Here is a 72,089-nt window from a genome sequence, read left to right on the forward strand (position 1 = left end):
TTTTAGTGATAGCATGATATGGGGGTATTTGTCATTTTTTCTTTCATACATTCCTTGTATTGGAACAAATTCAGCCCTGGTGTAACTGGGCACAATTCATTGTTTGTCATGAACCTAAGCCTTTTTTCAGTTTTAGACTGAAAAAAATTCCAAAAACTTTTGTAGAAAAGTTCAACAAAAACTTATTTCCATTGAAATTATTCATAGGAACAAAAAGCATTTCCCAACAAGTTCTAAGCTCTGGTCCAATCCACACCAGGGAGCTACAGATGCTCTCCGTACAACCCGTCTGCATCCCCATCTCTCCTCATCACTTAAGTCAGTGACCCTACCCAATACATGCATGATGGTTTCACCATAAACTACTCACCAGCCTGCCACAGTCTCAAGATTTTATCCCCATTTATTCATTAGTGTCCCACCTCCATCACCATGTATAATTAAATATATTAAATAATTGCTAAGACTGGAAAGTGTCACTCTACACCTCTACCCCGATATAATGCGACCTGATATAACACAGGTTCGCATACAACACGGTAAAGCTCTGACATGCTGCTCTGAGAAGCATGTTAAGGGTGCTGGGCCGGGGACGAGGGGTTGGATAAGGGGAAGAGGGTCTTGGGGGCAGTCAGGGGCTCCTCCCCCCAGGCCTAGGAGGCAGAAGCTGTGGGGGGCAATTTGGGGGCCCAGCAGTCCCAGACTGGCCTGGGGGATTAGCGGGGGGCCAGGAGCAGCCCGCTCTGCTTCCCTCATCCTGGCCCCAGCCGTGTCGCTCAGGGGAGGGAGTTTGGGGGAAGGGATCCCCCCTCATTCAACGGTGGTAGGAAGCGGAGCAGCCCAGTCCCAGCCCACTCCACTCCGCCAGCTCCCAGCTGTGGCGCTCCACTTCCCGCTGCAGGTGAGTGCAGAGGACGTCCTTTCCCCAACCTCCCTGCACTCACCGGTGGTGGGAAGCAGAGTAGCCTGGCTCCAGCCCACTCTACTCTGCCAGCTCCCGGCCCTGGTGCTCCGCTTTCCACCGCTGGTGAGTATGGGGCGTCCTTTCCCCAACCTCCTCACACTCACCAGCAGCAGGAAGCAGAGCAGCCCGCTCTACTCTGCCAGCTCCCAGGCATGGCGCTCCGCTTCCCACTGCAGGTGAGTGCGGGACCTTCCCCCATAGCGACACGGCTGGGGCGAGGAAAGCGTAGCAGGCTGGGGCTACGTTGCTTCGTTTCCCGCCACAGGTGAGTGCAGGGGGCATCATTTTCCCAACCTCCCCGCACTTACCGGCAGCGGGAAGCAGAGCAGCCCAACCCCAGCCCGCTCTACTCTGCCAGCTCCCAACTGCACTGCTCCGCTTCACACTGCAGGTGAGTATGGGGGGGCTTCCTTTCCCCAACTTCCCCGCAATCACCAGCTGGGAGGTGGCAGAGTGGAGCAGGCTGGGGCCGCGTTGCTCCGCTTCCAGCTGCTGCCGATGAGTGCCTGTCAGGGGGCGGGGGATGTGGATAGGGGTCGGAGCAGTCAGGGGACAGGTATCAGGGAGATTGGGTAGGGAGTGGGGTCCTGGGGGTGATTAGGGACAGGGGTCTCTGGAGGGGGTGGTCAGGGAACAAGGAACGGGGGCAGGGGCAAAGCAAGTTCAATATAACGCGGTCTTACCTATAACGTGGTAAGATTTTTTGTCTCCTGAGGACCGCATTATATCGGGGTAGAGGTGTATTAATTGTGAATCTTGACAAAATGGGATTAAAATATAAAATACAGTTGAGATTAATGTTTTATTTAATATATAGTATAAAAAGAAAAGAAAATTTTCTCCTTTTGTTGAAGGCAGAAAAAGGCATCTGACTGTGTTGGATAGGAACACTGACTTCATTATATCCTTTGTTTATTACACAGCCTCAAACAATGATGGTTAATTAACTAACGTCAGTGGCTAAATTCTAATGACTGTCTGGGCACAGGAAAAATTGGGGTGAAAACAGAGATGCAGTAGTTGAATTTCCTTAGCAATATTTAATTACCTTAGAAATATAGGACCCGAGTCTCATTTATACTGCACCCATTTTAAGGCCCTTTTATACTGCCAGAGTAGTGGAAAAGGCAAATAAATGAAAATTAGGCCTACAAAGCTATTCATAATCCTTGTGGAATAAACTTCCTAAAAGTCATAGAACTGTAATATCTTGACAGTGGTATTGCACATGATTAATTTTAATTAGTTAATGGAGATATCCTCTCTCCTAAAACTGGAAGGGGCCTTGAAAAGTCATTGAGTCCAGCCCCCTGCCTTCACTAGCAGGACCAAGTATGATTTTTGCCCCAGCTCCCTAAATGGCCCCCCCTCAAGGATTGAACTCACAACCCTGGGTTTAGTAGGCCAATGCTCAAACCACTGAGCTATCCCTCCCCCCTTGATATAGAAAATAGGATTAAAATAATTATATTCTCTCTACCTTCTTCAATACCAAAGCTACATTTGAAATGCCCTCCCTGAATTGGTTCAGAAGGCCACTATCCAAAGTCAACCTCTTTAAAATGCCCTTCTACCAAGGCATCTACAAGTAGTGAGTCAACCATATATTAGAATTTTAATCATTGATTTTTCATATCTATTAAACCAATTAGCTGTCCACGTGACTTCACTTGGTCACTATGTAATATCATTAACTGTGACCACTGCCCTTTCTCCTCCACTCCCTTTTTACCCTAGAAAATTTTGCCCTTTCTTTACATCGTGTGAAATTAGGTCTCGGTATTGCAAAGACTTACACATGTGCCTAATTTTAAGGGGGCTAGTCATATACTTAAAGTTAAGCATCAACATGATTCTTTGCAGGATCAGGGCCTTAGGTTATAAACTTTTCATGGAGATAAAAGAATAAAGAATGGCTTTTGCTCACCTTTATATAGTGAGAGAAGACGGACAATATAAAGTGTTTTACATAAAGTTATATATTTTGGAATAAATTCTTCACTTGTTATCTTGGAAACTCCTCCATTGACTTTTTGCCAGATTACCAATATCAGCATGCCACTTTTTCTTTGTGCTATGAAGGAACAAATATTTGCACAGATTGTTAGTATACTTTTTGAAAAACTAAAAAGAAGCAAATATTGGGTTGCCAGAGGATGTGGAGAGAGTTAATTTTCCAGACTCTGAGAAATAGTCTTTGGCATACAGTTTGAAACAAAGATATTTTTGGCTAATTCCATTAGAACATACCAGATGCTTCCTATTTGGTTTAATATTGAATAAACCCAGGTTTCTGCTCTCATGCTGGATGTTTTGCTTTAGACTCAACAACTGTTGAGTCCAGACATTAGAGCAATTAGCAAAAATTGTCAGGGCCTAGGTTTCAGTACACTATTGCAAACAAATACACACCCATTTATGTGCATGCTTATGGCATGTGTGGTTAACATGTGGTTTGCATGCGAATAGGGCTAGACAGAGACCTATGAGGCTATGTATCAAATGCATGCACAGTGGTCATACTTTGGCATGCTGACCCTAAGGGACAGATTTTTGAAGGTAATGTACTTTCCAAAATAATTTTGCAACGGGCCAAATTCACCTCATACATTCAGATATGAAAATCCTATTGAAATTCATGGGAGTTGCAGATGTGCATGTGTGGGTAGGACTTGGCAGAAGACTAGATGCAAATTTGCAACTATAAATACAAAGAAGGCTGATGCTTGTCCCATTGCAGACCACTGTTCTGGTACTAAATGAAACATCAATTGTACAATGCTCTAAAGTATTTTGTCTCTATGGGCATATGTCTGTAGTAGGAAAACTAATATGGGCAGAAATAATCTTGAATGTGCATCAGTAGTAGGTAGATTGAACTCTGAAATAAAACTCAAAGAATTCATCTCTACTGGGTGATAAATTTCTTTAAAAAGAAACTATGATTTTGGGAGTGAAGAGAAGGGAGAGGAATAATTTAGACCCAAATGTGGTTATTACTGATAGTGACATGAAGGGGGGAAAAGAGAAAACCAGATTCTCTTTCCCAAAGTCAAATCCTAAACTTAGCATTAAGTCAGACAAGTCTATTGTGTCAGATACTGATAAGTTTAGGCTTAATCATGGACACATCTGTATATATACTAAATATAGCAGCTGAAGACATAGCCATATATCCTGAGGAGAACACCTCAGACCCTTATGATGAAGCTGTGTGAAGTTGTAAAGAGCAGGACTGATCCCTTAAGGGACTGACCAATATAACTTTTTGTCCTGGCATTTTTTGTAAATTGGGCTTATTGAGGATCACATTTATGTTAGTTTATCCCCCCAAAAAGGAACAAAGGAACTTAGAAAGGAATGGGGATAGGGAGAGAAATGCAAAGAGGCTGGGGAAGAAGCAAAGATCAGGAGAAAGATTTAAGGGAAAGAGAAGGAGGAAGACAAGAGATGTGTCAGACACTTCATGAAGTCTATTGAGGATATCACTAGTGCTATCAATTTGACATGAAAGTCACTCAGCTACCACAGTGATGGGTGGAGTATAAAATCCTTGGTAGACAGAAACAAAGGAAACTGCCATATTGAAACAGGGAGTCCAGTATTCTGTCTCCAGCTGTAGTTTTATCTATTTGCTAGCTCAATCTTGTTATCATTGCAATTAAAGAGAGTTTAGCAGTCCTTCATTGGGATGGAAGTGAGTGAGAGAATTGAAAAGATGGAAAAAGTAGGGAAGGAAGAAAAGAGAAGTAAAAGGAAGAACTACAACAAGAAGAAAGTTCTGTGGCACCTTATAGGCTAACAAACGTAATGGAGCATGAGCTTTCGTGGGTGAATACATGCATCCGACGAAGCGGGTATTCACCCATGAAAGCTCATGGTCCAATACATTTATTAGTCTATAAGGTGCCACAGAACTCTTTGCCGCTTTTACAGATCCAGACTAACACGGCTACCCCTCTGATACTTAACAAAAAGAAAATAACCTACCTGTAGTGCCTGGCTGGAGGCATGCATGCAGAGGATGCAGAGTAAGAGATCACTGTCTTTTCTACTAGTGAATGACAAACCTTGTTCCTGCACAAGAGTTAGAGGTGGATTAGGTCGAGCCATGGGTACATCTGTATTTACACTAGATACAGTGGTTGTCATTGCAGAGTCAACATTTTCTCAATGGCGCGTTTACCACTCCTGTACCATACATAAAAGAGGCCCATACTCTGAACAAGTAAGTAGAGTGTTCAGGTTGGAAGCACTAACCGAGAGATCAAGTTTCTATTCCTGATTCTGTTATTAATTCAGTGTGACCTTACAACTCCTGAAGTGACCAAGAAGGAGTACTGCCAGGTGTGCTGAGTTCTATTTCCTGAAGCCTCTTCCCAGTTGGCAGTAGCTGCCATTCCAAACATGGCCACTAAAACAGCCAAATTCAGCCTATTTAGGGCTTTGTAAATGAGGATCATTACCATGCATTAGAACTGGAGCTGGATGGGTAGTCAGAGTAAAATTTGAAGTCTTGGTGTGATGTGTTCTCAATGATTATTTAGTCGTAGTGACAATAATGTGCTAAGCACTTTACACAACAGACAGGAATATTCTCTGCCTTGAGAAAACTGCCACGAGGACACAAGTGAGAGCTACAAAGAGTACATTGGGGCGGCGGGGGGGCGGAAGATGATCAGATAGTGCTTGCTTAGTTATGCATCTGCTTGTTTCAGGAGTATGTAGGTGCTGCGTGCCAGCCAGGTTTAAGTTCCTTGGAGTTTCATGGTTCTCTCTCTCTCTCTCTCTCTCATATAATACATTATAATGGTTTATACATGGGATGGGTGGGAATAAAAGCATGGACCACAGTGATTAGATCACTACCTGGGGGTGGGTAGGTGAGTGAATGCAATCTCCTTCACATTGCACCTAGACTCTGCAATCCCCGATTTTTGAGTATCTACCAGAGTATAACAGTAGATAGGGCCATACTATTTTAAGCTGAAACCAGATTAGATGGAAGTGGTGCTGCTAGTTAAGGGGAAAAGCTCTAAGGATGGTGTGTAAATTTAACCAGCCTTTGTCCATAATGGTCTTGCAGTGATTGGATCAATCACTGCTTCTGGACTCCTAGGTGGCAGCTGTGACATGTAGTGTTTTATCATTTTGATTGGCCTGGAGGTTCCAACCCATCCTCTCCAACAGAGACCTCACATGGCAAAACCTTTCGTAACTTCCAGGCTAGATTACTGCAGCATGCTTTCCTTGATCCTACTTTTGAAAGCTTCTAGAAGTTCCAGCTGGTGCATAATGCAACAGATCATCTCGAGTGGAACTAGTCATTATGACTATGTAATATTAGTGCTCCATGCTCTGCACTGGCTACCTATTCACTTTCAGGAGCATTTCAGGGTGTTGGTTATGAACTGTAAAGCCCTAAATGGCTTGACATCCAATTGTGAGATGTTTCCTCTTTCTTTATGTCCCATTACACTCATAGGATCCCAAGAGCTGCCCTTTGGAGATGGGTGGAAGGAGAGGAGTAGGAGGTGATTAGGCATTTTGGGGAGGACAGGCAGTTGAACTACTAGTTTCCATCATCCAAGATGTTCTGATTTTTATTCTATTCTATATAGGTTCCTATACTGCCATCATCACCATAGTATCTGAGCCCCTTCCAATAGTGCATAAAGCATTACACATTTTTTTCCAATGTAGGATTTTGTTTTCTTTTTTTCTAATATACCTACTGTTCTGTGGGTACATTAAAGCAGGCTCAAAGTAGTACTCTTTGCACATGGAGCGGAAGGTGGTAAGGTTTGTGATGGCCCTTTGTTTCTCTGGGAGTTCATCCCACACCCTCAGACTGTCCCATGAGAAAGCTCTGTCTCCTGAACAGATGAGCTTTACCCTTGTGGTAGAAACTTCCATTGTGCCTGAGGATTAGAGAGCTGTCTTCATTCCAGAACTTTAGGCAATATTCTAGGTATCCTGGGTCCAGGTCATTGAATGCCTTGAAGAAAAGGACAAAGATCTTGAACTTTCTATGGGAAGCCAGCATAGAGAGGAGAGAACAGGTCTTACTTTCTCACAGTAGCCTGTGTTGCTGATGAAATGCACTGTGTGTGGGCACCTTCAACCAAAGGACAATGCATCGTGGCTGTATATTCTTCAAAATGCTTTCCTCTGTCTACCTGCATAACCTCTCTCTTTCTCAGGTTCCCCTTCAACCAACTGTTCTTCGTCCACAGTCATGGGACTAGTGGTATCTGGTGAAGGATAGATATAGCTGCGATTCCTTTCTTTTTCCCACTCTTCCTTTGCTGCTAGTTCCATATTGAGTTAAGGCAGAAGATCCTTTTCTCTGCCCTCCACAGGCCTGGATCCTATTCCCCAGACCCTTGATCAGCACTGCTCTTGTTAGAGCTGGCTGGAAAAATGAGATTTTATCCCACAGAATTTTCATGAGAAAGATCCTAATTCAAAATTTTCCCGTAGGAAAATAAAAAAAAGTCCATGGGAAAACTTCATATGAAAGGATGGAAAGGGGAAAAAAACAACAACAACACGTTTTTCCAGGGTGGAGAGCTAGCAGCTGAAGTTTGGAAGACAGCAGCCATTAGTGACCACATGGCAAATACAAAGGAAAACGCGTTGTGTTCTAGGTTTAGATGACAATACACAAATTAAATTAAAAACAAATCAGAGGATGTGAATGTTCACATTACATACGGGGAATATCTATTAGACGCTACTGTTTGGATATCAAGTGCCCTTTTAGATCTAGAGAGATGAGTGGAATAAACATATGCTGGGGAACCAAGAGCTACTGAGTTCTAATCATTACTCCAACTCCATCTTTGGCCTTGGGCAAGTCTTACCTCTCTATTCTCAGCTTCCTCATCTGGAAACTGGGGTAACAGCCTCTCTCACATGGGAATTGTAGAGATTAATTAGCAGGTGTTCCTAACATGCTTTCAGTGTAAGTGCTAAGTACTAAATGTACCACCACAAGAATCTTCCTCAAATCCTTTTCTTTTAAATGGGTAATTTTCACTTCAGTTAAATATGGTTCAAAATATGGAAAAAAGTTCATTATTATTCAGTTGAGCTCCTTCTGCCTGGTGCTTAGAGCCATGCTGATGAGCACCAGCCGTTACCACATCAGATCCACTTCAGCCAAAAGCAGAGTTTCACTAAGATTGTGTTCATAAGAGTCACAGTGGCAGAGGGTTAACTGACCCCATCAAAAGCAGCCAATAGGAAAACATGTCACAGGGCAGGGCTAAGGGGAGGAAAAAGATAATCAAAGTGACAGAAGGCAAAGACCCTAAGCTTGGCACAGACATCAAAAATATCCCCCTGTAAAACACAAGGAGGTTTTCCCTTTCTCTCCTGGAGTTTTGGAGAGTCTCCCTTTCACTTTGATTTCAAACAATTCAAAAATCAAACAAAGGGGAAGCTACATACAGCTGGTCCCCAGGCTTTTTCTTACCTCAAGGAAATCTGGCCCAATATTCTGTCTTGCCAAATTGATGAAGAGTGCATAGTCAGAGCTTCGCCCTACTGTTCCTTCCCTGTTGTCCAGGCAGGCTGTGGTTTTCTCAGGCATCTGGGATTCCTCTAGGCTTACAAGAGAGATTCTCCCACAACCAGCTGTCTGAAGGCTGCTGCTTCCTTTTTGTTTCCTGTTCACCTGCTGAAGCATAACATTCTGGAGAGTTTTATAGGATTGAGCCTATCTGCAGGCCCTTCCCATGACCGAGTGTGGCATTTGCACTTCCTAATCACATTAGGCCTTTCAGGTGGGAGAAGTAATAGAAAATAAAGGAGAGGGAAATAGAAGGTCTTATAGGATGCATTAATAGGGGGAAAAAGTAGGACTAGAAAGTGCTCATGTTATCAGACAGAGAAACCAGTTGTTTGCAGCTGGTGGTGGATTGTGATACACATTTAACAAACATCATGATTAATTTCACCGTTAGAACTACATGCTCACTCTTTGGCGGGGGGAGAGGGGGAAAGGCACACGTAAAGAGATTAGCACTTTAAAATTTGTTTTTATGAGACCTGAAACCTCTCTAAGACAATTTAGTCTCCTGATATTGCTAAAAGGTGCTTGTGATCAGAGTGCCAGACTGAAGCCTGAACTGTTAGCCAATGGAGCAGCAATTTTTTTTTAACAGAATTAGCCTGCATGCCTGATCACTCCATAATCCTACAGCTAATTTAAAAAGAGGTCTAAGCTGCTTGTTTGTTTGTGGTGGTGTGGGTTTGTTTTTTGTTTTGTGTTCTGAGAGAAAGAGAAGCTGCCAACTATTTGATTTCAACACATTAAAAGTAAGCAACAGCTTCCACTTTGAAACAAATGCATTTCCTTTTCCAAACACCTGCATTTTATTATCTGTCCGACACAGGCACTGTATGTCATGTAGGATCTAAAAGCATCACTGTTATTACATTTTAAAGCCATTTATTCCATTGGTATGTAACACAATGTCAGCCATTATGGCTGGAGAGCTGAGAGTTGTTTACTGAGATAGTTATTTCTAATTAGTCAACCTCTTCATCTACATTCCTATAGAGACAAATACTACCCACCCATCCCGCAGCTATTGGGGAGGAAGAGCATGCATATCCAGTGATGTTCAGCTACAGAGCAGGCACAGCATAGCGAGCCCACACAAGGTGACCTCTTTCCCCACTCTATGGGATAGTTAGCCTTTCACATCACCTCAGAGAGGAAATTTTGAGGTGCACCAGGTGAGAGGTAGATCCATGATTATACAAATCTACAGGTCACTCTACTTTTCCCCTTACGAGGATCTCCCAGGATCAGAGAAGGAGGTTTCTATTCCCTCCTAACTCGTACAGAATTCCCCCTTGCACAGACTGTTTGCTCATTCTTACTGTGCTGGTCTCAGGATATGGCACTAAGGTCCTAATCCAACTCACAATGAAGTCAGTTGGAGTCTCTCCATCAGCTCCAATAGCATTTGGATCAGAGCTTTAAAAAAAGAAGAAGAATGGCAAACCAATCCATCAACTGTCTGCTGACACCAATATAGCACTTCCAAGCATAAACACTGAACTATTCAAAGAAAAACTTCTGAGACAGGGGAATGAAGAAACATGCAGAACAATTTACTCTCCAGTCTAGGAATTGGTGGTTACGCATGTAGAGGTATGCACATTATCTCTTTACTAAATCTGAAAGCTGCAATTTAAACAGTACTATACTTAGTACCCATAAGGTTATATGATATGGGAAAGAATACTGTACTTATTTCAACTTATTTAAAATGCACCCCTCTAAAGCTCTAGATTTGTAGGCAAAATATTCATACAACACCCAAATCGAACCACTGTTCAAATGGACAGATAGGGCTCCCTATTTTCAGCAGTCACCACTGTGTGCAGGTGAGGTACTCTGTATGGCTGATGTCAGGTGTGCAGTCCAAAATAACAGAGTCTTGCTGACTTCAGATCTGCCACAATCTTCTGTTTGACTTTTGTTGCCAGTAACTGTATGATCTCATTTTGACTTGTTTTTCCAAGGTAGTGGTGTGTGCACATTTCTTGGGTGGTGACTATTCTTAGATGCTCCTGGAGTACAGCATCAAACTCAGCCATCAGCTCCACAATTTTAAGGAAGTTTCCATTGTTTGGCACATACAGCTCTAAGTGCCACGCAGTGCTAGGTTTTGGGTAGCAAACGTTCTCTAAATGGCAATCATCTATGGTGGCCTTTAAACTTAGTCTCATCTCAAGCTTTTTCCACCTATGGAATGCTCTCTGGTGATTTGCTGCCTTCTTATGGCATCCAGATTTCTAGCTAGATTTTTCCAGTCCTTTGTTCCTGTAGAACCCAATGTGACTGGAACATTAGACTGGAAGAGTTTTCAACAAATACAGTATGCAGCATTCTGGGTTTTTTAGTACATAAGCCATGGCCTCTCCACTTTGTCACCATTGGGGATTTCACGCCAATAATGCTTTGGATGGAAACTTCTATTTTCATAGTCTTTCATAGTCTTTCATAGTCAATGACATTTTTCACTTGCTGTGGCCCATGCAGTACAAGGAAGTCCCTCAGGCTACTGCTCAAGTGGGTCCACAGTCCTGGATCATCTAGACTTACGGAACTAAACTCAGCAGCAGCTGTTTCTTGCGCCTCCACCACACTCTCCTCTGATCTACACTTTTCTTCAGGAATGTGCAAGGTTACATCCATTTGAGATGGGAGATATGGATGCTGCAGTAGCTGCCAGGTCACCTGCACTCTGACTAACTGGAAGATCAGGCATCTCCTCACCACTCAGATCCTCACTGGGGCCAGAAGGCTCACCGTGAACATTTGTGTCTATGTATCTCAGGAGAGCTCCTTCCTACTTATATAGAAAAGCTTCCTTTGCTTTCTTTCTTTTTCTGAATGCTGCCCCAGAGGGGCGTTTTCTTCTTTCACTCATGACTGCTGTTCTGTGCCAGCTAGAGTGGCTCTCAACACTCAATTGAAAGAGACAAATAAGCAGGCTCGTAGCAGGGTCTGAGTGAGGGAAGATATCAGTGTCTTAAGGGCCTAACTGGCTCCTACTACTTCAGTTGACTGCCTGTTCTCCTCAAGTGGGTTCAGGGAAGCAGCAGGAAACAGGAAGCTCCCTGAGAAGCTAGTCTAGAAGAATCAGTCTAGGTTCCTGGGGGTGCTAGAGAGGTACATAAGAGGCTCCTCCTCCTCTCTCCCCCTGTAGCTCCTGCTGCTTTCTGTTATGCCCTCTCACCTTTTCTCCTGCCTGCCTGTTATGTCTCTTGTGCCCTCCTTCCTCCACCACAACACTCCACCGTGTCTGTGCATCTAGAGCAGAGAGAATACATATGCGCCAGCAGCAGACACAATTTTCTACACACTGGGTCCTAGTGGTGCCCCCCACAGTCTGGTACCTGAGGCGGCCGCCCCAGTTCGCCTCATGGTAAGGCCAGCCCTGATAAGGAATGAGTAAGTATCTACAGAAATAGGCAGGTAAGTGGGTAGGCCCATTTGAACCAACACCAAGCATGGAAAATTTCCGCTGTCCAGAAAGTTATGTGCATGTCAAATGGGATTTGAATAGACGTTTCTCTCTCTGTAGCTCTTTTGAACCCCACAAAGGGAAAGATCAGTGGAGGAAAGGAAGCTAGTATAGCTGAGAGGGTTCTTTTCCTGGGCCATCTCAGGGGATGGGGCTATCTTCATTGCTACTCAGTGCTCCCATTTTATCTGTGTGTGGGAGGAAGGGAGTGCAGAATTTGCTCAAAGTTTCCCCATACTGTTGCCTGAGTGAATCCTGAGCAAAAGCATTCATTTCCAGCTCCACAAACAAATAGAGCAGGATGTAGACCCTCCTGGTCTCTCTGGGAATTAGCTCCTTCCAGGTCCAGAGACCCCTTCTGCTGCTCATTGCACGCCCTACTGCTGTTTTCTCAGTCTCTGTGCTTCTTCATCACTTGGCCCACCAGCCAGGTCACTGTACATGTTTCTCCCTTCTGGGGCATCAAAGTCTTCCCATTCACTGCCCCTATGGTGCCACTTCCCCAGTGGCTGGCAGGGGAACCCAGGCCCACCTTTTACTCCAGGTTCCAGCTCAGGAACCCTCTAAATCAGCAGCCCAAGTCTGCTGTCTCCTGGACCTTACTGCTTTTCCCTGAGCCCTTTCCTTACCTTCTGGCTCTCTCGCATCTCTGCGTTTGCCAGCCTCCCAACTTCCTCTCCAAGGTAGTAACTGTAGCCTACGCTCGTTCTGTGGCCTGCAAACAAACCTTCCTTCTCCCAGGGAGTGACTGCAGCCTATTTCCCTGCAGGGTCTCGCTGCTATTAACTCCTTGCCTTTATAAATGGAGCCCAGCTCATTCCTCCTCAACTGGGCTCCCACATTCAGTCAGGGGATTAAGCCACCTGATTCCCCTCAGACGTGGCCTGCCTGGTTAATTGCCCTCCTTCTTAGCCTACATTAACCCTTTCAGGGAAAGTGTGGGGTTAACACCCTATCACAAACCTTAATATACTTTAATGTAAAGAGAAAGAATATATCATAGTGTGTACTAGTACCGTATAAGCTCTCATGCCACAATAAACTTACGTGGGCCCAGAGTTCCATCCACAACTCGCTCAGTGCAACATTGGGATTTAAAGGTTTTATGGACAGGAGTTTGGGACATATCATTACTTGTAAATAGTGAAGCCATAACTCTGTTTTGTAGGGCAACCCAGAAAAGCAGCAGTAAACTCTTTATACCACACTATCATACACACACACATATATATGTATATTATTTTTCAGTATATGACACTTTTTTTTTTAAATTCTCCCATCTTTAAATTTATATTACCTTAATACCAGATGTCCAACTGTTCAGGTAGAGAAATAGAAGCATTGGCATTAATACACTCAAGAACCACTAGTATAGGAGATAAATTAACCCTGGTGTTGTTCAGTCTCTCAGTAAAATAATCACTCATCTGTGTAAGCTGTTACTGAGTACAAAGCCGGTACTTTTGCACAGGCACACTTATTTTATTACCAAAGCTAAAAATGCTATGTGACCGCTTGAGCTGGAAAGCTGCTTTTGGCAATGGCAGATTTACATATCTGTCTCTTATTAATGCCATTGAGAGTGGAGCATTTTTGTCTGATACAATCAATACTCCCCAAGATTTTTTACTAGACTTTAAATCCCTGAAAAGAAAAAAATATGTATTTCAATGAAAGGGATGAAAAAAGTTGATTCCCCATGTGTGACCTTAGAATTGTATTTATAGTCGTGAAAGACACTTTCATGCCTAGATTCCATTGTGATTGTCACATTAGAGACATATAGATGGCCAAAATTGCATGTATTTGTTGCTGTCTTTAATTATGAGATGCCTTAAAACTGATGTAAAAAAATATTCCTTGGAAAACACTAACCATTTTCCATAGGTTATCTATTCTAAATACCTCTTGTCAAAGACAGTCACTTAAAAAAATCATCTTGAATCTGGCAAACATTGCATGTCAGCTAAAATTTAAAAAGAGATTATGGATTTTAGTTCATCTTTTATTAATCATTCCTCAAACTAGGTGTCATCCCTTAAAATAAAGGCCAATTTATATTTATTAGATTTGAGATATATTTATGATATGTTCATGCAAGGCTATTCTAGTTTTATAACAGAGTTATATTGAAATGGCTGGAAACCGGTACAAAGTAACAATTTATCCTGACAGATGTGACCTTATCAAGAAAATAAGGATCATACTTTTCATTTAAATGTTCAATGGCACAGAAAGCCTGTTGTTGTAGATTGCTGATTCTGTTTATTAATGGAAAACTCTATTCATGGACTAGTATATAAGAGAAGCTAGATGTAGGGGACTATATATATCTATATCTATATCCATATATAAGCAAAACTACAATTGGATCCTGAAACCAGAATGCTTAATTGCCAGGTAGCCCACATGAATATATATCAAGGGTATGCAATTACAGGACATAATTCTAGCTTCAACAAATATAATTCATCCAAAAGTTAAAGAACCTCCCAATTTTGTTCTTTTACTTGTGTTATATTTGGACCCAAGCAGTAAGAAGAATCTAAACGAATTTTTTTCCCCACATCTGCATCAGCAGAACCTATTTTGCTGAGATTTTCAAAGGCACATATGACAGGCACCTAAATCCAATGTTTCCCCTTGACTGTCTTTGCTACAAACCAGTCAATCTGTGAAAAAGCTAACACAAATATTTAATCAGAAGGTCACACTTGGAAATCAATAAATCATTCTGACTAACTAGTAAGAGACCTGCAGGTGATAATGGAGAGTGTCAGGTACTTGTAATTTGATGTGTCAGCAAAGAAAGCTAATGCAATTTTTGGCTGTGTGCACATCATGGAGCACCATTTACCCAGTGGTGATGAGACCACACCTAAAGTACTCACCAAGCCAGATAATCTGAAAGTGTTAGAGAAGGGGACATTAAAAGCTTGAGATGATCTCGCCAGTGAGGGAGACTGGATTACCAGGAGCTCCATTCCTGTAGAGTTTAGAGGCTTTGCAAGGCTTAAGCCAAGCTAAATTCTTGTGGAGCTCTTTATCTTTTCAGCAGTGGCGCTCAAGGTGTGGAAGGGGGCCTAGATGGGTCCTGAGCAAGGAGAAGTGGAGGAAGAGACAGTTACACAGAGCTGCTACTGAAGCTACCAGCCACACTAGGTTTTGTGCCTCCACTCCTGTAAAGGTTAGATGCACTAGCTTTCAGCAAGTGTTTCTAAGCTTCTCAAGATCAGACACATTGTGCTAAAGAAGCCGGCCCATGCTCTGCTTTTCTTTTTGGATGCAGGTAAACCCTGTGGCACATTTAGTTAACTGAACAATTTGTACCTGTAACAACAATCAGTGGTAAAACTTTTTTTTCCCCCAAGTTTTCCAGCCCAGTTGTGCAAACCAAAGAGGTCTGGATAGTATAGAGAAGGTTCAGAAATGCATCTGAACTTTAGGATATTTAGCTAAACCAGAACTCCAGACACTAATGTTTATTCATCCTGAATAATGAAGAAGCCTGTTGTCCCTAGTTATAAAAAAACAACAACCCTCAAAATATATAATCTGCATGGCAAGCAGACAGGTTTTTAACACAGTTTCTTAGCGCTGTGTAAATGTTTTTCTTTAAAGCATTTTAAGTTAGAGAGTCACCTTATGGACTAGTTTTGTCTGCCAAATTTAATTGTTTTTCTTCCTCAATCTAAGCTGGTTTTGTGCAATACAAATATAACACACTTTATAATGAATCACATTTTTCTTTCGGCTCTTGTAACTCAAACCATGGGCTCTTCACTGAGAATTCTTTTCTACATGCTCTGAGGAGTTCAACCCTGGAAACAGACCCTCGGAGCATTCCATCTGATTGGAACTGCCACAGCATGGCATAAAGAGAGAGAGGGCCTCAGAAGCGAACATGTTCCAGGCCAATTAGGTCTCTACAGATTATCACTACCACCTGCGTTTGCAAATGAAAGTGGATGGGAAGTTAGAGCAGAGCACAAAGCACAAGTATTATGTTCTCACATCGATCTGCCCTATTCAAAAGGTAGGTGACTATATTACGTACTATCTGAAGCTTCCAAATGAGAGCCTCAAGTAAAATGCTAAGTGCATCATGGTTGTGAGAAACCGAACTAACTGCCATCCAACCTCAAACTTCCATTCCCCACCAAGCTCGTTGCCAAAATATCCTACTTTCAAGCTTAACTATCCAAAACCTATCCTAGACCCTGTGCAATCTCGATTTGGACCAGGAATGGGTATGGAAACAGCATTAGTTGTGCTGATGGACCCTTTTGTGTTGTAAATGGATGGAGCGTAGACATCCATTTTTACACTCCTGTACTTAGCAGCGTTTGGCATAGTCACAGGAAAATAACTCATTTGTGCAGGAGACAAAGCTCCCTAAGGGTCAAGTCTGGGTTTGGGGAATTCAGGAACTAAGCATCACCTCGATCCTTTCTGTTCCAAATGCAAGGCACACTTCCATGAGAAGTCAAAGCACACAGCAACTCCATAACCGCCACCAAATATCCACACCCAATTTTTCCCCCTGAGGAGAGAAGAGGAATGGAAAAGACACCATGTGACAGATGCTAGTCACATTGCATAGTGCATCTCTTCAAAGTCCTCAGATACCATAGTGACAGGTGTGCTATAAAAACCCGACCAAGGTAGTAACTGTGGAGATGATTACCATGGAGATCCTCACTCCCCACCCACTTCTTCAGAATTTTGTTAAGGATTCCTGAACTAGAAAGGATGCTGTCGTCACGCCCCTTTTACACTCTCAGGCCCCAGGTGTGGGGAGAGGATGAGCTTCAGGAACACACCTCTCAGGAATCTTGCTTTTTCTAGGCCATCAGGGTTTGCAGCTGCTGTAGCTATATCGCTGAGTAACAAATATCCCAAAGGTACTTTGCCCCACACACACAGCCCAACATCCCCACACAAGAACCATATCATCAATCCCTACTCCACAATGAATGTGTCACTCTGTGGACAGGTCTACACTTCGGAATTACTTCGGTATAACTACATCATTCAGGGGTGTGAAAAATCCATACCCCTGAGTTATACCAACCTCAGTGCTGGTGCCGACAGTGATCTGCCAGCAGGAGAAGCTCTCTGCTGCTAGCTACTGCCTCTCACTGAGGTGAATTAACTATGCTGACAGGAGAGCTCTCCCCCGTTAGCCTAGAGCATTTCATTAACGTGATACAGCAGTGCAGCTGTGACGATGCAGCGTTTTAAGTATAGACCTGCCCCAACTTTGATTTCTCTATCCCCTTGAGTCAGCAAGCCCACCCTCCCTCACCTACAAACCCCAAAACACCACATCTTTCACCAGTGAAGCAAAATAGCCTTGATTCTGACCATCAGTAGGTACTGGCGTGCCATATGTTGCTTTAATGTTCTTCCGTGAGCAGCTTCGGAATCTGTGCCAAAGTTAAAAAAATGCATGTTAAAACTTACAACTTTTCTTCTTATTTAGCTATTGAATCGTCTCTTGCTTGTATGCCTGCAAACAGCTCTTTTCTTACTTAATTTATATGCCACAGTGTCACTGGAGAAGAGAGTCATTAACGCATATTTAGATACAACGTGCCTAAACTCCTCATGTCATAATAATTTTAGTATTGCTAGCAAGCCTACCCTTCCTTTCGGAAATTAAGTGCCATTGGATTTTCACACTTAGTTTTGTTTCTACTATGGGTGTCCATTTTGCATAAAGTAAACAATCTAATTCTCCTTAGGTCATTTTTCTTTGTCCACTTGGAGAACTTACAGTTTTGCCTTGTTTCACCTCTACATGTGTTATTTTCAAACCCAGCCCAAGGTCTTAAGGAAACTGAATTCTCTGATACAGCAGTCTGGGCTCCGTCACCGCAGTGGAGATAACTTTATATAAATAGAATGACCACATTGAGTTTGCTTGTCCTCCCTTCAACGTTGTTGACAACTCTAATTAACATTCCTAGGAGTTACCCAAGATACACACCGAGAAGAAACTAAACCCCTAATTAACTGGTCTGAACTGCTAGGGCCAGTTTTCAAAAGGTTTTCTTCCTCCCCAATTTCTCTCTCCATTAGGTGATTTCAATCCTCCTGTTTTCAGAGATGAAGGATTCTTCAGAGGATGAAGCAGGTGTTTGTAGCAACAGCAGCCCAGCAAATACGATGAGAGCCAGTGCATAGTCCATCATTTACATTTACCTAGGATGATGGAGTGTAACTAGCAAACAAGAATAAATAATAATAGTAATGATAATAAAAACCAGCAGAAAAGGACTGAATATGTCTGCTAGTAAGCAGGTTACACTATACTTCTGTTATTCCAGAAGCCACGTGGGCTGTATACTCAATATCTGAACACTACATAACACATATATGCACCCACAAAGTACTTAATAGGATGAGATTGACTTTTCGATGCAGGTCTATAGGACATATTTCACTGCTGATTTTGAAGCAGAACTCCCCACTGAAAACAATAGTGAAAATCTTTACTATTTTAGCAATACCTAAGGGTCACAACTGAGTTCCTGGCCTGTTGTAGTGGGCACTATACACACACAATGAGAGACCATTCCTGCCTCGGGGCGTTTATGTTCTAAATACAAATGATAAAACAGATTATTATCCCCATTTTATAGGTGGGGGACTGAGGCATGCAGAGATTAAGTAATTTGCCTAGCAACACACAGAAGGACTTTGAGAGAGCCACAAACTGAACCCAAATATCCTGAGCCTCAGTTCAGTGCCTTAACCACAAGATTGTTCTCTCTGACTGAGCTTCACAGTGCATAAATTCCTTTGTGGAGCTGGATCTTAGTCTCCCAATCTGTAAAATGGGAATAACAACACTTCCCTACCTCATAGGGATGGTATGAGGATGAATGTATTAAAGATTATGGGGTCTTGAAATACTACAGTAATGGAGGTCATTAAGTACCTGTCTAAGATAGACAGAAGTGGCTCTACATTGGCCTCCAATAAAGGCGATCATGGACACTATCATAAGGTCTAGTAAGCCACTGTTCTACATTGCCTACCATTTACAGTCAGGTCACCAGAGTTTATTTACAGATCAATATATGTACACCTAAAGGGAGGCCAAAATAATTATGTAAAGATGCTACTGACAGAAGGGAAAAAAAATCCTGCAAAAAGAAACAAGGATAAGAGCCCAGTTCTAAAAATATGAGCATTTCACAACTGAACCGAGGGGTTTTACCATACCAGAGAGATGGGTGTGCAGTCAAGGTGAAAATGGGATTGTGAGGGATGCAGGGATTGTCCAGCAGCTACAGCCCATTAACCCAAGCCACTCTTCTGCATTATGATTTTTAAAAATCGTATACTTAGAAACCGTTAAGCATAGAAAAACCAGGTGTACCTAAAATGTTTCCCTTTATATCCTGACGAACAAAAAATGGTGATATACAATGAACAGTGGATAAGGCATATATACATGGTGTGTGAGAGCCATTTTGTGTTAGCTGCTCTATTTGTTCTACTCAAGGACCCCAAATGATATGAATGGACATTTTGTGGACAGAAAATAAGACCCCCACAAAATGCAATATAAAACAACTAAAAAGCAAAACAGACTTCAACAGAGAAAGCATCATTGTAACTTGATCAGTTTGGCATTCTTCTTTTATTGTGTAGATTCAGGATCCAATCCCACTGTGCTGACATCAATGGAGTGTCCTATTAACTTCAATGGGGTCAGGAACATACTCTTAATAAACTGATGCGAGAGAATGGTCATCTGCTAGACTAGGATATAAAACAGACCAAGTGATATTTTTCCCACCATTACAAATGAGAATAACCTCCAACAATATAGAAATCCATGCAGGGAGGTCAAGATTCATATACATGAAACTGTGTATCTGTGACTAACTATGCATTACTCTTCCTGACAAAATTAGAGATAATGGGCCAAATATGACACTAGATGTAATGCCTACTGGCTTCAGCTGGAGTTCTAACTTGGCGACAGAGTGCAGAATTTGACCTAATTCACATTTGTCCTTCAGAACGAACCTATCAAGCCATTCATTAAGTAGGACCACATAAAGCAGACACTATTGTTAAGTTTGTGGGTAGAAATTATAGACTGAAATATGGACTAAGCACCATTGATTTAGACATTTTAGGACAGAGGCAGACAGAAATAAAGAGAGTTGACATCTGCTTCTTGAAATTAAACTCATTCATGTGAATGTTTTCCAAAAATAAGTATTTTAAGCACCTAAAAGTGCTCAAATTCTGGCCCATTGAAGTCAACGGCAAAACTCCTATTGACTTCAATGGGGCCAGGATTTTACCCATTGTCTCTTCCCCAAAGATCTTACAGGGTAAATAAGACAAGATACAAGACATGATTGCAACGCACAACGCGATGGAAATAGCAGGAGGGAAAAAAGATTGTTATTAATGTATTATTAATTATTATAATTTATTATTATAATTTATATTTTAGTAGTGTTTAAAAACCCCCAACATAGATCAGGTCATCATTGGGGTATATAAAACACACAATAATAGTGCCTACCCTCAAGGAGCTTACAATCTACATAGAGAAGACAGAGGGAGTGCAACAGGAAGTGTTCTATTTTATTAAATGAAAATAAGGAATAAAGTTTCTAGGCATGTCTGAGTGTTCTCTGAGAAGCATTACATTGTGAAAAGAAGGGAGTCAGGCAGACCCTAAAGCACTAAAACCATAGCAAAAGGTATTTGCCTATCACAGGGCAAAATTTCTTAGGAATAAACATTTTACATTCAAACTTCTAAAAGGGAACTTCCCCAAAATTGAAAGCAATGCAAAAAAACAAATGAACCAGTCACAGAGTCACTCAGGTTAATTATGGGTGCATTTAACAGTTTAACACAGTAGTTCTCAAACTTTTCTACTGGTGACCCCTTTCACATCTCAAGCCTCTGAGTGCAACCCCCCTTATAAATTAAACACACTTTTTTATATATTTAACACCATTATAAATGCTGGATGCAAAGTGAGGTTGAGGTGGAGGCTGACAGCTTGCGACGCCCCATGTAATAACCTCATGACCCCTTGAGGGTCCCGACCCCCAGTTTGAGAACCCCTAGTTCAACAGCTTTGTACAATTAAAAAAAAAGATTCTTGTCCTCAAACATTGCTGACTAGCTCTTTTACCTAAAATCTATACATTTCTGTGATCTTCATAGGAAGAAAAGGATCCTGTAGTTATCATACACAAAGCCACTTTACAGAAGGAGAATAGAAGAAGGTTGTGAACTGTGATGAGAAATAACTTGGTTAGTCTTTTAATTCTATTAGTAGGCATGGGAAATATTTGGCAGGAACTCATCCATGTTGGCTATGTATTCAATTCACATTTGCCACTGTACATGGGCATTTCAGACCTTTGGACAAACACAAATGCTGAACATCCACTACACAGAGTGGCATGCAGTCTCCTGATCAGCCAAGTTGTGTTTTGATTGACAGAACTGTGCTTGGTCATTTTTGAACGACTGTGGCTACCAGTAATTTTCAGTCACCTCACCAGCCTGCTCTGTATACATGACCTGACCTGGTCACTGACGAATATTTCCCACAATGTATACAGACTGGAAGAAGACAGAGAAGATATGGTGCCTTGAGGCTGATGTGCCTCATCATAGACAGATGTGAGGTATAACTACCAGCCTCCTGAAATAAGTTCATCAGCTAAGAAAAGAAGAAATGAGACTTGACAACATTCTTGTCAAGAGAATTGATAGAAAAGGCCAAGCTTTTGCCACATGAGTTCACACTGATTGTTGCTTGAGGCTTTGAGAATGATGAGCAAGTGGAAGCTTTATCAGAATATGTTAGCCACTTATATTCAATTCATGAAAAGGCTGACAGAAGAAAAGTCCTGAATACTCCAGAATGCCACAGGAACTGGGCAAAAGTCCAGGTGCAGATCTTCAGTTGGTATAAATTGTCATAACGCTACTGAAGTCAATGAAGCTATAACAATTTACAGCAGATGAGGATCTAAAAATTCTTTCAGTGTGAAGCTGAAAAACAAAAGTAAAATTTCACCAAAAAAATCAAGAAAATATAATGTAAATTGGAAATATCATTAACATTCCCGATTTGGCAAAGCAAAACAGAGTTCTTGCTATAATCACTTATGGCAAAAATTTGAAAATCTTTTATGGCCAAAGACTTTTTTTTTCAAATCTGGCAGCAACAGAAAGACAATTTACACATGTGAAATGTTATTCAATTATGTGACCCCCACAGCCTTTTTATTAGTGGGTTACCACAAACATGCACAATCTCCACAAACTGATAGCATGAGAAAGTTCATTAAAAATTTAACCATGCCTCTTTATTGTTAGAAGGGGTTACGCAGAGGCAACTTATTCCCTGCTGTTGATACAGCACTCCATTTTATGCCACCTATGTAATCAACAAAAACCTTTCGAACAGTACAACCAGAAGAAATGGCAAGAATATGGTCATGTGATCTCCCACTAGTGGGGAAGTTAATGCATGTTGACAACATACCCAATATTGTCAGCATGCATTAATTTCTCTATTAGCAGAAGATCACCACCACCACAGTCTTGCCAATTCGTGGAAGTCTGCCCTTCTGGCTGTACTGGTTTCCAAATGCTTTTGTTGTTTACAAGTGTGGCTTGAAATGGAGTGTTGAAAATTGCATCTTGCCATTGCACAGGTGGGAGAGGAACTGCACGTCAGCATTGTAACTGGAGAATCCCAATCCATGTCGCAAATTGAGGTCCATAACATGTTGGCCTGCCCAACCCCATGGAAATAGGAGATCTTGGTGACGAATGGAAGCCACTGTCCTGTTTTACATTTAAGTAACAATATATCACATCACCATGGGCGATAGGTTTGTATAATTTTTGGTGGTGCCCAGAAAGGGTCCAAGTCCTGCCCCCGACACCTGCCTTGTAAGCCGATATATATCCTACCCCTGTCCACTCCCCCTCCACCCCAGCTGTGGCCGGGAGCAGGGCCATGTCTCTGGGAGGGGGGACCCGGTCAGGGGTAAGGGAGCCAGCAGCGCAGCTCCGGGCAGCAGCTGGGACCCCATGCATCCCTAGTTCCCGTGCCTATGACAATAAGGTTAAGCGTGCCCTTCAAGTTGATGCTCAGTGGACAACTGTGAACAGAGATATTGTTCACATCAAAATATATGTAAAATATAAGCCCAAACATTGGTGGAGCTGGGCCCACGTTCCTGAATATTGGTTGAGCACAGGTACCATGAGCCCATATAACTCGCCGCCTGTGCACATCACAGTTATATAAATAAAACTGTATGCTTCTTTTATGCAAAAGTCTCCTAGAATTTAACAGGGATTGGAACCCAGAGATTATCATGGAAATAAATAAGGTTCTGCAGAAATTATTGTAAAAAAACCTATACAATTTAATAATGCTGCTCTTTCTATGGTTCCCCTGCTCACATCCATCTGCCCATACACCCATCCTTATAGAATTCTATAAAGTGAAATAGAAATTGTATAGGCTGGCTCAAACAATATATTTAGCTTAACAAAGAGAAGGTTAAGAGGTGGCTTGATCATAGTCTATAAGTACCTACACGGGGAATAAATATTTAATAATGGGCTATTCAGTGTAGCAGAAAAAGGTATAACACTATCCAATGGCTGGAAGATGAAGCTAAATAAATTCAGACTGGATATAAGGCATACATTTTCAACAATGAGAGGAATTAATCATCAGAACAATTTACCAAGGGTCAGGGTAGATTCTTACCAGCAATTTTTAAATCATAATTGTCTTTTTTTCCCTAAAAGATAGGTGCTAATTCATAAGGAATTATTTTGAGGAAGTTCTCTGGCCTGTGTTTACAGGATGTCAGACCAGATAATCATAATGGTTCCTTATGGTCTCCAGCTGGATACCCAACAATTAGAGCTGGTCAAATTTGGAATTTCCATTGCGCAGGAAATTCTGACCTTTAGAAATTTACTTTTGTCTCAAATTGGAACAAAGTGAAAATTTCCTGCAAAACAAAATTTCCCCCCAAAATTGTTTCATAAATATCAGAAGAACCTTCTCAAAGCCGTGCTTTTTATATCATTTATAATACAAGACATATATTATACCATAAATGATATAATATAAAAGTCTAAGTAAGATGCTTCAAACTTATTAAAATGACAGTTTGACCTTATCAAACTAACCATTTCAATATTTTTTGTCAAACTTTGACAAAATCAATACGTTCTTCCAAAATGGTTCAATTTAGTCAAATCAGCATTTTCGAAAAGAAAACTGTTCCATTGGAGAGTTTTCAACCAGCTCTACCCCAAATCACTAGCCAGTTATGAGAATCTTGTCTAATAAATCTTACTATATCTGAAGCCAGAGAAAAAGAGAAAGGAAGGTGTCTGGTCTCCTAACCTTTTGAAAACACGATGTGTGTTTTAAAATGTAGGCTGCACAGAGTGTAGGTGCCTTCCCTTCAATTGTCTTTTAGGCAGCCTAAAACAGAAAAGGGGTTTCATGTTGTGTGTCTTTGTTTGTTTCCTGGGCTTGCAGTAGTCAGTTCCTTAATTTAAAGTTTCTGGGACATGATCAGTTTTCTAAAATCTCTCAGTGTCAAAAAGTGTAAAATAAATCAACGCTGATGTAACAAAGCAAGTCAGAAAATGAGGGGAAAATGACATCTTTCAAGATCAACTGTTCCACAGAGTACAGTACAAGCTGGCAGTCTGAATAACACTATACATTAGCTAGCATAAGATCTGAAACATTTCTGACAGTTAATGTGTATCAGAGCTTGGAGGCAAAAGAATCAGTTGTCCCCAGGGGCTGGTGTGTTGTGATGCTACAGTAGGAAACCGCTTCTGAATCGCAACAAAAGGTCCCATCCTGCTGCTGTCACCACAGTAAGATTTTATATATCTGTATGTGAAAAGTTTAGAGCTAGTTCTGTTAGGTGTAGAAATTAGTCTGAACTTTTCTACCCAACTACCCACAAATGGAAGTTAGTGCATGTAATAGTAATACTTAGTATTTTCTGTCCACAAACTTCATTAGCCACATTTGACAGATGGGAAATCTGAAACAGAGAAGCTGAGATCTGCCCAAATTCACAAAGGGACACATTGTCAGAGCCTGGCTTAGAATTTAGAAAAGTCTGGCTGCTAGTCCTGAGCTTAGACCACACATTTTTCATACATGCCAAATCCTGACACGAGCACTCCGGAGAGGAAGTTGCTTCATATGAGTGATTTTTCATATATACCACCCTGAATACTATATAGGATTAGCAAAATCAATTTCAACATAAATTGTTATTAGTTAGTCATAAAAATGGATAAATCTCCAGGACCATGCTGTTCTTTTTTAAAGTAACCATATTTCTTTGTCTGTCTTTTAGGTATTAAGCACCTGACCAACATTTTTTTCATGTAGTAAATTTAAGCTACCTAACTACCTTGGGTGTTTTGGTGATATTTCTGAGTGCCCAGGTAGGTATGATATTTAATTATCTATCTATCCTTTTGATACTAAGCTACTTGCAAGGTATTCAGTTATGACTGACAGCAAATGGTCCAGGAACTTTTCTTCCTTGTTAATGTGCTCTGAAGTGACAGATTCTCAGTTGAAAGGCTTGGAGCTTTTTTAAAACAGATTTTTTAGTTTGTTGGTTGTAGGGAGGGGAGGGCAGATGGACAGATTTTTTTGAGGGGGGTAATTATTGTTTCAAGTTTTTAGCAAATGTAATCAAATTCTAATCCTTTTTTCAAATTAAGTTCATCCCTATTCAAGAGCGCACTTAAGCACATGCTGAACTTTAGCTGACTTAAGTCTATACTCAAGAGTTAAGCAAGAGCTTAAGTGAATAGGGATAGACTGCTGACTTGGGGCCTAATTTACGGTCCTATGCTCAAAGTCGCTGAGCACCTTCAGCTGCTACTGGACTCAGCATTACCGAAAATCAGGAACTAACCCCTTGCATTTTAAAATGCCCTTTTTATGTTGTAGAAATCATTCCTTGCAGATAAAAATATAAATCTGCTTCCAATTCTCTTTCCATATAGTTCTTGTGACTGTTTTGCCAATAAACTGTACCTTTCAGCAAAGAAGACTGCCAGTCTGGGAAGCTGGCATAGATATGCTATCGTTATTTCTGTCTTTCATTTTCTCCGAGGCTAGCTAGGGAATTTTTTCCCCCCTCACATAACTAACACCAGCTCAGCTGCTGAGATTAGCTTATGGGCATGATAAACACACAGGCGCACACACTCTAGATCCTCTACCAGTTTGCTTTCATGTATGTATTCTTTTTATCCTTTCCCATCTGTGATTCGTTGCTGTTTCCAATGTGTAGAAATGTGGCCAGTTCTGTAATCTCTACAGCCTGGCAAAGCAGTTTTGAGATGTCAAAGCTAAGAACAGGTTGAGGACTGACATAAAATAAGAGGGATACAAACTGAGCAATAAATTAGAATTAGAGTTAGGGACCTTTGTCAGAGATACAGTATTTAGTACCCAGGTCACTCATAGGAATGTTCAACTAGAATTCTTACAGAAACCTGTCAATGCCCACAGAATAAGTTTTGTTCATCCCTTTGACCTATTTATTGCAGAAAACAAAGTGCTCTGTAAAACTATTTGGGAATCAGAGCTGAAAGGGCAGAAACACCATTAAAACTCTAGCCAAACAAAAATTCTGATTTCACCTGACACATGAAGATAAGCTTATTTGGCTGCAAAAGTTATTTTTGTTTTAATTTCCAAGTTAGTCCAGCTCTGAACTGGAGAACTGATAACAATCCACAGTCAATATTAGATGAAGAAAGTTCAGTTAAGAAAGCAGTCATTGAAAAGTTTCTAGGTTGACCACCATCCACAGCTAATATTTAAATAAGATTGACTGACAGCCTACATTCTGGCCTCACACCAAGGGAACTAGAGGGGTTTAGATGAGACCATGGGTGCTGGAACTAGGGGTGCTGCCACAGTCCCTGGCTTGAGGTGGTTTCCATTATATACATGGTTTACAGTTTGATTCAATGGCTCTCAGCACCCCCACTATACAAATTGTTTCAGCACCCCTGGATCAGACAGCAATATGGGTTACTAAATTTGCCATCTCTTCATCGTAAAAAACAGTGCTCTGTGAAAGCAATGCCTTATTAATATCAGTTGCTTTTTTTATTTCTTTCTATCAAATCCAAGAGTGGATCTGGAGCTTAGATCACCACTAGTCCTCTCACATCTAGTTATCTAGCCTCTTTTCTGCAGGTCAGAGGTGAGGGATATCCTGTTTGGTGGATAAATACAGGACTTCACTCTCCAGTCCTTCAGTTTGGCACCAGTACTAATTTCATAGACAAATGTAAAAAATATTTTAGAAAATATCTTTCTTTCACTTGCTTCATTGACTCCTTTCCCCTTAAGACCAGGACTTTAAACTTTGACAGAAAGTTCTGAGAACAGATTTTGCTGTGATCCCTTTAGTGTGTTTGGCTGCCTTGAAGTAGCAGGAACATTTATATTCCAGTATCTACAGAAGCTGACAAAATAAAAGGTAACTGGCTGCCTGAAGAGTTGGACAATTGCATAAATAAAGCCATAACGAAAGATTATTTTGGTTGGGATTTCAAAGAGGTGTAAGTCACTTAGGCACTCAACCCTCACTGAAAGTCAATAGAAGATAGGTGGCTAACTTCCTTAAGCTCCTGTAAAAATTTCAGCCTTATGTTGTGATAGCACCAAAAATGTCCTTGGCATTTTCCAAAAAGAGTTAGACACAGTGCTTGCCCTAACAAAGGTAGAGTCAATAAAGCAAAGGACATATGAAGAGAATGGATAAAATAAGACATGACCTGAATTTTCACCCAACATTCAAAGCAAATCCAAAGATAACCAACTACAAACTTGGAAAACAGTTTGGCTTATTTCCCACCCTTCTTTTTTTTTTGGTGGAGCTATAGTTACATCAATACCCATGATACTAACTGTCAGCACTAGAATCACAGTGTCTCACCACAAAATATGTCCGAACAGCTGTCAGAAATATCAGCATTGACAAACAGGGACCAACCTCCGTTCTCCATAGAGGAACCCCAGTATGCTAACCAGTTCTTCATATGAGGACACCCTCCGAGTCCCCAGTTACCTGGGTCAGGGAATAGCCACTTTATAATGTGGTTAATGTTAAACCTTTTATCCTTTATATGTTTTTCTTCATTGTATGTTATTTTACATTAAAAGTCTATTTTACCCAGATAATCAAAAGTGATGGCAGTAGGAGAAAATTTTGTTTTCGGAGAACAATACCTCATTCCTTCTTCTCCGGCAGAATACCATCCTTTTTACTGGTTATATGCCAGGGGAGAGACTGCAGAGACTCGTCTTCTTACGGAAACCTTTGAGAAGCCAATGATTACAATGTCTCAAACAACTGTCAAGCAGTAGGGACATTCCAATCATCATCAAGGACCACAAGACATGTGATTCTCATATATCCCAGTAACAACGTCTATAGTGGGTAATTGCATACTACTTCTGGCTCTTTTTCAGAGCACTCTTCCCCATGCATTAAGGCCCTAATCCTGAACCATTGAAGTCCATGAGAGCTTTACTGTTGACTTCACTGCATACAGTACTAATCACACTGTTTCATTTCCTTACAGAGAAACAGAGTTGACGTATGACTTTGCCCATGTCACTTTATACAATATTTTATATTCTGTACCACCTTTATTAAACAGATTCCACAATGTCCTAAAGCTGTGCCAAAAAATTCTGTAATAATATCTTGTTAAGCTATTGGTGAGATATTAATGGTGTTTCCAATTATAGTATGCATACGTTCAATTAGTAGACTGGAAATAAGACAGACTACTTCATAGTGTCTATAGTCCATGAGATGGATGTCCCTATGAGAGTATTGGAGGGGGAGAAGATGACATTAAAGATATTAACTGTGATTGTGTGTAATTAAATTTTTTATACGGAGTTATCTGTGGTTCTGTTGGACCTTGTTATTATACCTCCTTAATTTTGCATTTGGTAAAAGTTTCACAAAAAGCTTTAAGCATGAAAATGTTAAAAATCATAGAATGGCATGTTCTTACTTGTTCTTTCACTTATGAACTGGTCAGTTGGGCTGAAGACGGTTTCTCTTTAGCACAAAAAGTTAATGAAAAAATGGATCAGTTATGAATTCACAATGAAAAGTGAATGGGTTCAAATGACACATTACAAATTTCATTGCAAATATTTCACAGAATTTCTATTAATAATCCACAGTTTCTCTGCAACCCCAAGCTCTCTGGAGAGGTATAAGCTCCTCCAGGCAAAATTATCTTTGTTTTCAAGACTGCGTTTTCATGCTATTATGCACAATTGAGCTGTCCTCAGTTTTTCCTAAAACGTTGTACATGTAATTTATAACAGACAATTTCACACACACACACAGGTTTCTTTGTTTCTCAACTCTATAACTAAGCATGTCTGTTTGACACGGAGGAGCAAGTGTAACAGAGGTCTCGGTGAGTAGGCAGAGGATAAAAAAAGCAATCATGAATATATTGTCAAAATAAGAGAATGCTTTGAAGTCTTGTCTAGCTATTTTATTTGTATACAGTACCATATGCTTTACCTTGACTACAAAAAGGGCACATAGGAAAGTACTTGAAAATGTTCATTGCTACAAGCCTGAGAGAGTTCAATCAATTTGTCAGCTATTTGCACAATCACCTCTGTGTCTTCTCCCACGTGAACTTCAATGCATGGTATGGCCTTCCTGAATGCATCTGCATGTTTGTTCCTACCCTGTCTTTCTTTAATGCCTACTTCTGCTGCACTACTTATAATTAATCAAGTTGACTTTATATATAAATTGCCTACAATTATTCTCATCCACCCGACCCCTTAATCTGATTGTTTTAGATTAAAGGCTAGTTGGAGAAGAGACCATCATTCTCCAGTGTTTGGAAATCAGCTTGTGGATGCTATGATTAATAATTAAGAAAAGTTTAATTTACAAAGAAGGGGTTTTTTTTGTTTTTTTTATGTTTTGTTTTTACAGTTTTGCTGTTGTTTTGAAACTTTCCATTTTTTAAAGGAAACTAACAATTTTTTGTTTGGTTGGTTTTCAGTTTTCCCTTTACCATCCCCCATCATTCTTTCCCCCCCTTTTCCAATGGAGAAATTGAAAAGGAGGGGGGGGGAGAATAAAAGGGAGAGGAGAAGAAAATGAGAAAAAGGGAGGGGAAAATGAAAAAAAAAAACCCTGAGTTTTGCCCACCTGTTTAGTTTTGCTGCCTTTTTTTTTTTAAACCCTTCTTGTTCCATTCCAAATCCAACACCTGTCTCTGGCTACCAGAGTGGAATCACATCAGTGTCAGTCAAAGGTCACACAGGTATCCCCCGCCCCTCCAAAAAAAAAATCAAATAAATGAGAAATGCTTTTTGAACCTCTCAAATGAAATGATTTTTAAGAGACAAATTATTTTGTGAAAAAATATTAACCATATTTCTATCAGCTAATGAACAATAACCAAAACATAGAATGGTTCTTTCTTACCAGAAAAATGAAGGAGCAGAAAAAAGTTTTTGTACATGGCTGGCCAAGTTCCTTTGAATTGATCATTCTATCAATGCTGCTGAGATTCAGTTGTGTTATTAATGGTGTGTGAGAGGATCTAAAGCTTTGGATAAGCATCTACTTTGGTTGTTATTTAAATTGAAATAAAATACATAAATAAGTACAAAGCATTATTAATACCTTTGCTAAATAGACAATACTTAGTATCTATATATCACATTTTATGGGCAAAGTACTTTACAACTATTGACTATTTAATCACATGTAATTGGGTACATACTTACACGCACAAATATGCCACATAATATAAAAACACACTTTTACCTATGTATAAAAATACTGTAATTAGAAATTATATTTGGTTACCTCCTCAATGGTAATTCCCACTGTGCATTGTTCCTAGAGCTGGGCAAAATTTTTGGCCAAAACTTTTTTCGCCAAGAAATGCAGATTTGGAGACACAAAAACATTTTGTGAATTTAACAAAAAGTTTTGTTCTGACCTTTTCTAAACAAAATGCCTATTTTCCAGTTTGAAAATGATGTATTGCTTCAGGATTTTATTTAATGTTATTTTTTAAATGTCAAAAAATGGTCAAAATTCAAATAAAACATTTTGGTATTATTGAAAAAAATGTTTTGTTTGACCTTGAAATGATTTTTTCCACTTTTTGATTTGCCAAACATTTTGAAAATGTTAATTTTTGAGCTGACCTGAAATTATTTTTTTCCTCTGCCTTTTTGAAAAATCGCCAATGAACCAAAAAATCAGTTATTCACACAGCTCTAATTGTTTCCTCATGTATCCAAGCCTGAGTTTCCCCACAAATCTTTATCTATAGTGTTTGGGAATGGAGGCAGATACATAAACAAATGATTTCAAACAAACCTCCAAGCCTTGTGAGGTTTACCCATCATAGAATATCAGGGTTGGAAGGGACCTCAGGAGGTCATCTAGTCCAACCCCCTGCTCAAAGCAGGACCAATCCCCAGACAGATTTTTGCCCCAGATCCCTACGTGGCCCCCTCAAGGATTGAATTCACAACCCTGGGTTTTGCAGGCCAATGCTCAAACCACTGAGCTATCCCTCCCCCCATCTCTGCTATCTACTGGCTTCTGGTTTTTAGTGAGGGTTGACAAAGACCAGTGCCTATGTCCAAGTTAGACTGAGTGTACAAAGGTTTTATTTAGGTGCATCTATTTTAGTAATGATGGCAATTCATACATTTCTTACTATGAAGGAAAAAACTCCATCATTCTCTTATCTCATTTCTGTACGAACCAGTATTTCCCTACCTGTTCTGCTTTCACTAGCGATGCCCATCAATGTCTAGAAAATGTCCATTAAAAATAGAAATTTCAGTTTCTCATCACCAGTAAAAATGTATTAAATATTCTGGTTTGGGAAATCTGTGCTTGGACTCTTTGGCCGACTGATTTTCCCATTTCTATTTTAGATGCAACACACTATTTAATCTCGTTGTTGGCAGGAGAAAAGAAGTTGCTTTGGATGTTTGGTATGTTTGTTTGATTTTCCATTTAAATTTCTTCCCAAAAGGGAGGATCAGTGACTTCTCCATAGATAAAGACCAGGCTGTTTAAGTCCTTTCCTCCTTATGCCACTAGTGCGTCATTGCAAGTTCAGCTAAGAAATCAAAGAATAATTTTGCATTTGTAGGCTTGAGAAAGCAAAGAAAAGATAGATCAAGAATTGACTAAATTCCACAGAGAAATGGCTGTGTAAAGAGAGTACAATTTCTTTCTACTGGACCCACAATGCAAATGTGATACTTCAGGTGGCCAGAGACCAAGATTTCTAAGCGTGGAGTTTTGCCCACCTCTTTAGTTTTGCTACTTTCTATTTTTCCCTCTTGTTCCATTCCAAATCCAACACCTGTCTCTGGTGACCAGAGTGGAGTCACATCAGTGTCAGTTAAAAGCCATACAGGTATATGGCTAGCGGGTGACCTGGCATAAAAATAGTAATGGCGCTCCCCCAAATTCTGCTTGCTTAGGGTGCCAAAACAGGACACCACTCACTGTATACTGAAGACAATTTCATAATCCTCTCTTTCTTGTCTATTTTACTTACCATGACAAAAGCCTGATTGACACCCTACTTGTGAGGCTTGGATGAATAGTGTTGAGACTAAAATATTTACCATTAGGCTTCAGAGTTAAATATCTCCAGTGATCTGTGCAGGAGCAGTTCAGACCTCACAGAGCTACTGTTTCATGCAGACTTTATTGCAATAAGTTCTTTATTACAGTAAGTTCACCATTTGAAGGTCACTTTATTGCTTGGACTTGGGCATTTTCCAAACACAGAGGAAAAAATAGCCCCTTGCTTTGAAGAGTATACACTCTAAAAAGGTAAAGATAGATTATGAACAGGAAGAAAAGGACACAATGTACAAACACAGTGATAATAGGCACATGTCTGGTCTGATCAATTAGTCACAAATATGGTTGTGGAGGAAGAGGGAAAATGGGGCAGCCAGACTACTATTGCTGTGGTGTTGAAGGTGACAAGATAAAAGGCATTCACAAATCTTTTGCACTTGACACACTGGTAAAGGGGAAGCCAATGGTGTGATTCAAAAGTAAGGGGAAATAAAATGATCAGGTCAATGGGCAAGCAAAATGATCACAACCACGAGGCCCTGACCTGCAATCCTGCCAGACAAAGCCCTGTGTCCATCTGGAGCATACAGAGGTCCACATGCACGGAACTCATTACAGGATTGAGACCTTCATGTGGTATTTTCAGAAACAGAATGGATATGTAGCGGAAAGGCTGATCAATCAAAGGCACCCTGCAAAAAAAAACAAAAAAAAAAACAGACAAACCAAAACTTCCTATTACATTCTGTTTTTATTTTTGTATCAGATGTGAAAAATATAATTACCAAGCTTCTGTTCAAGTGGGGATTTGAAAACAACCTGCATATGGGGGGGAAATGCTCAGTAGGAAGTCAGAGGAGTCACATTTTTCAGTTCACTCTGTGCAGATTTCCCCATGCTTCATCTTACACATACCGGCAAAAACCCTATTTGCAAATGTTCATCAGCCTCTACTTGTAAATGAGACAAGTGGATGTCATAAACCAAAGGCAAAGAAGACCATGAAACTCATCTTCCACAATTAAAGACATTTCCTCTCCTCCTGTTGTATCTAAAGATTGTATAAAGCACCTGGTGGGGCTGGAATGCAGACACACAGCTGTACTGGAAAACATTCCAAAGGAGTGGAAGTCAAGGTAAGAACGTCACTCGCACACATACACACACGCCGCACAAAAATATGAAGCAAAGCTATTATTTTTCTCTACCCCATGTCAGAGAGAATTTTGGATAAATCATCTGTCGTTGACTGGCAAGATAATGACCCCATGTTAGTAAAGAGAGTGACATAAATGATGTGTTGTGAAGTAATAACATAAAATTGCTTAACGGGTATGTGGAAAATGGCACTAATGTCAACAGAAACAAACCTAATATGACAGCAAACTAAATGTTAGTACATTGGTGCTACAAGAACAATTTTATTTTTCTAGCCAGGCAAGGATACAGTTTGCATATTAGAATCTCAGGACCTCGTTCATATAAAAATGTTTGCTACAGCTTACCTAGTTTTTCTCCATTTTTTCCCCCCAGATGTATGAGTTAGAGGAACCAGAAATGGGCAAATAAATGTTTGGGGTGGAGGAACAAGGAATGGGGCTCTGCAACTATTTTTGTGGATAAAACTTGCCAATTCACTTTGCTGTTATTCCACAGTCCCTTTTCTCATATACCCTAATCTCCTTAGTTCAGGAACAGAGGGGTGACTGAGTTTTATATTCACTAGAATGTTTACAGAAAGCAAGAGCAACACACATCAGAGCACAAATATTCACATGATTATTGGCACCGAGAGGGCTCCTTGGGGCTTTTGGCAAGCTCTTTGGGGCTTGGATCACGGGAGATGGAAAGGAGGAGTGAGACTGTTGCAGAGGAGCATGAGGAGGAAAAAATTTAAATAAATAAACTGGAGCCATTCTAAAATTATCAAATTCTCAATGGATATTTTCCGCAAAACATATATTTCAGGCTTTTGCCTGAAAAAACTTAGCCTGTTTTCCCCTCAACTTATAGGCTGGTAAACGTTTTACAAAAATTCTAAGTTTTGACCAAATTATTTTTGAGAAAAGTGCTCTGCAGTTGTTAACCAGCTCTCAGACAAACACAAAAAGCTACAATTGTGTGTGTGTGTGTGCGCGCACGCGCATGCACACACACCGTTCTCTCTCCCAACACACACACAACCAAGGTCCTAGCTTGCTCATCCACCTATAAGCCTGGAGCGCAACAAAATGGTCTGGCTTCTCCAGAAAAGAAGCCTCCGACTGATGGCACAATAGGGAGGAGGTGCAGTAAGCAGTCTGCAGCACCAGAAGAGGAAGGACTGAGAATGCATCAGTAGGCAGTGGGATGAAGAAGGACCACCATGCTGCCCTGGGGAAGCTTTCATGGGAGTGAGAAGCACAGCCACCTGTTCCTGCAATGGCAGCTTTGCAGAATTCTGCTGAGCCACCGCCCAATACCCTTATGGGCTGAACCACCTAGGTGCAGCAGATAGGGGGAAAAGAAAAGTAATAATTGATAGGAAATGTTGAAAAAAACCTGACTATGAAAAGTCTCTGATTTTTGTCAAAAACTGAAATAGGAAAGTGGTTGGGTTTCTTTTTCAAAATCTATTTTCAGCAAATGTTTTCAGGGTTTTTGTTACATTTTTCACTTAAAACTAAAACCCAAAACTTTTTGACAGAACGCCAAAGTTTTCTGTGAAAAAAATTCATTTTGGTCAAATAGGTATTTTTCATTTAAAAAACATTCTACAAAAAATTTCTGACCAGCTCTACATATAAGCCTTCCTGGTAAGAATAGGAGTCCAAATATTAAATGCTCTGAGTAAGGCTACTCAAGCCATATGTAGTCTGAAGAGAAAGCAGGCAGTATTGGAAATCTTGCAAGAAAGCCTATTTAGTGAGATTTTCAGCAAACTCAGTGGGTATGTCTCGTTCAGAGAATCATTGCAAACTGTGAATGTTTTTTCTGAAATTGAACATTTTGAGTTAGTCCAACACTAAAAATTATGTCCCATAGCCAGAAGTGCTAACTTACATGCACTTAAAACTTTTCCAGAAATGATGCCTCCATGAATTCACACGATCAAAAACGACATTCCAACCAGCTGGACTCCCTGGATAAAGAGCATACCACAGAATGACCTAGTGAATGGTATTTTATTATCTGTACATCTCCAGGGTTTTGATTTTTTCAGGATTTGTAAAACAAAATAAAATACGTCTGCACAATAAATTTCATACAATCTATAATACACATTAGATTTCATAAATCACCTCTCTCTGGTTGTAGAAGGTAATTACACTTTCAAACACTTCAGATGAATAAGCCTAACTAGGCTTCATTCTGTTAGACTCCTTGCACTTTGCAGTTAATGGGCTTGGTTCTGATTTCACTTGCATGTGGTGTAAATCAGCACTAAATGCACTCCCATCTGTGGAGTTATGCCAGGGTAAAATTGGTGAAAAATAACTGAGAATCAGGTCCAAGCTCTCTGGGCCATTTGGCTTCCAACATATAGCTCATTTGGGATCATTTAACCAACAGTCATTCTTGAGGGAGAAAACTCACTCTGCTGGACAGAGGAAATATTCATTTTACAAGACTAGAAATTTTGACTTTTCTATGAAAATTCTAAGAAATGAGCAGACTGCAGCAAAATTCTGCTCTCTGGTCCCAGGACAAAAGCTCACATAGGCCATTAGCTTTGGCTGAGGGACATCACTTCTCTTTTGACTGCAGAGTGTCAGAACGTCATTTTATGACAAAAATATATGTCCTGTACTAGAATATACCAACTTGGATGGCTGATCAGGCTGTCTTAGCTGCTGACCATGCAGACACATGGATGGCAGTTGAAAAATGAGCAAACCATAGGAGGCCAGACTGCCAGTGTTAGCCACGGGCCTCAATGTCTCAACAGAAATCCCCATCAATCTGGGGAGTACAACCACCATAACCCTCCCACTTTAATGGATACAGAAAGCTCTTCTTTGTATTGCTGGCCAGCATGGAGGAGGGACCAGGCTACAATCCTGGCCCTGGTGAGGTATCTTTCACCTCAGGGATGTACTAGCTGGAAACAGCTTTCTGCTCAGAGAAGCACAGGGGCTGTGATTGTGCTTGAACCTTAATTCAAGGAACACAAAGGGGAGGAGGAAGCCATGTTGGCTCTTCTCCCCTGTTGGGCACCTGCTCTACAAATGAGAACAAAATGAGGAGTTTTCATTGAGTATGTTTCCTTTGGTACTCACCTTCATCACACAGTACATCAACAGGCACACCCTCTGGCATAATGTAAATTATTTCACTATTCACCAACTGCATGGCAATACCCTGATGCTGCTAAACACTTCTTCATGGAGTTCAGGATATTCTAGGAATCACTTCCTTAGCTATTCTACAGATATAAGACTTCCAAAATGAAAAAGCGATGCCTTTATGGCACTTTCTGCCTACATTTCAGTTCAGTTGTAGTCACAAAAATAACTACATGAAAATGATCATGTGTAACAGCTTCCACATTTGTTCTACCTCAATGTCTTTCATACCTAATTTGCTCAGTTGAAAAGTCAGAAGATGCTTTTCCTAACTGCCAGCCCTGATAACTCAACTGGAGATCTGAAAATCAAGCTGGGATCTTTCTGCCTCTTAAGTCATCACCTACTAGTAAGACTCTGAGGTCAGAACTCAGCTAACAATTTTGTTGATGTGTGAGGCAGGGCAGAACCCAGCTCATTACGCTTTCCTGTTGATGGATTTGTATGCTTGTGAGGTTGGATAAATAAGCAAAATTGCAATGAAGTTGCTCTTCTTTTTATCCACATCTAGTAAGTTCCAGCTCTTTGGAACATTTGGTGATTACCGGTTATGTTCATTCCCTCTGGGGCACCTGGCATTAGCCACTATTGGAAGAGAGAATACTGGGCTAAATGAACCTTTGGTCTGACCCATTATGGCTGTTCTTATGTTCTACCTAGACATTCCTTGCTAAAGATCCCAAGCCTGACTCAAGAAGATCTCTTTCATTTTATGGTGAGCGTTTATGGTAAGCAAACCATGGCAGGGAGAATTGACTGCACAAAACTGTTGGTTGTATCACTTGTGCTTGTAACGGTTCAGTGTGCCCACACAGCAGTGCTTTAGGAGAACAAAACATTTTGGGTTATTCACACCCGGCATAGTTTGCACTGCTGTTGCAATAGTACATTTTGGGAGACTTCAGTTTATAGTGCCTAGCACCCACACTGGGGCCAGGTAAGGTAATTTCCACATGAAAGCGTTGGCGTGAGGTAATTCACAACCCTGGACAACAGCTGCCAGGGATAGCGTGTGGTAGGAGTGATGTCTATCTGTATGTTTTGGAGATTTGAATGGAGACCATACAATTCATTTTCCTTAGCAGCTCAAGTTAGATTTCAAATCTGGTTCTACAGATGAAACATGAGCATTTCATCCATTATGTCGCAAATATGCAAAAGTGTTTTTTATAGCATGCAATACTGCATGCCCAAGGTCAAATTGGGCTGGCTCACAGCACTTCAGCAAGCTGGTACTTTTCGATAAGATTGCCATCCCGTGCTCCTAAGTTCCAAAACAAAACAAAAACTAAACTTTCATTTAAAACCATCAAAAGTTTCAAACTTGGGTGTCTAAGAGGCACCTAAATCAGACCTGTTTATTTCGGTGCCGAAATATGGATTTAGGTACCTAAACTTTTGGAACCTAAGCATGGAAAATGTGTCCAAAGTGCATGTTTTTGTGACATACCATTAATAGATTCATTTGTAATATTATGACTGAATAGCTCATTGTACAGAAAGGAGGAGGAGAATTCCTAGAAATGTGTAGGGAGGGAATGAAGGGGAAAAATAACCGTACTGCCCTTGTATCCTAAATATATGCTCCAAAAATAAGGGGCCAGTGTAAACCAATGTAGCTCCGTTGACTTTGGTGGAGCTATGACAATTTACAACAGTTGAGGATCTGACCTGTGAATTTTCTTTTTCAATTTACCATTGCACTTTTATCATGTTTGGTTAGAGTGAGAGGGGAGGGAAGGGAACATTATGAACAATGTATTGCTGACCTACATTGATTATAGACAATTTCAGTAAATATCAGAGGAGAAAAATATATCCTGTAAGGGGAAAACTTGAGGGGCAGGAGATAAAAATTCCTAATGTCACATTCTAAAACAATCCCCCTCCCCCACTTTGTTAATTTTCAATAAAACAGAGAGCTTTTCCTAAAGGTATTTAAAAAAAGATATTGCTCACCTCAGCTCAGTGGACTCCAGAGTATTCATGTCATGCGCTAATATGGAAAATTCATAAATACAGGCAATGCCTATGTTAAATAAGTTGCACAGAAAATATGAGACCGCTTTTCTGTGATTATAGTCTGCGCAAAAGGTCCTTTCACGTGGGCCCAATGCACTTCAGGCCCATAAATTATTAATGTACCTTATGTCTTGTTAGCTGCATATTATGGAAATTTACCTAGGCTGCCTCTAGTTTCATTAAAATAGCAAATGGTTAAAAAAGGGGGAGAAATTTTATTGTGTCTTTACAATTAAATTGGTTTTGTAGGAATGGTAGCATCCTACAGTTCTGCCATTTCACCAGCTGTAATTTAAAAGAGCCATATGACATGCAGACCGATGAATAATTCATGTTTCATTTATTAGCCTGGTAACACTATGGATGGCTTCATGGAAATGAAGATTTTTTTTTCCCTCTTCCCCCTAGGTACTGTAGAACTCTGCATTGTGAGTGTGTGCGTATATATGTGTGCATATGCTCAAATGACGGGTGAAGTTCATCTGATGTTCATTTACTGTACCATGCATGTACACGCATTTTATAGATACAAACATACATCATGCATGGGTACTACAAGGGTAAAACTTGTCTGTGCAGGAAGCAGAGCTTTCTTGTGGATTGAATTCCCAGAGGAACTAAGGGCCATCACAAACCTCACCACCTTCACTCCTAGTGCAAGGAGCACTTCTTTGGCCTTGTCTGCTCTAATACACACAGATCAATGGGTACATTTTAAAAATAAACACTATCAAAATGAAAACATTACCCTAAATACAAACATCGTCCTGATTAGAGGATGAGACAGAGACACAACGAACTATGTGTCACTTAATGACCTATTGGAAGGCGTTCAAATGCTGCAGTGTTGAGGGTGGTATAAGGATCTGCAGAATAGAATAGGCAACTTGCAGACAATTAATACTAACCTGAAGTAAGCAGACTAAAATGCCTCTTTGCTCCTTCAGTCATAACAGTAGACTTGGTCAGAAATTTTCCAGCAGAATGAATCTCCTTTGCAAAATGCCGATTTGCCAAAAGCAAAACATTTTGTGGAAACATGCAGATTTTGGCAAAATTTTGCTTAAAAAGTAAAAATTGAAAGAAGTGTTTTGATAAGGTTGAAAAGGGGTTCGAAATGGAATGCTTTGATTTTCCATCTCAAAATGACTTTTCATTTCACATTATATATGATCAAATAATATAAAATTTAAAAAGTCAAAATCAGAAGAATACATTTTGATTTTATCAAAACAAGAGTTTCCATATCCTCAAAACCATTTTTCCCCAGAATTTTGTTTTGTGGGAAAATTTTTGTTTTCATTATGTTTCGGAAAAGAAAAAAAAAGAAAAATCATGATATTCCCTACAAGACAAAATATTTCTGCCCAGGTGCCCATAACAGTAATGGCTGCACTCAGGAACATGGACTATGCAATGGAGTAATGTTGTCATTACAACTATGTGAAATAACCAGTATGACATTTAAATCACTATGGTCCCGACCTTGCACTCAGATCCACGTGGCGGACCTCCAGATCGGATTGCAATTTTAGCCCTAAATTCATTTATTTTTCTATTTGCAGTGCCCCTACAAACATACATTTAGTATGTATTATCTCCTCTCTCCCCATTTTATGTTAGCTCTAATACCTTATAGGTACCAAGTATCAGAGGGGTAGCCATGCTAGTCTGCATCCACAAAAACAACAAGGAATCCAGTGGCACCTGAAAGACTAACAGATTTATTTGGGCATAAGCTTTTGTGGTTATAAAACCCCACTTCTTCACTTATAGGTAGATTGTGCCTTGAGGCTAATTCTGTGTAAGCAATAGAGTGTAGGCCTGTGCAAACCCAGGGGGAGCTCAGAGAACAAATTGTGACTCTAAGAGGCAAAAATTCTGTCTCTGCTGTCCCATGGCTTCCACAAGGAAGTAATCTGGTACGTTCCTTTCCAGGAAAAGATTATTTCCCTCCCTTTTTAGCCAGCTCATCTATGATGACCAGAAGATTAGCAGGGGCAGAGTCAAAATCCTACCCAGTCTCCACTCATTGCATGTGGGACAGAAAGTACTAATCCTGTGAAGCCTTCTCTACCTCTTACCCATAGCAGCAATCCAGGGGACCGCTCCAAGGAATGAGGGATTATGTCTCCCTCTTATGGGTCCCGCCGGGCCAAGTAAATTCAAGCCATATTCTGACCCCTAGTACTTACTCACAATGTGGCTATGCTACAGGACTGTGGAAATTATAGTACTGACTATCCTGGCTTATGTGCTATTAAAACGCTTAACTTCATTTTTTAACATTTTTTTTAATTTCCTTTGTTTTTAATAAATATTTAAAGCACTCAAAATACATTTAAAGGAAGGAAATTGTCTCTATTAAATTTTATTTCAAAACTGTCAAAATCTCCCAAATTTTGAAATATTTCTTTTAAACACATAAGAAACTTAACTTGGAGCCTTTGCCTCCAACATAGTAGTTTCCTACTGGGTGAAGTAGTATCTGCTTTCTTCTGTTAGCAGTAATGCCATCCTGATATCCTTTACACAGCATACAGCTCACCGTGACATCTATAATGTATTCATCCCATTATATAAAACACAGTATACATTTTTTGTGTTTGCTACACCATTAACTTAGAATATTTACTGACTGCTACGCAGGTAAAAAGTTTAAAAGTTAAGTAGAATTGTTGTTCTGGGAATAAAATGTATGTTGAACAATGTTCACCATGTACAAAAAACCTTAACTTTGTATAGGGGACATATATTTGCTTTTCCTCTCTCTCTCTCAAATCACACACTAATAATAGAGCTGAATAATAGATCTCAGCAGCCTACACCCCAATTCTGCAAACATTTGGATACATGCTTTACGTATCTGTGAGTAGTGCCATTGAAGTCACTGGAAATGCTCAGGAGCTTAAAGTGAAGTAGGTCCCTACTTGGGAACGTCTACACTTGCAAAGTTACAGCACCGGCGGTTACAGCACTGCTCAAAGAGCACCGAAGGAAAACCGCTGTTGTGTGTTCACACTGACAGCTGCCTGCACAATAATGTGTTCACACTTGCAGCGCTATTCGGAGCAGTGCACTCTGGTCAGCTATCCCACAGAGCACCTCTCTCTCTTTTGCTGCTAAGACTTGTGGGAAGGCAGAAGGGGTCACAGGTCCTGTCCCAATGCCCTGTGATGCATTGCCCCGCATCCCAGCAATCCCTGTGCTTCCGTCCGCATTTGGTGCCATCTTTCAACAGTTTGTGTACTGCACACCCTGTCCTGCCTCTTTCTGGCTGCAGGAACAGATCCCAAGCTGTTGACCAGAATGCTGCTCGCACTGACTAGCACATCGCGAGTGGCAGTGGAGTTATTCCTTAAACTACAAAGGCAAGAGTGCAACATTAATCTTGCCATGCATACTAGCTACAACACGAGATTGTGGCATTCACAGTGGTGCTGACCACAGTGGAATGCTGCTTTTGGGCTCCGGAAACAAGCACTGAGTGGTGGCATCACATCATGATGCACATCTGGGATGACGAGCAGTGGCTGCAGAACTTTTGCATGAGGAAAGCCACATTCATGGGATTGTGTGATGCACTCGCCTGAGCCCTGCAGCACAAGGACACGAGAATGAGAGCTGCCCTGTTGCTGGAGAAGCGGGTGGCAATTGTCCTGTGGAAGCTGCCTACTCCAGACTACTACCAATCAGTCGCTAACCAGTTTGAAGTGGGAAAGTCGACCGTTGGACTCGTGTTGATGGAAGTGTGCAGGGCCATTAATCATATCCTGCTCCGAAAGACCGTGACTCTGGGCAATGTGCATGACATTGAGAATGGCTTTGCACAAATGGGCTTCCCTAACTGCAGAGGGGCAATAGATGGCACACACATTCCAATTCTGGCACCAGACCACCTAGCCACCAAGTGGAGAGGGATAGCTCAGTGGTTTGGGCATTGGCCTGCTAAACCCAGGGTTGAGAGTTCAATCCTTGAGGGGGCCACTTAGGGATCTGGGGCAAAATCAGTACTTGTGAAGGCAGGGGGCTGGACTCGATGACCTTTCGGGGTCCCTTCCAACTCTATGAGATGGGTATTTCTCAATGGTTCTCCAGGCACTTGTGGATCACCATGGGTGTTTCACACACGGCAGTGTGTCCCAGTCATGGCCCTTTTCTATCATGCATCTAGAAATCTGTCCATAGGTATCATAATTCCTGCGGCTGGAGTGCAGCTGTAACCCAAATGCTGATGAGGGCCAGCAGCTCGGCATTGCTCCAAGCAAGAGATTGCGTGGAGCAGGCCTAACCACCTGGAAAGATGTGCTGAGACCACCGCACACATCAGTCAGCAAACAGGAAGGGGACTTTCAAATTTGCAAAGGAATGTATGGGGTGGGGCTGACGGTTGGTCACCTGAGGGCAGGGCAGCAGAGTTCAAACTGATGGCCAGAGAGATGAGAACAGGCATCATGGGACACCTCCCTGATGCCAATTGCAGTGTTACAATCACCACAGTGTCTACACTGGCACCACGGCACAGAAAGCTCTATGCCTCTTGTCAAGGTGGTTTTTTTTTTTTTTTTTTTAAGAGCGCTGCATCTGCGTTTCTGTGTACTAGGTGGCTTGGCAGTGTGTACACCTCAGGAGTTACAGTGCTCAAAGCTGCTTTACTGCGCACAAACTTGCCTGTATAGATGGGACCCAAGTGTTTGAAGAATCAGGGCCTTAGTTTTTCAGGATTTGTACAACCAATTTCTTTTATTTTGCTCAGTGCAGCACCTGGTGTAGTCAGTTCACACCTGAAGAGTAAGTGCAAATGCTACCAGATCAGAATGGTATTTTTTTATACCCACTGCACAGGATTTAATGGCCACACAAGGTGTAAGACAGAGAAGAATCAGACCTCCGAGTTTTGCTTTAAACTTTGCATTTGAATTATCCCCACAACTAAAAGATAGATTCAGTCAAAACCAAGGGGAATAATGGGGACGTTTGTGTGGTTTCTATGCAAACCCATATTTTGACCCAGATTTGCTATAAAAGAAGGCTCAGATCAACTGAAGGGTTAGCGAACCTTTCTACAAAACTGAGCTGAGTTTGTTACAAAACCTGTGAAATCAGGTGAATCTCACGTGACCCCATCATGAATATTTTTCCACAGCGCCACTATAAATTTTTTATGAACACTGTACATTAAAATGTAGCAGGTACTAGACACGGCATGAGGCAGGATGTAGACTAGCCGGATCATTGGTTTTATCTGATATGGCAAATCCAATGTTCCCATTTTAAAAAATGCATCTGCTCTCATTTAAAACTCCCGGTTGTCCCCAAGACTTGCTGATGCCTCACTGTGAAAGCTCTGTTTGAGCACCAAGAAATTCCTAAACATCTTTAGTATTAACTTAAGAGACCCTAGTCATCAGAATCCCCTATTTGCTGTGCTCTGATCCCTTGGAATTCTTTACTAAGAGATATTCAGCAGTCTGCCTCCTTTGTGGATTTCCAGTCCAGACTGAAGATTTTGATTTTGCCTTGCTTTCTGGCAGGTATGGTATTTTACATACAGAGCTCTGGGACCTTGTACTAAGGGCACTATATACGTATATGGATTGGCTTGGCTGAATAATTCTTTTTGACTTCCTCAGGCTGTTAATCCTGCATGCCTGTGGTGATAAACCCAGAAAATCCCAGATAATCCTATACAGTATTCAGACAGGGCTGGTAACAGCTATAAATACATATCAGACTGTCAAACACCATTATCATTTAGACAACTCTGCTCTCCCTTCCAAATTACATTAGAATATCCAGGCTTGACTTTAAGTCTCCCCTCACTATCCCTCTTTCTTCCCCTCTTAATAACAGAGTAGCACAAGTTGCTCAGGTTGTGAACAGAATAATGCATGTTTACAGTACTCCCTCTCATTCTGCTATGGACCGATATTTATTCCAGCCCTGCTTCCACATGACTCACAGGCACAGTGAGTGGTTGAATTTTCTTACATAAGCAAATAATTCTTGGCAATTTTAAAACTAAAGCATTCCGCTGCCAAAAGAACTTCTGTTTACCACACAGAACAAATGTTGTTACTATTGCAATTCCAAAAAAGCATCTTAAATATATCCCTTCATGAAAATGCTGTTGTAGCCTTAATGCCTAATTAGATGTATAACAAAAATAACAAAAGATTTTCTCTTTCTTTACAGTTTTAGCTTGGATAATAACCAGAGATAAATAACAGTTTAGTCCTTGCTGTGTTCCACAGCAACATTGCATTGCATATTATTATAATTACCATTGAACTGCAAATCCCTAAAATAGGATGAAAAACGCAATCCCCATTCTGCCCTCCTTCCCTTTTAAATTTCCCCTTAAAAGAAAAGTAGTGACAAATACAAGATATTCTCAAAAAGAACAGGAGTACTTGTGGCACCTTAGAGACTAACAAATTTATTTCAGCATAAGCTTTCGTGGGCTACAGCTCACTTCTTCAGATGCATTGTAGCCCACGAAAGCTTATGCTGAAATAAATGTGTTAGTCTCTAAGGAGCCACAAGTACTCCTGTTCTTTCTGCGGATACAGACTAACACGGCTGCTACTCTGAAACAAGATATTCTGTAACATATAAAGCTCCCCAGACTCCTTCTCTTCTTAATGACAGCAGTGTAAATTGAAAGTGAGGTCAATGGGATTACACCAGTGTTAAACAGGTGTGATGGAATGGAGAAACAGGCCCCATGTTTAAAAGAGTCATATTCTTTTTGGGGCTAATGTTTAAAAAAAAGAAAACCTGAATTCTGTATATTCTGTAATACCCCTAGGTTTGTACACCCAACTTACTGCATGAATATTAAGTACATACAAAATAGTTCTCTAGGCATCTAACATGCATGCAATCACCCAGTTTGGATGCAGTCACTGCAACTGGACACTAAAATGTATGCTCTTGTATACAACAATAGCCATACTGGGTCAGACCAATGGTCCAGCTGGCCCAGTATCCTGTCTTCTGACAGTGGCAGGTGTTTCAATGGGAATGAACAGAACAAGGCAATCATCAGGCAATCCATACCCTGTCATCCAGTCCCAGCATCTGGCAATCAGAGAGTTAAGGACATCCAGACCATGAGGTTGCTAACAGCCATTGATGGACCTATCCTCCAAGAAAGTATCTAATTATTTTTTTAATCCAGTTATAGTTTTGGGTTTTACAACATCCTCTGCCAACAAAGTTCCACAGGTTGACTATGAATTGTGTGAAGAAGTACTTTCTTTTGTTTGTTTTAAACCTGCTGCCTATTAATTTCATTAGGTGACCCCTATTTCTTGTGTTATGTGAAGGGGTAAATAACACCTCCTAATTCACTTTCTCCACACCATCCATGATTTTAAAGACCTCAGTCATGTCCCTCCCTTAGTCATCTTTTTTTTCCAAACCAAACTGAATAGTACCAGTCTTTTTAATCTCTCTTCATATGGAAGTGTTCCATACCTTTAATCATTTTTGTTGGTCTCCTGTACCTTTTCCATTTCTAATTTTTTTTTGAGAAGGGTCAAACAGAACTACACACAGTATTCAAGGTGTGGGTGTACCATGGATTTATACAGCAGCATTATTATATTTACTGTCTTATCTATCCCTATAGTAATGGTTCCTAACATTGTTAGTTTTTTTGACTGTCTCTGCACATTAAGTGGATATTATCAGAGAATTATCCACAATGACTCCCCAATCTCTTTCTTGAGTGGAAGCAGCTAAATTAACCCCCATCTTTTTGTATGTTGGAATTATGTTTTCCAATGTGCGTTACTTTGCATTTATTAACACTGAATTTCATCTGCCATTTTATCAGAGAGGTAGCCATGTTAGTCTGGTTCTGTAAAAGCAGCAAAGAATCCTGTGGCACCTTATAGACTAACAGACGTTTTGCAGCATGAGCTTTCGTGGGTGAATGCCCACTTCCACTCTTGCATCCGACTAAGTGGGCATTCACCCACGAAAGCTCATGCTGCAAAACATCTGTTAGTCTATAAGGTGCCACAGGATTCTTTGCTGCATCTGCCATTTTGTTGCTCAGGCTGCCAGTTTTATGAGATCCTGTGACACTATGCCTATATTCTTCATAGAAATATTGTTATACGATTATAGCATATCTAAGATGTATTTTATGCAAGATAGGTCATGTGAGATCATTGGAAAGGTTATGATTTACTGAATATGATTATCCTATTTGTATGCATGTATCATTTCTGTATCTGAAGTTAGGAATATTAACTTTTTATCAGTTACAAGTGGGTTTACACCTGGGGAACACCCACCAGACAGAATACACTCAGCCTGGATGGGCTACAAGGAAGAATAATACGTCTTTGAAGACGCGAATTTCCCACCTTCCTGAGCAGCTTTCCTGGGATGCCCCAAACTCCTCTGACTCATGGCTGCTTTGATACTGCAGGGTCGTGTGCTCTCATCACATGGTACTGAACTCCTTGATAGAATACCAGTATTTTTCCATGGGGGCAGGGAAACCACACTGGAAAACAAAGGGTTTCCACTATCTGTAAAACCTATTTAAGGCCGGGGAGTGATTTAATTGCTAGGAAGAGATGGAATCCACCTAACAAGGAGAGAGAAGAGCATCTTCGCAGGCTTGCTAACCTAGTGAGGAGGGCTTTAAACTAGGTTCGCCGGGGGGTGATGACCTAAGCCTGGAGGTAAGTGGGGAAGTGGGATACCGGGAGGAAACACAAGGAGGAGGGTGCAACGGGGGAGGCCTCCTGATTCATACTGAGAAAATAGGGCAATTGGCTAGTTATCTTAGATGCCTGTACATGAAGGCAAGAAGCCTGGGAAACAAGCAGGAAGAATTGGAAATCTTGGCACAGTCAAGGAAGTATGATGTGGTTGGAATAACAGAGACTTGATGGGGTAACTCACATGACTGGAGCACTGCCATGGATGGGTATAAACTGTTCAGGAAGGACAGGTGGGGGAGAAAAGATGGAGTAGTTGCACTGTACATAAGGGAGCAGTATGATTGCTCAGAGCTCCAGTATGAAACTAGAGAAAAGCCTGTTGAGAGTCTTTGGGTTAAGTTTAGAGACCCAAGCAAAAAGGGTGACGTCATGGTGGGTGTCTGCTATAGACCACCAGACCAGGAGGATGAGGTAAATGATGCTTTCTTTGGACAACTAACAGAAGTTTCCAAATCAGAGGCCCTGGTTTTCATGGGGGACTTCAATCACCCTGACATCTGCTAGGAGAGCAATACAGCAGTGCACAGATAATCCAGGAAGTTTTTGGAGAGTGTTTGGGACAACTTCCTGGTGCAAGTGCGGGAGGAACCAATTAGTAGCCATGCTCTTCAACCTGCTGCTCACAAACAGGGAAGAATTGGTAGGGGAAGTAGAAGTGGGTGGCAACCTGGGCAGCAGTGACCATGAGATGGTCCATGTTTGGGATCCTGATAAAAGGAATAAAGAAGAGCAGCAGAATATGGACCCTGGACTTCAGAAAAGCAGACTTTGACTCCGTCAGGAAACTGATGGGCAGGATCCCCTGGGAGGCTAATATGAGGGATAAAGGAGTCCAGGAGAGCTGGCTGTATTTTAAAGAAGCCTTAATTGAGGGCACAGGAACAAACCATCCCGATGTGCAGAAAAAAATAGCAAATGTGGCAGGTAACCAGCATGGCTTAACAGAAAAAACTTCTGTGAGCTTAAACACAAAAAGGAAGGTTACAAGAAGTGGAAACTTGGACAGATGACTAGGAAGGAGTATAAAAATATTGCTTGAGCAAGCAGGGGTGTAATCAGGAAGGCCAAAGCACAATTGGAGTTTGTAGAGCTGCGGGACCCACCCCTGCGGCGTCTCCTGCTGGTCGTTTCAGGGAATTAGCTCTCTAGCCATCAGAGCGCTCCCTGCAGGCCAGTGTCCTGCTGCCACTTGGCCCCCATGTCCCTCCCAGACCCGGTGCCCCATTATCTGGGGTGCTGCCCCCTGGCAGTAACCCCTTTTCCTCAGGATCTCCCCTCTCTGGGGAACCCCCAACCCTCTAATCCCCACCTTGCCTCAGTCTGGGCTACTTCCAGTCATCACTAAGCCCCCACTCACTGGGGCAGACTGCAATGTAAAAACCACTCATCATAGGCAAGGGGGTTCAGACCTGCTGTCTTCTTCTGCCTCCCAGTACCTCTGTGGGACCAGGCCCTGCAGCGTGGGGAGTTGCCAGCAGAACTTCCCTGCTCCTCTGGCCTTTCCCCAGTGCTACTTCACTTCAAGTACCATTTCTGCAGGCAGCCAGGCCCTGCTCTCTCCCAGCCGGGAGAAAGACTTCTTCTGGGCCTTTGGCTCACAGCCTTTTTATACAGGCCAGATGTGGCCCAGCTGTAGCCGCTTCCCCAATCAGCTCAGCTTTTCCCCTGCCACAGCCCTCTCCCAGGGCTGTTTTAAGCCCTTCAGGGCAGGAGCAGGGTAGCCACCCTGCTACACAGTTGCAGCTAGTAAGGGATGTGAAGGGTAACAAGCAGCACTGGAATGGGTTACCTATGGAGGTGGTGCAGTCTCCATCCTTAGAGGTTTTCAAGGCCCAGCTTGACCAAGCCCTGTCTGGGATGATTTAGTTGGGGTTGGTCCTGCTTTGAGCAGGGGATGGGACTAGACGACCTCCTGAGGTCTCTTCCAACCCTAAAATTCTATGATTGTAATCAGACTTCATTCTTCACCGAATCCCCACCAGGATGACTGCTGGAAATGTCTAAGAAACAAAGAAGTGGGGAGAAGAGCAGAGTCCAGGCTGGGAATATGTCTGGCCTGTTAAAGAAATGTCTGGAGTTTTAAGCTGCAAGCAAGAGCAGCTTGCCTTCAAGAAACTCTGCAATCGCCTAAAACAACATTTAGGGTGAGAAATTACTGCTTGTAACCAGTTTCTTTAGTATTAAGCTTAGCTTGTGTGTTTGTTTCATTTGCTGGGTAATCTGCTTTGATCGGTTTGCTAACCCTTATAATCACTTACATTATATCTTTTGTAGTTAACACACTTGTTTTTGTTTTCTCTGAAACCAGTTTGTGAAATTCATAACTGAGGGGGGTGAGGGAGGAAGCTGTGCATATCTTCCTCCATATTGAGGGTAGGAGCAAATTTTATGAGCTTACACTGTACAGTTCTCTGGGCAGTGCAGGATGGGTTGTGCAGGAGGTCAGACTAGATGACCATAATGGTCCCTTCTGACCTTAAGTCTATGAATCTATGATACAATGTTGGTTTTACCCTCCAGAAGGGGTGTGCACTTGAGTACCGGGCAATTTCCTAGCTGAGTCATCCCATGCAGAGCTGATTTCAGTGTCTGTATCTTTCTGCAGCTCGATGTGTCCTTACCTCTGTGTGCGCACTGGAGGAGGCTTGAGGACCTTTTGTTTCATTTGCAAACACCACATTAAATGCAGTAGTGCTGTGACAATGTCTATATCTCTAGCTGGGAGCACATTTAATGCATTGTATATTAAAAAGTTGACACTATTGCATTAGCAAGGTGAGGCCCTACTTATGTTGATTCTATTGCGTATTATATTATATGTGTGAGAGATATACTCACCTAAACATAACCCAGTAGCCTGGATCAAGAGGAGTATGACCAGTGTCACGGTCTGCTCTTTACCCTCCTCCGACCCAGTTTCTCCACTGACCTCTTTCTCCTCTTTCTGCCCTATAAAAAGTTCCTTGTGTGGCATTATGACATCACAGATAAGTCAGCCAATCATCTCCCTCTTCCATCTCTCTTTTCTGTCATCTCCCCTGAATACGTGATTGGGGCATTGGACAGAGAATTCATGTGTCTTTGTACATGAAGTACTTTTGGCAGCAGTACTCACCCAGAAGCCAGCCTCCCTGGGTCTCATCACTCTTATGGTACCTCTGGAGTCCTGAGCACGGTAGCATAGGAGTCATGATTGGATTCTGACTTCCTGATTACCTCAGTAGTAAAGAAAATTGCCATCTCAGATGGGTCATGTGGGAAGTAGTGTTTCTCTTGTAGGTCATATTCTACAGTCTGGATGGCTTCAAGGGATGGGAGTAACACTCAGAAGGTAAAGGACAGATGTGAATTGTGCCATACCATAACATTCCTATAAAATGAAGTGAGCCCATGGCCAGGATCCCTAAGACGATGGGACTTGAATGGGCACTTAGAGGAAATGGTGCTGCTTGGGTCATATTCTCCACGTTAGCCTTCAGTTTGTCACAGAGATACTGGATTGAGCAATGGCTGAGAGAACACAGGAGTAAGGAATAACAGCAGCGGTGGCTTAGGATGCTGTGGGAGCAATGAAGAAGGCTCTGAATTTGCCTCCTGAAATGTTACAAAGGCCATAAAAATTGCCCCTGCTTTGAAGTATTGTTGGTTAGAAAAGGCTTCTCAGAAATGCTGCATTCTTCCTAAGCTGGTGCATCTTCAAAGAGCCTGCAGAAAGAGTGACAGCCACTTAAATCTGAACAGAAAGAAGAACCAGGCTATGTCTGGCTTCAGGCACTGCAGGTTCTAAAGTAGATAGGGCTTCACAGTCATTGTCATTATTTTCAAAGAATCTTAGACTCATTTCAATGAGATAAAAAGAGGGTGAAATAGCCGGAAAAATCTGTTTAAGGTTTTGGCCCTGCTACTTTTTTATATCTTTATTTTAAAGTTATATATTGATATGGAAGGAGACTGATATAGAGGTTGCTCCTAAGGAATTATACCATATTCACTCCAACCTCATTATTTTGAGCTTAAATTTCTCATGCAGATCAGAAATATTGTTTTTAAGTTACAGAAATGTCAGCCATATTGGAATTAATCAACTATAATTAAGATACCTGGTTTCAAAATGTCAGAAAATATTTTTTATTATCTATGCTTGGATAATTTGGCCTGTAGAAAGTCGTGAAGTGCTACACTGGCTGACCCCTACACCTAGATAAAGCTCATTGTAGGGTTGGTGGCTTGGTGTGGGAATATCAAAATACATTTTTAATATCTACTGTACTTCTAAGGCCTCTATCACCAAAGTATCTGGGCCCTCACAGTCTAATATATTTACACTCACACCACTCCTGTCAGACAGGAAAGCACTATTATCCCCATTTTAGTAATGGGAAACTGAGGCACAGAGAGACCAAGTCATAGAATATCAGAGTTAGAAGGGACCTCAGGAGATCATCTAGTCCAACCTCCTGCTCAAAGCAGGACCAATCCCCAGACAGATTTTTGCCCCAGATCCCTAAATGGCCCCCTCAAGGATTGAATTCACAACCCTGGGTTTAGCAGGCCAATGCTCAAACCACTGAGCTATCCCTCCCATGGCAAGGTCATACAGGAAATCTGTGGCTCAACAGGGAATTAAACCTGGGTCTCCCAAGTCCCAGGCTAGTACCCTAATTCGCTTCCTTACTCACTAAGGCCTGGTCTACACTAGGACTTTAATTCCAACCGTCCACACCAGGAAGCCATTTAATTGTGCACCACTCTGTTGACGCTCTGGACAGCAGTCCGAGCTTGGATTCTCTGGCCAGCCACACAGGAAATGAATTCATTTTCCTGTCTGGGCGGTTTGAATCTGCACCTGCAACGATGCAGAGCTCTCCAGCAGAGGAGTCCGGGCAATCCCAGAATAGAAAGAGGTCCCCAGCATGGACTGACCGGGAAGTCCAGGATCTGATCGCTGTAAGGTCTCTAAAGCCATGAAAGACAAAGGATACAGCCGGGATGCGATGCAGTGCCGTGTGAAAGTGAAGGACCTAAGACAAGGGTATCCCAGACATGCCGCTTCTACGAGGCACTGCATGCCATTCTAGGTGGGTCTGCCACCAGTGCCCCACCAGTGACGGTGGACTCCGAGGACGGAATAGTGTGACAGTTCCTGTTCGCCGATGGGGAAGATGAGGAAGGGTCTTTAGACACTCCCGCTTTCCCTGACAGCCAGGATCTCTTCATCACCCTCACAGAGATCCCCTACCAACCGTCCCCGCGTTAACCAGGACTCGGAATCAGGGAAGGATCATGCTACAAACAGGGAAACATTTATTTTTTAAGAAACAGGGATTTATATAAAAATAGAAATACTATATAAACATTTTTAAATATGAAACTAAACAAACAGCAGGTCTACACAAACAGCAATGGAGCAATAGTCCTCTGGGGATATTTCAAAAAGCTCTCAGAGAGCAGCTGGAAAAGCCTCAGCAAGAGGTTTCTTGGGAGAGGTGCTTTATTCATGCCATCCTCAGGTAGAGGGGACCATCGCCTCTACGAGCATGGCAGCGTAGGGTCCTGGTCTGTGCAGGGCTTCTATTAACATCCGCTCTCTCTGACACGCCTCAGGGTGATGTCGTTGTGGAAGTGCTGCATCTAATTAGTGGAATTAGTGTACTGTTACTATTGTGCATGGTAGACTTTTACTTTGCATAAGAATGACCCTCGCTTAACAGAGTTTTACTTTGCATAAGAATGACCCTCGCTTAACAGAGTTTTACTTTGCATAAGAATGACCTCGCTTAACAGAGTTTTACTTTGCATAAGAATGAAACAGCCACTTGTGGCAGGCCTCAGAGGAAAAGCATACAGGGGTCTTTCCGTTCACTGGCGGGAGATGCATCTTTTCTGCTTTGCACATTGCCTCCAGCAGGAGAGCACAGCTAAGCACTAACTGATAAGCACTCTGTACTGTAAGGCTTACCAGGACTTTGTGCAAGAGGATGCAGCTATCTTTCCAGTGCAATGGCGCCGCCAATGAGCGTATTCGAAATCTCGGACTAGGTCTGAGATCTCCTGAGACTTGGTTCCCTCTTTGGTCTTGTTCACTGAAACTGACTAGACTGTGTTTACTGTTGGCAAACATGTATGTGTTCAAGGAAATCACCTACTTTTTCACATCACACAGCAAAAGACAAGGGACGACATGTTCCAGGAACTGATGGCCAGCTCCAGAGCGAGGCGGCAGAGCAGAGACAGTCGAGGAGAGCCTGTGTCAGCAGCATCGCACACACCTGGAACGGGAGGATAGGTGGCGGCAGGAAGACCAGCAGGCGACTCAAACGCTGCTTGGTCTAATGATGTAGATGTTCTGCAAGACCCTGCAGTGCATCTGCAACCGCCCTCCAACGCCAAGAAGTCCTGTCCCCCTCACCCAAAGTGACAAGACGGAGGGGTAGGGGCCGTGAGAACTGTCCCTGCAAATTTGTACAAGCTCTTTCTTTACAGCATCAACCAGTCCCAACTCCAAGTTCAAACCCCACTGTGTATTACATTATTAAAAGCGGTTTGGTGTTACTCTGGTGTCAGAAGACTTTCTGTTGTTCTGTGGGGGGGGGGGGGTAATTGTAATGTCACTGCATAGCCCACAGTGCCATGCTACAGACTTGGCTGCAGGGTCAACTGCAGGGCACACACAGACTGCAGTCACTAGGCACCAGGGACAGTCTGTGTGGTGTATGCTGCCCGGGTCTTTCCTTGAGGTGTATGCTTGTGCAGGGTCCTGGTGCCTGACATCCCCGAATGTAAAGGCAGGCTTCCCTTCACATGCATTTGGACCGTAGTCACGATCCTCCCCGGTGCCCGAGCCCCAAAAATAGACCTCATCCAGGGGCAGATACTCACCCTTCCCCACACCCCTCACCTTCCAACGCCCAAACCCACAGCCGTCATGGTAACCCCTATCCCTTCCTGCACACCCACCCATCAGTGCACACCTTAACCAGCACAGAATGCTTCCATGTTTCAACGAATAAACAGAAATGCAAAGTCAACGAAAGATTTATTATTAATTACTAAAACATGTCCTTAGTTTTAAAACGTCCTTGGGAAGTGGGGAAAACTTGGTTTATGATCAGGCTCTCTTAAAATCAAGTGGACAGTCACAGGTTACCCTGCTCTTCAAAGCCTCCCTGATGCATATCGCGGATATTCTCTCAGCACGGGTGTCTGGCTGATCGTAAACAGCAGCCAGGCGATTTGCCTCAACCTTGCTCTCACAGAGATTGTGGAGCACACAGCAAGCAGCAATAACTACGGGATATTCTTTTCGCTGATGTCCGAGCGAGTCAGTAAGGTCCGCCATCTCCCCACCACCATTCTGCACTTGCTCAGCCGGTAGTTGAAGAGTTCCTTTTCAGTGTCCAAGGTGCCTGTATAGGGCTTCATGAGCCAGGGCATTAGCGGGTAGGCCGGGTCCCCGAGGATCACTGTAGGCATCTGCACATCCCCAACCGTTATTTTGTGGTCCGGGAAGAAAGTGCCTGCCTGGAGGCGTCTAAACAGACCAGAGTTCCTGAACACACGCGTCATGAACCTTGCCCGCCCACCCGACGTTGATGTTGGTAAAACGTCCCCTATGGTCCACCACAGCTTGCAGCACCATTGAAAAGTAGCCCTTCGGTTAATGTACTCGCTGGCCTGGTGGGCTGGTGCCAGGATAGGGATGTGAGTCCCATCTATAGCCCCACCGCAGTTTGGGAATCCCATCGCGCGAAGCCATCTATGATGACCTGGACATTTCCGACAGTCACTACCTTTGAGAGCAGTTGCTCAACGATTGCGTGGGCTACTTGAATGACAGCAATCCCACGGTAGATTTGCCCACGCCAAAGTGGTTCGCTACTGACCGGTAGCTGTCTGCTTCTGCACAGTCAGGGCTGCTCGCATCCTTGTGTCCTGGCGCTTCAGGGCAGGGGACAGCAAGTCACACAGTTCAAGGAAAGTGCCCCGCATCCTGAAGTTTCGCAGCCACTCTGTGTCATCCCAGACCTGCAGCACTATGCGGTCCCACCAGTCTGTGCTTGTTTGCCCAGAATCGCCGTTCCACACCATTAACTTGACCCATTGCCACCATGATCTCCACTGCCCGAGGTCTGCGCCACTCTCCTCACCCTCAGCATCTGACTGTGGAAGAGGTGGACGATAACGAGTTGACAATGGCCATAAGTGCAGCGATGATGCTCCATGCTCGCAGTGCTGTGGCGCCCAGCATGCATTGGGGTGAAATTGAATGTGGACTCAGAAGTTCGAATTTGTGTATTTAGTATGGATACACAAATTCGACTTATTAAGGTCGAATCCACAAATTCGACTTAAGTAGATTCGAAATAGTCCTGTAGTGTAGACAAGCCCTAAGAATTTGAAAGTAGCATACTGCATTTTCAGAATACACATTGTATTTTATGGAACTTATGTTTATTTTCTCTGTACTATACCTTTAAATTTCTAAATCTACCTTTCTGCAGGACCAGCTGCCATTTTGTAAACCATAGTGGATGCACCATTTTAGAGAGGAAACAGACACTACTCTGTTCTGAAATGAGGATTTAGCTCTTGTTACTTTCTAGTTTTGATGTTCCCTTAAACTAAAATAATTCATTCAGACTGGCAATATATGATTGCTTTTTTATATGTGGAAATACTTGTGCTTACCTTCTTGATTTCAGTGCCCATGTCCAGTAATTGCACATTTTAAAGAAGGCCAGTTTTAACATTTCATGCTTTGGAGCTACAAAAAAATCTCCTTCCACACCATATATAGACTATAGCTGGCCAAATTATGCTGTGCTATATGGGCGAGGAAATGAAATGGAAAGAATAACTTCTCAAACACTATAGGAGACCAAGAATGTGTATACACACACACACACACACACACACTTATTTTCTGGGGAAAATATACACATTTATTACAGATTTAGCTACAGTTATTAGTATCTGTAACAAGGTGCAGAGGTACTGCCTGGTCTCCAGTGAACAAAGGGTTAATTCCAGCTCACTTCACAATCCACTTTTATGTGCAATAGTGAAGGAGATGGGTGAAAGGGCAGAATCTTCCTCACCCTGGAGTGACATGGCACTGAACTGAACCCCACACTAGACAGATTTCTATTTACTCTTTTTGGTAAGTCTTAACTTAATTTTATTTCTTGCTCCAGAGGTGACCTTTAAGGAAGAGACCTTGCTAGCTGGTTTCTTCTGAATCAATCCTCAAGTTTACCTGGACATAACATAATCCAGCCACTTACAAAATATTCAGCTACAGGGTTTGTCTGGGTCACTCAAAATCTGACCAAAAACCATACTGTGAGCCAAGGTAAATTCCGGGAGAAAGAGGCACACGCAGAGACAGAAAAACGCTAATCTTGTTTTGTCCCCATGACAAGATGAATAGAAGTTTGCACAATTTAAAGGAGTTGAATTTGCCCAGTGGGAAGACCAGCTGAAAAATAATATTGTCCTATAATCCAAACACAAAATATAAATAAAATAAACACAATTCTTCACTTTATGCTGGTGTCTGTACTTCTGACTTGGATCATGTTATACCTCTCAAATGAAATCAATAATGTTTAATAATAATTTAAGCACGCTTCCTAAGAGACAGAATTGAGTCAAGAATGAGACTTTTTTTTTTCTTTTTCCTTGTGGAACTCCTGCTTGTTGTCTAACACGAGAAAGAGTATTTATTAAATATGGGCCCAAACTTGGAAGTGTGGCCCCATCTCTAATATCAATTAACGAGGCACCAGGGTCCAATCAAAGAGAATGTTGACCTTTTTAAGTTCCAGTGTAGGACATTCTGTCCATCTGTGCAGGTTAGCCAAGGAGAGTGACAACTGGAACAGAAAGACAGTTTATATCTATGGTGAAATAAAGAAATAGATCAGTGTGCCATCTTTAACCAGTACAGTCTATCTGCCAATAATATCTCCTGTTAACATATACTGTACGTAAAAATGAAATCACCACTTTATGTACAGAGTGGTTAGCCGTCCCTTCCATGACTGCTTAGACCTGGGCAGGGCACAGGGATACCCTGTCTGATGACACTGGGTAGCACAAGCTAGGACGTACAGAGGCAGGGTAGGTCTGTGTTTCCAGTGGCCTCAGTACAGTAGCCTCTTTGCATCTCCAGTTATAAAACCGAATCCTATCTTTTCTCTACCATGAAAAGTACACCACTATGGAGAACTAAGGTACCCTAAGAAAAGGAATAGCAGCTGGTGACTGATGATTTAAAGCAGGGATCGGCAACCTTTCAGAAGTGCTGTGCCGAATCTTCATTTATTCACTCTAATTTAAGGTTTCGCGTGCCAGTAATACCTTTTAATGTTTTTAGAAGGTCTCTTTCTATAAGTCTATAATATATAACTAAACTATTGTTGTATGTAAAGTAAATATGGTTTTTAAAATGTTTAAGAAGCTTCATTTAAAATTAAATTAAAACACAGAGCCCCCCGGACTGGTGGCCAGGACCCAGACAGTGTGAGTGCCACTGAAAATCGGCTCGCGTGCTGCCTTCGGCACCCGTGCCATAAGTTGCCTACCCCTGATTTAAAGACATGACTAAGAGACCCAAATTCCACTTCTACCTGTGTCCCAGTGAGAGTTGTACATGAGCATCACTTTGAGCAAAGCCTCCAGCTTATGCAGTAGGGGTCAAATTCATTCCTGGTAAAATTTCATTGGGTCAAATTCAGCCCTGGCATAAGTTGTGTTTCTCCATTGCTTAAACCCCTCTGAATGTTTCCTAGATTTCAGTGGGTTTATATGAAGAATGAATTTCACCTGAGCACTCCTGGCAAGATTTAAGCATGAGCTAAACTGACTCTCCTAAGACAGAAAGAGAAAGAAAAATATACACCAGGGATATATTGTAAAATGTGCCTTTGGCTCTCTGGAGAGAAATTAAACTCAGAATCCTTGGTTCCTAGAGAGGACCAGGATATGTTGTAGGCAGAATTTGACAGACTTCCAGATAGGTCATTCTCCAGTTCTCTGCTTAAACATGTGTGTCTCTGATCACACAACAGGTTCTAAGTGGGAAGGCAAACTACAAGTCAGCCTACTGCAATATCAGTGTTGCCGACTCTTGCATTTTTATCTTGAGTCTTGCAATGTTTGGTGTTTTCCTTAAAGTCCCAGATATTGGAGTCAGGTAACTTCTTGGAATCTCAGCTCTCTCTCTTTCCCTTTTTTTTTTATTATTTAAGAAAGAGCACATTTTTAGCCTTGGTGATTGTGGGAAAAGCTTGGAAAATTACTCGAGTGACTCTTAAAGGCTCAGAAACCAAAAAGGCAAGTAAGAAGAACTCCAAACTTAATTTTAAAATTCTCACAATTTTTAAGCCAATCTCCATGTTGGGGAACCTAACTCATGATTTTTGAGCATTCTGGGTGGCAATACTTAACACAATACATTTAAATCCTCAAACCAAGGAAAAAATTATATTAACATCCATAACAAAATAATCAAGCCTCCCTTTTACAAGCTAGCAGTTAAATATTTGCTGGCACCACTCCCAAACCAAACCTCCTATGTCCTAGACTTTGAACCCTCAGTGCTGTTACTCTCAAATGAAGTTCAAATACACCATGCTATCAAAACTGCTTTTTCCTTGGGCCTACCCATTAGGACAGATCAAACTTCACAGTGATCTGCTTTTATAATAAACCACTTTGCCCTCTGCACAATCGCCACTCACAAGTAGAATAGAATTGCAGTTCTCATTGAGCAAGGCTGCAGATGGAACTACCGTTGTCTATCCCCCATACCATTAAAGTGGCAGATAATGGAGAAAACAGCAGCTTTGGGGTCCAAATAGCCTGATATTCCCCCATTCACCGTCTCTAATATATCATAAATTATACTAAACACACACACACACGACTCACCCACCATCATCTCCATGTTCCATGTCTTTCAGAGCTTTTTAATTTTTTTAATAGGAAATGCTTAGAACCACTTTAACCATCATCATATTAAATAACATTAATCTAATCAGCTTTTAAATAAGCCAATTATCCTTTATACAGATTAGGACTAAATATTAATTAAATGATGTAGCTTAGACATGTCTTTTTCTCAGAAAAAGTGAAAAGCAAATTTTAATGCCTCCCTGTATATATTCACTGCTGATGGATGTCCTTTTCTGCTGACTATCATGAATCACTGTAATTTTTTTCCCTTCCCTATTTCCTCCCTCCCCTTCTTTGTAAGGTAATAACATCATATCTTCAGCATTCTTCTAAGGTGAATATACTCAATTTTACTATGTGCCTCATATGAGACCTTAAGTAACAAAGAATCCTGTTTGTACTTCATGAGCATTAAAAATTCTACAGCATTCATGGTAAAAGTAGTGAATTCTTGTCCGAAATGTCCTCTTCTCCCACTCCTGCGCAATGCACTAGTTGGGCTGCCTCCCTCTGTCCATGAAAGCTACATTTTCATTGTGTTATTTGCACTCTGGGTTTCTTTGAGAGGAATGTATTTTAATATAAGATATTATGCTATAAACACTGCCTCCAAAATGTTCAACCCACATGTCTACTCACAGGTAATGGGAAAATGTTTGTTTATGATCTGGTAATATCCAAAGACCTTTAAGTAAATAATCAAATACCCATAAACACAAATTCCCTTTAAAGCATAGAAAAATGAAAGGGAGAAAGAGAACCTGCATGTTACTTATCTCTTTGTCTAGACAAAAAGAAACACTTTGACCATCTGCTTTCCTCTAGCCTTTTATAAACTTTTCCTCCCTTTTTGATTAAAATTTCTAAACATACTTTTCCCAACTGGATAACTTTTGTGCATCCGCCTCAAGCACTGTATGATCTACTCATCTATTTCTCTTTTTACCCTTTTCCCTTACTATAACTTAGAAATGGTCTCCACATTTCAATGAAACCTTCCGTTTTAGAATTTCCGAAAACCATCTTGCCAACCTCCAAAATTTATTATTCTAAATATTCATTAGGCTTCAAGGGAATGCATTATGTGATCATCATAAAGAAAACCTTGCAATTGTCATGCAGTTAAAGAAAATATTAGAACACAAAATGGAAACAAATTACAATAAAGAGACTGAATTGCCTCAAGGGGGAAGGAAGAAGGGCAATGGCCATTAAGAGATACTTAGGGAGGTTACATGCCAGGATAGGGAGTCAGGGGAAGGGAGGGGAAGTGAAGGGAAAGTGTCTCCTAAATGGCACAATCTGGTCCTATGCATACTGTGGCCTAAAAAATATTGCAGCAAATTCATGATACAAGACTGCTTCAGTAATCTGTGATTGCAATATTTACTTGTGTAGCTAGGTATATACTTATATGTACCCACCCTGTAAAACCCCTTTGAAACACAAACTTCCCTGCCAGCATACAAAATAATTAGCTGATTGAATCTCTCTAAAAATACAAAATTACTTAAGTGCCAAATACATAACCAACAAGGGCACACTGTAACTGATGTATTTATAGATAAAGCATGCAAGTTCTCACTGGATCATATGGACTATTCATTTGACTAAACTTTGGAAATTTGGGAAGATTTGGTTGAGATTAAATTCCTCTCCCTCAAACGGATTGGCCTATTCCTTCTAGCCAAAAACTGAAAAAAAAATTGAGGTTTTTTGCTTGTTTTTAGTGTATTTCTCATTTTTACATTCCATGGGGGGGAGGGGGACAGTGTTTATTTTGGGGGAGCAGAGGGAATCACTAAAGAAAACTCCCTGATCAGTCTAAAATTTATACTCTAATATTGAAAGAATATAGTATAAAAAAGCAGTTCTTACACACAACAGCCAGTGTACTAGACCCCTAACATCACACAGGAGTCAGTCAAAGGACTTCTGAATGTTCAGATTTTCCCAATGCCTTACAATTGCAAAAATACCTTGACTGAATAAGGGCCTGACACAAAGTCCATTGATTTCAATAGGCATCAGATCATGACCTAATTGTGCCCTGGTAAAATTCATTGTTCAATAAATAACAATGGCTAATATTTACATAGGGCCCAAATTCTGCACAGAGTAATAGTGAGCGCAACCCCAGTAGAAAGTACATAGGGGACACTAGCTCAAGGCATCTTAAATGACTTTTCTTACACTGCCTGCAGTAGTTATCAGTACTGCTTTATTGATCTGCGCACATTCCTTCATGGCTCCCATTTATATTTAGCACATTTGAAAAAGGAAACCTAGCTTTTAAAGGTGATGCTGAAACAGTGTAATTAAATGCAAATCTTACCCTCACACAATATTATCAAGGTAGAGAAATCACAAAGTACGGAAAGTCAAAAAATATAAGGTTCCTATAGCAATGACAACTCAGCAGGATACACAGAACTAGCACTTACGCTATAATAAGGTCATTAAAGAAGCCATGTAAAGAAAGTAAGAACTTCTTCAAATGATGGAACAAAGGTGCTAGTACAAGGCTGTTTTTGAACTTAGGTAACTCCCACAATGCAGTCCAAACTGCGTTTCTAACATGCCATGATGATACAGCTGTTCGTGTGAAGGGTGACCTAGATGAGTGATGGCAGATCTGTCACTATATTACATTCATCCCAAGGGGACTTCTGCATCTGTAATATATTAAAGTATTTTTCTGGCACTTCTAGAACTACTGAAGTAGGTGAGTGTCACTTTCAAACACCTAAAAGTCTGGAAGATGAGAGAACTGTTTCAAATGAAGTTAAAAAGCAACAACCACCAGCAAGCTCTATCGAGTTGGATAAGGATGAAACTTATAGGCTTCATGGAAACTCAATAAGGTGTTTCATACTGATTTATTTCCCTGCTACAGAATGCTATATGCTGTCTTAAATATTATGTGAACAACTGGTTTTCCAGTAAATGCTGAAGGAGTTCTCCATAAGGGTTTGCTCAAAATTCAAACTATATCTCTGCAGAGGAATAGGTGCAATTGTTCATTGTAGCGTCTGACTGAGTGAAGTCAATGGAAGTATTTTCATCGACTTCAGTGGGATGTGGAACAGGCTCATAATTTCTCATTTAAACTTCCTGTTCTATATCAAGCCTGCTGTTGATGATGCTGATCTCTCTGGCCTGCTGCCTGGCTTAAATACCATCATGCTCCTCTTTAAAACCAATACAAAGCAAACTGAAGAAGTGACAGTAACGGACATGTGGTTAGAAAGTCAAGTACATATACATAAGAGAATGCACTGTGTCTATTCTGGAGAAGGAATTATGGACAGAAACACTAGGGTCAGCGGCATAATAAATGCCTGAACCTATGGCACCTTTATCTCCTTCCCCACAAAATCCCAGTAAAAATTATTTCACACATATGCTTGAAATATATTAAGCCCCATGTTTTTGAAAATAGGTCTCTTTTCCTGTTTCTGCGTGTTTAAAATAATAAAAAAAAAGCTGCTCCAAAATTTGGCCAAAATGTGCTATTTCAGTGACACAGAATGACCTGAAATTAAAGGGTGAAAATGAGGGTGTGGTGGGGTCTGCTTACCCCACACTAGCCCAGACAGGGTTAAGCCCATATTATTGACAGTGGAAGTTCCACCTCCCCGGCAGGACTGGGCATGCTCCAAATGCTCTAGCAGTATAAAAGGAGGAAGCCCAATTCATTCTGGGCAGGAGGCCGCAGGGAAAGGACCTGTCTGGGAAGCTCCTGTGGAGGGCCAGCCACAGCCCTGGACTGTGCTGGGAATCAGAGCCTCCCTGGGACCGCCTGAACCCCAGTGACTAGAGGAGCCACCGGAGTCGACCGGCCCAACTGACCATAGAGAACCCGACATCTCATGGGAGACCCCAATGCAGAAACTGGTAGGAAGTGACCCAGGGAGGGTGACAGAGTGGTACCTCCCACCCTTGGGTGCAGGGCAGCGTTGCCTAGCGGCCAGAGTCTATGGAGCAGCCCTTGGGTGCAGAGTGGCGTGGCCACGTGCTAGGCCACACTGCCCTGACCCTAGGGGCGTAGACCATCACAGAGGGAAATATCACACAAAAATTGTCACTGCTAATGCACAGCTTGTTTCGGTAGGACCCTTCCACTGAGTCAGTGGCAAGTTGCTATGCCACTGTTATGGCCCTGGGTTAGGGCCCGGTGGAGTCGGGTGGGCCACGCCACTCTGCACCCAAGGGCTGCTCCATAGACTCTGGCTGCTAGGCCACACTGCCCTGACCCTAGGGGCGTAGACCATCACAGAGGGAAATATCACACAAAAATTGTCACTGCTAATGCACAGATCTATTTACAAGGCGTTGGCAGAACACCCATAGAGTTACTGTGCAAGCAAGTTCAGATGTGCCAATAAATGATGTATAGTTTGAAAAATACAAGATAGTCTGCAAGCTGACTACAGTTAGAAGGCATTTATTGAAGGGAATCATCAGGGCATTATAGTCTTCTCTTAAGAAACCAGGAATGAGGGTAGGAGAGGGTTTTAGATTGTGTTGCCATTTAGTCTGGTATGGCCATGGACTGCTCATGGAAGCAGTTCCCCAAATTTCCCGAGTCCAGACTGTCAAAAAGTGACTGGTGATTTTGAGTGCCTCATTATTTGGATGTCCAACTTGAGACACCTTAGGGAGTCTTGGTTGTCAGAAAGTTCTGAGCGCACACCCACTGAAAATGAGGCTTTTATGTGGTGTCCCAAATGCTGAAACACCCAGAATCAGTAGTCACTTTTTAAAATCTTGTCTTTAAAATACAAATAATTACTACCTCACGGGAGTGTTGTGATGCTTAATTCAATTAAATAGCAGAGCTCTTTGAGATCATTGGATGGCAGTCACTACAGAAATGTAAAGTTTTATTATTATAAACAAAATCTGAAGCATGAAGCAGCACATACAGCATAAATACTAAAAGGCTAATCTGTTGCCAAAAACCATCACCCGGCACTTTCTCTTTCAGAATCTCTATTCATCTCACCATCAACCATCTCAGTTTTTTTGTTTGGTTGGGGTCTTTTTGTTTGGCTGGGGTTTTTGTTTGGTTGTTTTTTATTTGAATTAGGCACTCACTTGGCACAGGATTTTTTATTTCTTTCTAAAGCCCACAGAGATTCTGAGCTGGACGATTACAATGGAGGTCTGTGATTCTGCAGGTAGCATAATATGTTGTTTTGTTTTTTTATCAAGGCAAAATTTCTCGTATCAAAGTATGATAAATCTTTAATAACTTTTTTCTTTCTTCATTTATTTAAATCTCTTTCAGCACTGGTTGCTGTTTGAAAGATGAATTTCTTCAAGTGCTCTTCAACTGAGTCATGTTGAGTTACCTCTCCAGGTATTGGTCTTACTCTTGAATTTTCTTTTTCAGCTGTGGATTTTTCTCTGATTCAGTATTTATTGATTCCCCCTCCCACCCTTCCCCTTGTGAAAATTGAAGCCTTTTGATCCTATTTAATTCACTTTGGTTATTTCAACTTTTATTTACTTGCAAAAATATTCTCTTTCCCCACACACAACAGCTGGCCCTTTGTGGGTAATCAGAAAGAAAGATCAGCAACTTGAAATATACACATATACAAGGAAAGGATCACAGTATGGTTTCCAGTGGAATTCACATGTGGTGATTTTCCTCACTTGATGCATCAAAGAAGAGAGGTAATGTTAAACATTGCTGCTTCTTGGGTTGGTTTAGGGAGACCAGATGTCCTGATTTTATAAGGACAATCCCAATTTTTGGAGCTTTTTCTTACATAGGCTCCTATTACCACCCCCCACCCCGGTCCTGATTTTTCACACTTGCTGTCCCGTCACCCTAGCTTGGTTAGAGGTGGCTCCAGAGGTAGTTTACCCAACGTTTCAATTCAACGGCTTTTCTTTATTGTCACTGGATATGTTTCTCTGTATAGCTAGATGCATGGGTTGACTGCAAAGTGTTCAGCAAAGAACCATCTGTACGAAATAAATAAAACTGTACGTGCTCCATTGCACATCTGGTTAGAAGGGATTCTTTGACTCAGATTTCTCAAAGATATCAAGCAAGGGCAAGTGGAAATCTCTCTTTTTGATTTTCTGAGACAATTGTGTACTTCAGCTTGGCTTGCAGACTTCACACTGTATTCAACAAAGAAATAGCCCTTTCCATTACTGGTTCATGGTGGTGGCCCATATGAATGAAATACTGTCAGATACTCTTCATGCTGAGGTTTATTCCTCCATTGCTATAATTGCCTCTGATGCTCCCTCATCTTCCCTGAACCATTCTTTTTAGGTGACAAATCTGAGGAACTGTCCCAGATTGAGGTGTCAGAGGTGGTTTTGGAACAAATCGATAAACTAAACAGTAACAAGTCACCAGGACCAGATGGTGTTCACCCAAGAGTTCTGAAGGAACTCAAATGTGAAATTGCAGGTCTACTAACTGTAGTCTGTAACCTATCATTTAAATCAGCTTCTGTACCAAATGACTGGAGAATAACTAATGTGACGCCAATTTTTAAAAAGGGCTCCAGAGGTGATCCCAGCAATTACAGGCCAGGAAGTCTGACTTCAGTACATGGGGAAACTGGTTGAAACTATAGACAAGAACAAAATGGTCAGACACATAGATGAACATAATTTGTTGGGAAATAGTCAACATGGTTTTTGTAAGGGAAATCATGCCTCACCAATCTGTTAGAATTCTTTGAGGGCATCAACAAGCATGTGGACCAAGGGTATCCAGTGGATATAGTGTACTTAGATTTTCAGAAAGCCTTTGACAATGTCCCTCACCAAAGGCTCTTAAGCAAAGTAGGCTGCCATGGGATAAGAGGGAAGATCCTCTCATGGATTGGTAACTGGTTAAAAGATAGGAAACAAAGGGTAGGAATAAATGGTCAGTTTTCAGAATGGAGAGAGGTCAATAGTGGTGTCCCCCAGGGGTATGTACTGGGACCTATTCAACATTCATAAATAATCTGGAAAAAGGAGTAAACAGCAAGGTGGTAAAATTTGCAGATGATACAAAACTACTCAAGATAGTTAAGTCCCAGGCAGACAGTGAAGAGCTACAAAAGGATCTCTCAAAACTAGGTGACTGGGCAACAAAATGGCAGATGAAATTCAATGTTGATAAAAGCAAAGTAATGCACATTGGAAAACATAATCCCAATTATACATATAAAATGATGGGTCTAAATTAGCTGTTATCACTCAAAGTTCTCTGAAAACACCTACTCAATGTGCAGCAGCAGTCAAAAAAGCAAACAGAATGTTGGGAATCATTAAGAAAGGGACAGATAATAAGACAGAAAATATTATATTGCCTCTGTGTAAATCCATGGTACGCCCACATCTTGAATACTGTGTGCAGATGTGGTCGCCAAATCTCAAAAAAGATATTTTGGAATTGTAAAAGGTTCAGAAAAGGGCAACAAAAATGGTGAGGGGTATGGAACAGCTTCCATTTGAGGAAGAGATGAATAAGACTGGGACTTTTCAGTTTGGAAAAGAGATGGCTAAAGGGAGATATGATTGAGATCTATAAAATCATGACTGGTGTAGAGAAAATAGATAAGGAAGTGTTATTTACTCATAACAAAAGAACAAGGGGTCACCCAATGCAATTAATAGGCAGCAGGTTTAAAACAAACAAAAGGAAGTATTTCTTCACACCACATGCAGTCAACCTGTGGAACTCTTTGCCAGAGGATGTTGTGAAGTTCAAGACTATAACAGTTTTAAAAAAGAACTAGATAAATTCATGGAGGATAGGTCCATCAATGGCTTTTAGCCAGGATGGGCAGGGATAGTGTCCCTAGCCTCTGTTTGCCAGAAGCTGGGAATGAGTGACAGGGAATGGATCACTGCTTGCCCCTCCCCCCCTTCCCAAGAGCTGATCCAAAAAAAAACACCCAACAAGCTACAAGCAAAAAACTAGCCAACAAGCAACTCACAAGCCAATTAAACCAAAAACAAGCCCAATTTCTGTGGGTTTTTTTTTTTTGCGGGTTTGGCATGTCTGCCCATGACCTAGACATAACAGGCTTTGTATTGCATTACCAAAACTCCTGAGCAATGAAGTCTCCAGAAAGCACCGACAAACTCACTGTCAAAACAAGGGCTTAGTCTTGGGTAACGGAGCAGCAGCATTGGCCGCTGGTAGTTAAGAATACATTCTCCCTTGAAGGAAATGTCCATTTATGGCCATAAAATAACTATCTACAAAGTTTGTTACAATTTCAAAAAATTCAGTTCAGCTAAGGGCCCCAAATTGAAGTCATCCTAATTACCTGAACCTCTTAGGCTCATATGAATTAGTGGCCAAACGAACCCTTGAGGTTAATATTTTGACATTAAGAAACCAATAGCTCTGTGTAACAGAGAGGAAGAGGGGATTGCAAATTAATTATTAATTAATTAATTATTAGCTTGACATTTAATCTGAATAAATGAAAAACGCCAGAATGATTGAAGTTTATGTACTTAAGATGAAGAAGCAAGAATGACACAAGGTGCCTAACTCTTGAGGATTCAAAATTTGTTTTCATTCCACATTTGTACGAAAACAAAACTTTTGAAATGTTTCACAAAAATAGAATTTGTATTAAGTATGTGCCCATGTCTGTCGACCTCCAACCTGGTGGGGAGGGCAATGGCCTGGAATGTCGGAAAGCCAGGTTCAAGTCCCTGCACTGCCTGATTCAATAGGATCTGAGATGAAAAGTTCTGGGTGGGTATGGAGTCTCTCCCTCCCAACCCAAGAAACTTCCCACCTAAAGTTTCATTAGACCAATATGTGTCCGCAAAACATTTCAGCTTAGAGAAAACAGCATACTTTGGCTGATCAGCTCTATATCACATTTCTCTCAAATCATATTTTGGCCACTGCACAGACATGTAACTGTCCGTTCCTACCTCAGCTGTATTGCTCACTTGTTTGGTTAAGTACAATTAAGACCAAATAGGTAATCAGGATGTGGATACTCATCTTCCCGACACATTCATCTTCCCCACTCCCGGTGCCCCAGACAATGCACTTTTCAAAGAGTCCCTCAGGACTATTGCCCAGGCTGTTTTCTAAGAGCTGAACATACAGGATCTACTAATTGACAGAACTAGTTTTCAATAAATGAAGACAGCTTTCATTAATGTTTATGAAACTGTCTTTAGCAACTTTTCTTTATCTCTTGAGCCTGGCTTTAAAATGAACCTCTTGATTTTTAAATAATCCACTATTTACTACTCAAATATGTTGCACTTTTTCCCTCTGCTGCACTTTTAAAATCCCACATACCAATTCACATTAATCCTGCCCTCTGTAGAATTTCTTCAGGGGCACCATTTATATGAATTTGCTTCATCCTATGATGGCTGATGTGGATTGGAATGGACTGAGTCTCTGATTCAACCTCTCACACACTTTATCTTTGTCCACTGGCCAGGCCTAATAAATGGGCCTTTGTCAGTAAAACAGGCCGTGCTCCTTGAGCTGATCATGCTTTGACTTTTAACCCAATAAAGAAAGACATTTCCTCTTGAGTGGAAAGTTGCGCTAATATTGATGGGGAAAGTAGCTTACATTGGTCAAGCTCTGTGTTCTGCAGATGGCTCCACAGGATGACACTTCATAAAACATCATTTCTCTGCTAAGCTGCATAGCATCTCTGGTGTTCCAAACATACTGTTTACCTCACAGAGAAGCGAGTTCTAAAGGTGAAAATCAAGGATGGGCCATTTCCGAGGAAAGAGCAGATGGTGCATCCACTTTGGGTAACATTCACCATGTCAGTGACTGCATCAAGCTCCCAAGCAAACCACTTGCCAGTTAAACGCTGATTTGCCTGCTTGATCTGTACTTTTCCATGGTATGTTGCCAGCATTCTGAACTGTCAAGTTCCTGCATGAAACGCTTTGCTGAGCAGCTGCTGCCTGAGAGAATTTAACCAGTTGCCACAGAACAAGCCTCACCTGCTACTCTGATAAGCTTGATTGCGACGATGATGTTCATTGGCACCCCTTTCTGTATTTTTCACCCTAGCTGACTCATTCCAGTTACTGGATACATTTCATTTTAAAAGCTATTACTTGTCCTATCAGGAAAATAAAGATAGGAAGGTTAGACTTCCATCACCCAGAGAAAGTATGCTGAGTTTTATGAATAAACTCCAAGGGAAAAGCTTTGCACTGGGAAATGCACTGTTTATTCAGGATTATTTCCTCTATTAGACCTACTTCACCTTTAGAAACCAAGGCCAAAATTCACAAATCTGTGCACATAAAGTTGGGTTCCTCAGTCCATATTTAGGTATCTAAATAGAAGGGATCTGGTTTTCAGAGGTTTCAAGTGTTTCCAATAATTATATATATTTCAGTAGCACCTCGGAACCCATCATGGACCAGGACCCCATTGTGCTAGGTGCTGAAGAACACACAAAGGGATGGCTCCTGCCCCAAAGAACTACTTACAATCTCATGGCTGTTCTACACTACACAGTTAGGTTGACTTAGGGCAGCTTACGTCAACCTAATTTTGGCATTGCCTACAGTACAGCCCTCCTCCCACCAATGTAATTGCCGTATTACACTGACATAACTACTCCACCTCCATGAGAGGCGTAAGGATCATGTCAACGTAGTTAGGCACATGCAGTGTTGGTGTAGACACTGCATCCCTTACATCTGCTATTGGCTGTCTTGTCAATTTCATGGCAGGAGCCCTGGTGACTGCAGATCCTGCTCCCAGCTGGGATTCAGGGCCCCCCATCCCCCATGCCTGCCCGCACCCTGCCATGAAATTTACAAGGCTGTCTGGCTCCCAGCTGGGAGTGGGCGGGAGAAGCCAAGGCAGCTGGACCCTGCTCCCTGGGGGCAAGAAGTCCTGGGCTGCTTCCCCCAGCTCCTGGTGGGAAACAGGGAGTCAATGGGCAGGAGGCAGCCCTCCCAGCCTGATGCCATCTGCTCATTTTTGTAAGTATACTCTCCACTCCATTATCTAAGTCATTAATGAAAATATTATATAGTACTAGACTCTGGAAAAACCCTGTGGGACCCCACTGGATATGTCATCCCAATTTAAGTGAATCATTGATAACTACTCTGAGCATGATCTTTCAACCAGTTATGTACCCACTTTATAATAATTTCATCTAAAGCACATTACTTTTGAGAATGTCATGTGGAACTGTGTAAAAAGCCTTATTAAGATCAAGATATATCACATCTACTGCTTCTCTATAGTAGACAGTAACCTTGTCAAAGGAGGAAATTAGGTTGGTTTGGCATGATTTGTTCTTGGCAAATCCATGTTGGCTATTTATTGCCCTACTATTCTCTAGGTGCCTACAAAATGATTGTTTAATATTAGTTCCAGTATCTTTCCAGGTAGCAAAATTAGGCTGACTAATCTATAATCCCCCAGATTCTCTTTGTTCCCTTTAAAGATAGGTACATTTGCTAGTCACAGTCCAGCTGACCTCATCTGTCCTCCATGAGTTCTCAAAAATAATCTCTAACAGTTCTGAAATTTCATCAGCTAATTCCCTACATACCTTAGGGTGAATTTGGTCACGCCCTGTTGACTTGAATTCATCTGACCTTGCCTAATTTTTATTTAACCTATTATTTCCCTATTCTAGCTTGGGTTCCTTCCCCCTTATTAACATTAATTGTGTTAAGCATTTGATCACAATTAACCTTTTTAGTGAAGACTGAAGCAAAATAGGCATTAAACGCCTCAGTCTTCTTGACGTCATCCATTATTAAATTTCCTTCCCCGCTAAGTAGTGGGCCTACACCTTCCTTCATCCTTCTCTTGTGCCTAATCTATTTACAGACCCTCTACTTATTGCCTGGTATGTCCCTTGTCCCTACATGCTTGTGCTATACTTTTTGTATTCATCCTTAACAATTTGTCCATGTTTCCATTTTTTTGCTGGATTTCTTTTCTGATTTTCAGGTCATTAGAGACCTCCTGATGGAGCTATATTGGCCTCTTACTATTCTTCCTGTCTTTCCTTCACAAGATAGTTTGCTGTTGTGTTTTTAATATTGCGTCTCTGAGAAACTGCCAGCCCTCCTGAACTCCTTGTTCTTTATACTGACTTGAACTTTAGAAATCCATGTAACAAAACAATTTTATGTACATCAAAATTAGACATTAAAGTGCTGCATTCATATAGCGTTAAAAACTTATTCTTATCTCAGGTACAGAATTTAACATTATCAGAGCCTTTCTCATTAGAAATGCTAAGCCCTCATGAACAGTATTACAGTGCTGT

At 41.4% G+C, this 72,089-nt stretch overlaps 1 protein-coding gene and 1 long non-coding RNA gene across 2 annotated transcripts; one reads left to right on the forward strand and one right to left on the reverse strand.

Annotated features, from left to right (window-relative positions):
• Window positions 1–2,925: 2,925 nt before the first annotated feature.
• Window positions 2,926–50,818, reverse strand: LOC120407304. Its single transcript, XM_039542813.1, has 6 exons — window positions 50,683–50,818; window positions 35,793–35,871; window positions 33,295–33,442; window positions 8,445–8,663; window positions 4,955–5,041; window positions 2,926–3,038 (listed from the first exon to the last, which is right to left on the reverse strand). Exons 1-6 carry the CDS (start codon window positions 50,816–50,818, stop codon window positions 3,015–3,017), a joined length of 693 nt encoding a protein of 230 aa, XP_039398747.1. The 3' UTR covers window positions 2,926–3,014.
• A 38-nt stretch (window positions 50,819–50,856) lies between these two features.
• On the forward strand, window positions 50,857–57,391 carry LOC120408481. Its single transcript, XR_005600716.1, has 2 exons — window positions 50,857–51,175; window positions 57,039–57,391. It is a non-coding gene; the product is annotated as an uncharacterized LOC120408481 (long non-coding RNA).
• Window positions 57,392–72,089: the final 14,698 nt, after the last annotated feature.

Source organism: Mauremys reevesii, linkage group 6 (assembly GCF_016161935.1).
Source record: "Mauremys reevesii isolate NIE-2019 linkage group 6, ASM1616193v1, whole genome shotgun sequence".
Classification (NCBI taxonomy): Eukaryota; Metazoa; Chordata; order Testudines; family Geoemydidae; genus Mauremys; species Mauremys reevesii.

What these genes read in the sequence shown, in the direction of transcription:
- LOC120407304 (XM_039542813.1), bottom strand. Translation starts at nt 50,818, where the DNA reads ATGCCACACAAGGAACTTTTTATAGGGCAGAAAGAGGAGAAAGAGGTC. An exon ending in TGGAAAAGTTTTAAGTGCAT is followed by an intron (nt 33,443 to 35,792) that starts GTAAGTTAGCAC and finishes TTTTTTTTGCAG; the next exon opens with GGTGCCTTTGATTGATCAGC. An exon ending in TTGGGCCAGATTTCCTTGAG is followed by an intron (nt 5,042 to 8,444) that starts GTAAGAAAAAGC and finishes ACTCTTGTGCAG; the next exon opens with GAACAAGGTTTGTCATTCAC.